General features: G+C 34.0%; 8 protein-coding genes and 1 pseudogene across 9 annotated transcripts in view; 7 read left to right on the top strand and 2 right to left on the bottom strand.

Moving 5' to 3' along the window:
- Positions 1–2551, top strand: part of LOC21387138 (pentatricopeptide repeat-containing protein At5g56310) — a 5483-nt gene extending 2932 nt beyond the window's left edge. The window contains exon 2 of the mRNA XM_010103310.2: positions 2510–2551. The gene's annotated coding sequence lies outside the window, so the exon portion shown is untranslated. The remainder of the gene's footprint in view (positions 1–2509) is intronic.
- LOC21387136 (kinesin-like protein KIN-14T) lies at positions 856–14758 on the bottom strand. The gene is made up of 11 exons (XM_024169044.1): positions 14523–14758; positions 14305–14388; positions 13915–14082; positions 13669–13775; positions 13151–13329; positions 11848–12009; positions 11511–11726; positions 11074–11111; positions 10591–10718; positions 1433–2888; positions 856–1248 (listed from the first exon to the last, which is right to left on the bottom strand). Exons 1-11 carry the CDS (start codon positions 14743–14745, stop codon positions 1133–1135), a joined length of 2877 nt encoding a protein of 958 aa, XP_024024812.1. The 5' UTR covers positions 14746–14758; the 3' UTR covers positions 856–1132.
- Positions 14759–27317: 12559 nt separating this feature from the next.
- LOC21387135 (protein WHAT'S THIS FACTOR 1) lies at positions 27318–29532 on the top strand. Its single transcript, XM_010103307.2, has 2 exons — positions 27318–27554; positions 27800–29532. Exon 2 carries the CDS (start codon positions 27882–27884, stop codon positions 29349–29351), a length of 1470 nt encoding a protein of 489 aa, XP_010101609.2. The 5' UTR covers positions 27318–27554; positions 27800–27881; the 3' UTR covers positions 29352–29532.
- Positions 29533–36235: 6703 nt separating this feature from the next.
- On the top strand, positions 36236–38507 carry LOC112092562 (putative disease resistance RPP13-like protein 1). Its single transcript, XM_024169045.1, has one exon. The coding sequence runs from the start codon at positions 36355–36357 to the stop codon at positions 38488–38490; it is 2136 nt and encodes a 711-aa protein (XP_024024813.1). The 5' UTR covers positions 36236–36354; the 3' UTR covers positions 38491–38507.
- A 162-nt stretch (positions 38508–38669) lies between these two features.
- On the top strand, positions 38670–39569 carry LOC112092561 (putative disease resistance protein At3g14460). Its single transcript, XM_024169043.1, has one exon. The coding sequence runs from the start codon at positions 38670–38672 to the stop codon at positions 39567–39569; it is 900 nt and encodes a 299-aa protein (XP_024024811.1).
- Positions 39570–49183: 9614 nt separating this feature from the next.
- LOC21387134 (RHOMBOID-like protein 13) lies at positions 49184–50836 on the top strand. Its single transcript, XM_010103306.2, has one exon. The coding sequence runs from the start codon at positions 49705–49707 to the stop codon at positions 50518–50520; it is 816 nt and encodes a 271-aa protein (XP_010101608.1). The 5' UTR covers positions 49184–49704; the 3' UTR covers positions 50521–50836.
- Positions 50837–55590: 4754 nt separating this feature from the next.
- LOC21387132 (protein ENHANCED DISEASE RESISTANCE 2-like) lies at positions 55591–59184 on the bottom strand. 2 transcript variants are annotated; one of them, XM_024169051.1, is made up of 3 exons: positions 59039–59184; positions 56853–57806; positions 55591–55962 (listed from the first exon to the last, which is right to left on the bottom strand). In XM_024169051.1, coding segments are annotated over exons 2-3 (948 nt in total). In that variant the 5' UTR covers positions 57800–57806; positions 59039–59184; the 3' UTR covers positions 55591–55961. The 2 variants fall into 2 exon arrangements, with proteins under 2 accessions (XP_024024819.1, XP_010101606.1); XM_010103304.2 differs by lacking the exon at positions 55591–55962 and having other exon boundaries at positions 56849–57806.
- A 4167-nt stretch (positions 59185–63351) lies between these two features.
- LOC21387131 lies at positions 63352–65605 on the top strand (annotated as a pseudogene).
- Positions 65606–68743: 3138 nt separating this feature from the next.
- Positions 68744–71048, top strand: LOC21387130 (F-box/kelch-repeat protein At3g06240). The gene is made up of 2 exons (XM_010103302.2): positions 68744–68872; positions 69707–71048. Exon 2 carries the CDS (start codon positions 69733–69735, stop codon positions 70891–70893), a length of 1161 nt encoding a protein of 386 aa, XP_010101604.1. The 5' UTR covers positions 68744–68872; positions 69707–69732; the 3' UTR covers positions 70894–71048.
- The last annotated feature ends 573 nt before the right edge of the window (positions 71049–71621 follow it).

Genomic DNA, 71621 nt, shown 5'->3' with positions numbered 1-71621 from the left:
CTTAATTTTCTTTTTCACTACCACTAATTCATAAATAACTTCATTTAGCTCATGCTGCTATAGAAACCAGAATCCATTCATGTTTTAGTAGAAAAATTGACATCAAATTTGATTAACTTTTAAGATCTTGAAGATGCATTATGGTTATTATCCAATGAATTAGTTATGAACCTTATATAGGTTTTATCAGTGGCAGCATGCTTAATTTTCTTTTTCACTACCACTAATTCATAAATAACTTCATTTAGCTCATGCTGCTATAGAAACCAGAATCCATTCATGTTTTAGTAGAAAAATTGACATCAAATTTGATTAACTTTTAAGATCTTGAAGATGCATTATGGTTATTATCCAATGAATTAGTTATGAACCTTATATAAAAAAAAAAAAAACCCTTCTTACAATGCTTTTGATAAGATTAGCTAATGTTCCATTTGTGTACTGTTCATGTTATTAGGAAATGTTTCTATATAAAGAGTGTTCTTATAAAAAACAAAAAACAAAAAAAAGAGAATAAGATAATGAAAAGAGTGGTTGATTTGCTTAGTCGTTCTAAAGTGTTTAGTGAGTCATTTTTAACTTTACAGGAAACAAAGTTTTGTTTACATCTAACCTAGATTCAAAAGCGTTTCCAACATTCAAAAGCGTTTCCAACATTCTCAGTCTGGACCAGAAAAAGATGGGATTCCTTTGCGTATTTGATATGTACAAAATTGAAAATTCTATTAAATAATCAAAATTTTAATTAGCTTACTGCTTATGGATCTGAAAATAGATTAGTGTATAAACAACAACACGGTCAACTTAGTTGTTCTCGTGGAACATCCAACGGTCTGAACATTCACTTGTTGCTTCACAGACCGTCCCAGCCATAGTAGTTGGTATGGAGCTTTATGAAGACATTTGGATATGTCAAATGAAGACATCTTCATAATTCCGTGTCATCGCTCATGCGTACATGAATAGAGAATTGCTATAAAAGAATTGCTATGCTTTGTATTTAAGGTTGCCACATGGAATATTGGTTCAATATGTACTCCTATATTTTCTATATATGACTGGCTCAAGTCCAGTCTCTTGATACCATGGCTTTTCTCAAGGAAGTTTCCATAGGTTTCTCTCTGGAACTGCTTCAAAGGATCAGACCTTGAAAAAATTCATCCTCAAGTCCCAGATTTTGAAACCCTAGTGCTAGAAGAGCACTAGCCCCAAAAATATGAACTTTCCCCATAAGAAGTTGACATATTCCTGTTAAGAATGGAACAAGAGAACAATGTCAGATCACGAATTAATGAGATATCCAAACAGATTAGTTGTTTGTTGAAGCTTCTTATTTATTTATTTTTTAAAAAAACCTTGAAGCTATTCATAGTGGGGAGAAAAAGATCAGCAAACAAGATTTAGTTTTAGTTATATAACTTTTTTTTCTTACCTGAGTTCTCCGTATTTTCTTGTGACTTCACCAATGTCATGAGTGGTTCCGTTGGATTTTCGTGGCCCAGAAATAAGGCTCTCTGAGTACTAATATTATGTATACCAGGTCTGAACCCAATTCCAGAGCACTGATCCACTGTGTCCGCATCTTCATTTTCACTGTCGTCCATACCTATCTCTGAGCCTGAATCTTCTTTTGTGTCAAACATACTATGGGCTACTTTGAAGGGAGATAATTCACACTGCTCGTTGTCTGGGGGCATACCATCTGAGAGCGAAAATTCAGAAAATGCATTGTTGTCTTGAGAGATACTATCTGTACATTGCTTTCTTGCTTTTTCTTCCTGCATTACAAATATTTTATTCACCTGGTTACCATCTTGGTCCAGATTTAAACTAGTGCACCAAATCTCAGGTGGAGAAGAAGAGCCACAATTATTTTCCTCCGGTAACCCGTTATCAATCAAACTCCCTTTGCACAGTATTGTCTCTTCATCAAATTTATCCAATGAACATATCAAGCCGCAACTTGAGTCCCTATTGATAAAACCATCTATGTGACTCTCTATGTCATGTTTGGACCTCCCAAATCCCGCAATGACAGCACAATTTTCAAGTTTTTCATTATCAACAATCTTCTTCTTTGTAACTGTGTACTTATTATCATTTCCATTTGGTAAATCGTCCTCTTTTTCGTTCTTATTTGTTTGTTTCTTTTCTGGGATAGGAATTGCTAGAACCCGTTTACTCTTATGGGAAAAATTACTGAGAGTAGTAGTAGGTTCACTCTTGTGTAGACGTAGCCAATTGTCCACCTTCAGTAAGTTTGTGGAACTAGAACTAGTTTTCTTTCCTTTTCCATGTCTGTCACTGTTGGCAGGATTATCTCTTTTCTGAACTGGACTCTTTGATGTCGTTTCCTGTTCTGAGAATATTACATTTTTTATCTCACATTCAGTTGCATCTTGACTGTACTCTGTTTCATCGTCTGCATTACTTTCCACATTCAAATCCACTAAACAACTATTTCTGGAGATACTGCATTCAGAATTTTTTTCTGATGTACGCTTTACAGGGAAATTCACGGACTCAGCACGATGAGACGATGCCCTTCTCCTTGTGGGGAATTTGACTTTCACTTGGTAGGTCTGATAATCTGCTCCAGATTTTCCTCTGCTGCAAACAGTAGGTTTCATAAATCTTGGTATCCGTGACAAGGAAGCTGCTGTGACCTCTGCAGTCTTGCTCGTTCTTTCAAGAATGCGTTGGTTAAATTTAGTCAATAAATGGGAAGGATCCAGTTGCTCATTTGAAGATAGAGCTGTCCCTGTTAGTCTTTCTAATTCTTCATTTAACTTCGTGATGTTTCTTTTAACATCTTGACGCTTATCTTCAATTGTTTTCATTTCTTGTTGCAGGTTTGTTATTGCCATTTCCCTCTGCTTTCTTTCTTCCTGATATTCGATATTTCAATCTACTGGTCAGAGACTGGAATTTGTGAAGTTCAGAAAATTATTATTTCAGACGGAGATCACACTTCTAGAAGCCTAACTAGGTAATAAATTGTGTTTCCTGGAATAGTTCACTAACTAATGCTCTTTATTTATTTTAGTTTATTGTTGCAATAATTTGCTTAGTATATTGCAGGCTATCTCAACGCTTTCTTACTATGTGCATAAAGAAATATCTAATGTCAATGTAATATCTTAAAGAACAACTAATGTCAATGTAATATCTTGAAACTGTATGAGGTCTATATTAGAGATAATGTTTAGACTAAATCAGTAACAACGAGACGATGGTCGACTAGTGTCTAACATCTTTGGTTCATGAATTAGTGGTGTATGTTTGCCAGGTTTTTGTAGCTACTTCTTTTGTTTCAGATATTTGTTGCATTTCTTGTTCAAACTTATGAGATTTAAATCTACTTTTTAAATGGCAATTTGGCTGAAACATTTCCCAAGTGCATCAGTTTTGAATCTTTGAGCATCCTCATCAATGACACGGCGACCAACTTACACTAGTCACTCCCTTTTCAATACTATGGATCTTTAAAAGTTGATTTATTGTAGATTTATTTGAAATTCAAACATGCTATGAGTTTTATATGCAATGAGTATCTAAAATGTAATGTATGATGTCACTGCTAAACAGATTTTGGTGGATTAGTTGCTCTGTATTTAAAATATTATGAAATATTATGGAAACATACAAGAATTGATTTTGGTGTGCATAACTATGTAAAGAAAATGGACGCAGTAAAAGTTATACCGAAATATTGACTATCTTATTCATTTTAGATGTAAAATTTATAGTAATTTTTTGTGGAGATAAAGGAAGTAGAGAAGGATAATGTAATCAATAGTATTGATCAATAGTGGACTCAAAGGAGCGAAGGGTTTACAATAGGGCAAGATTGGCAGTTAGGGAAGTGTTGGAGTCAAATTCTTTTTAACCCCAAATTAACTAATTTGATCTTTCTCTCACTAAACCTCTTCTTTTTCTCTCTCTAAACTGATAGAATTTCAGTAATTTCGAATTGCGAAATAGGTCCCTTTGCCTTTGTGCTTTCCCTATTTATAGATTCCTCCCAAGATCTAGTTTTCTGCTTCATTTATTGCCTACATCATCTCTACACTTCTAATCTTTGATTCTAAAGATTCATTTTCCACGCCAGCTTCATTCTATTCTGAAGATTCACCGTTCTCCTTTATAAACAACCCTTAAACGCCATCATTTCTTCTTTTGTTAAACGATTTCGTTTTGGGCTAACTAATATTTTTCCCCACAGGACTCTTTCCCTGACTGATGTGAGGGTTTTTTTTTGGGGGGCTGGGGGAAGTCGTATTCCTTCATTAGAACCATCTGTTTGCGATTTATGGAAACTATTGCTTCCATATGTTTTTAGAAACGTAAGGAAACAAATTAGATAGACTAGAAAGAAGTAGAAAATGCGTTTTCTCAAAGCTATTTTCTGTGCTGTGATGTTTGTAATTGTTACTGTTCATATTGAATCTCTCATTACTAAGCACATGAATTTTATAATAAAGTGGGAAAGAGATGGAAATAACTACTTTGAATAAAATGACGAATGGTGCAACAATAATAGCAAGGAAGGTGCCTGATTGCCAAATAGAGGCAATCAAGTGAAATATGTACCCTTTCCTTTTTTAAATTTACTTTCGTGTTTTTCCGGTGGTTGAAGGCGAGTTGGGCGACTAGGCTCCATCTCTGGAGGTGTCAGACGGCGGCGCTGCTGATCCATTGGCTCATGGTGGCGAACGTTGGCCAGACGTGGTCCGACGAATAAGGGCAGCGACAAGGGAGAATTTGGGCGTGAGAAGAGATATAAGAGAGAGAGAGAGACATCTAGAAGATAGTGTGGGCTGTAACATTTCCTTTTTGTTCCCATTGACATGCACTCAAACACAAAACCTACGAACACTGCCCCCTTTTTTTTTTTTCCTGATCTGGGCTTAATTTTTATATCATATACCCCCAACTCTTTTGCCCACTTTGTAAGTCTTCCAGAGAAATCCGGCTTTGATGATACCGCCTTCAACAACTAATTTGTCAACAGTGTTACCGCGTGGGTTTCAAAATAATGCATCAGTTTTCTTTTCGCATTGACTAAGGCCACGACAACTTTCTTCATTGTCCCATATTTTCACTTTGCCTCTGTTATCATTCTATTGATGTGGAAAATTGGCATTTGTTAACCGTTATCTTCTCAGAGCAAAACTCTGCTGATCACTACTTCAGAATTAGCCAAATATAGGAATAATTCCTCCCCCTCTTTTGGAGCTGAGAGTATTGGTGGGGTTGTCAAATACTCCTTTATTTTCTCTACAGATTCATCTTGCTCTTGTCCCCACTCCACTTCGTTGGTTTTCTTCATGCTTTGTAAGAATGGCTTGCATTTGGTTCAACATTTTTGAGACAAACCTACTCAAAGCCATCAATTTTCCAACTTATGATTGCATGTCCTTCATTGTCTCTGGCCTTTTGACTCCCATTATTTTCTTGATATGTGTTGGATTTACTTCTATCCCTCTTCTGCTCACCACATGGCCTAGAAATTGCTTAGGTAAAACTCCAAATGCCCATTTTGTTGGATTTAGTTTCATTCTGAACTTCCATAGCATATCAAAAGCTTCTCCCAGGTCCTTCATATGTTCTTCTTTCTTGTTACTTTTAATTACCACGTCAACAATGTAAACTTCCATGGTTTTTCCGATTTTTTATTTAAACATTTTGTCCACCAATCGCTGATATGTTGATCCAGCATTCTTCAATCCCAAAGGCATAACAATATAACAGAACAACTCTTGCTCAATCACAAACGCAGTCTTCTCTTGATCATCCTTGCTCATCTTGATCTGATTATAACCGGAATAGGCATCCAGAAAAGTTGGCCTCTTATAACCAATGGTTGCATCAACCATTTGATCAATCTATGGCAATGCGTAACCGTCTTTCGGACATGCCTGATTTAAGTTTGTGAATCTATAATACACGTCACTTGTCATTCTTCTTCTGCACTAGGACAATGTTCGAAATCCAATCTGGATACTGAACTTCCCTTATCATTCCAATTCTCAACAGATTTCCAACCTCTGTTGCGATGATCTCGTTATGCTCTGGAGCAAACCTTTGCTGTTTCTGTTTCATGGGCTTTATTGTCGACCTTGACGTTCAAATAGTGCACAGACTCTTCCAGATCAATTTCCACCATATCTTCATGACTCCATGCAAAGCAATCTTTATTAGTTCTCAAGAATTAAATCAAGTCTTCTCTTCCTACTCCCGTCGGGAGGTTACTCACTAGCACCGTTTTTTCTAGTTCTTCAGAATTGATTATCACTTAGTCCAATTCTTCTATTGTCATCACACGTTCTTTTTCCTTCTCTTTTCGAATTTCTACCAGTGGGCCCTCCTTTGATTGCTATTTTGCTTTCCCCTCTTCTTTAACATATTTTCCTTTTTCCCCATCATCCATCACGATATTGTAACAAGTTTGAGCCATAGACTGGTCTTCTCGGATGTCCACCGTTCTGGTTCCATCAGCCGATAAGCAACGCATTACTTGATGCATAGTGGAAGCCACTCCTTACATTATGTGGATCCGTCCTGTGCCCATTATTGCGTTGTATCCAGACTTTGAATCTACCACTAAAAATTTTACATTTAGCACTTTATCTACAGCATGGACTTCCAACGTGACTAACCCCTTTGGCTTTATTCTACTACCTTCGAAGCCCACCAATGGCACTCCACTAGGTTTTATCATTCAATCACTTAGCCACATTCTTTTAAATGCTAAGTAAAACAACACATCGGCGTTGCTTCCACCATCTATCAATACCCGCTCAACATCACAATCATGAATCCAGAGCGTCACCACCAAGGGTTTGTCATATGGTATTCTAACTTGAGCCAAATCTTCCGAACACTATCTTCTTTCTTCTTAAATCTGCCAGGTCAATTTTGCATACCTCCCTCAAGCACTCCCCATGCCTTTTCTTATCATAGAGGCCAAATCTGTGTTTTTCTTCACTTTCTTCTCTGCCATGAATTGCAGAAATTACTCGAACATCTGCTTTGGCTTGTTCTGGAATTGGATTTTTTTTCTAACTCCAAGTTAGCTGAATTCTGGACGTACTTCTATGACTGCCCTTGCCTCATCATCGCCTGAATTTGTCCCCTCAAACTCCCACATTTTGCTGTTGTTGGCTGTGGTCATTATACAGTTCACATATTTTCATCCTGTTTCTTTCCTCTGGGTCAGACTATATAGGCCTCAGAGGTCTGAAGATTTCCAAGTGTTGGTTTTGCTAGAATATCTGCTTCGGAGTAGCGTTTAACGGAACTTCATCTCTTATGGGATAAGGCTTAAATCTTTTGTTCCACCTATCCCCTTCAATCTGGCTAACTCTTCTTCTATCTTCAAAGGTGGAGTTTTCAGTCTGCCTTTCCATGCAACCTGTTGTCCTATGGTCTTCTTACTGGCACGAACCTTTCTCATTGTCTAACCTCACCAGTGTTAGAGTCAATGATTCTACTTTTAGTTTTGTTCATAACCGGCCTCCTCTGCTTGTATACTCATTTCGGCTTCATAAACGACATCCGCCATGCTCCTTTGCTTTTCTCTTGTTAAAATCTCATGGAGCTCATGTTCTCGCAATAATCCATATCTGAACATCATCGGAACGAGTTTATCATCTAATGCTCGCATTGATTCAACTCATGTGTGAATTTGTCCAAATATGCCTTTAAACTTTCTCCAATTTTCATCTTAACGTTCATCAAGTCCGCCATAGTTTTCTTCTCTTTACTGTTATAGTGAAATTGCATCACAAACTTGTCTGCTAGCTTACTGAAATTACTGATGGATGCCAGTTCCAGTTGGTTAAACCAGGTTGCATATGTTCCCGCCAACATTCGTAGGAATACTTTGCAAAGCAGATTCTCGTTTATGGTTTCCAAAATCATCACTTGTTGAATTGAGACAAGAGATCCAACTAGATCTGTTTTTCCTTAATATGCTTTCATCTTTGGCACCAAAAACTTCTCAAGCTTTGGCTCATTTAAGATTTTATCAGTGAAAGGTGACTTTGCCATTCTTTTAGCTTCTCGAATTGCCAGTTTTGCCGGTGTCAGTCTTTTTATTTCTCTAATTTGGCCTTTAGACAATCCTTCACTTTCTTCAGTATGTCTTCATAATCTTGAATAGTGAACTTCGCCTTCAGACTTGCGACTGGGGGTTTTGTGGGAACGGATTCTTCAATTCGGCGCTTTTCACTCTTCTCTTTTCTCCCCTGTCACTGCCCTTCTTCGCAGGACCAGCTTCGGCTGCCATTTGCCACCAAGAGCCGATGGATTAGCAGTGCCGCCGCCCAACACCTCCGGAGTTGGAGCCCAGTCGCCACACTCACCTTCAATTATTGGAAAAACGCGACAATAAAATTTTGCAATAGGAAAAGGTACATATTTCACTTGATTGTGTCAATTTGGCAATTAGGCGCCTTCTTAGGCACCTTCCTCGCTATTATTGTTGCACCATTCGTTAATTTGTTCAAAATAGTTATTTCGATCTCTTTCCTGCTTTATTATGAATTCCTGTACTTAGTAATGAGAGATTCAATATAATAGTAAGAATTACAAACATTATAGCAAAGAAAATGGCTTTGAGAAAACGCCTTTTCTGCCTCTTTCTACCCCATCTAATCAATTTCCTTACGTTTCTAAAAACATTTGGAGCAATGGTTTCCAAAAATTGCTTAGACCTCTGGTTCGGAAAGTCTACGTTAGAAGGGCCAAGAGTGGTAAAGGGATGGGCCCAGGCACAAATGAGATGCTTCAGGATGGGCCAGGCCCAGTGGAGATGGATCAGCCCAGGGGTGGGGACGTAGCCAGCTAGGAGGCCGTTACGGGGAGGCGTGCGAATTGGTTAGGGATGAGTGTTTTAAGGGGAGCATCGGGGAGGGTGAGGGGATGAAGAATTGGGTGCTGGATTGATACTGGGAGGTTGTGGGATTCCTTGAAAATCCCTCTCTATCTTACTTCTTTCATGCATTTCCTTTTTGTAATTCTTCCTGTAATTTCTTCCATTTCTGAAGTTCAAGAGCTACGATTGAAGCTCCTTGTTGCTGGAGAAATAGTTTGAATTCAATAAAAAGGACTTCTAGCCAATTGTCGTCTACTAATTGCTAGCTAACCGTATCAGTAGGGGCTAGGATCCTAACAAATTGCAAACAGATCGTTCTAACGAAGCAGTACCAACTCTCCCAGCCCCAAAATAGAACCCTCACATCGGTTAGGGAAGGGGTCCTGTAGGTAAAAATATTAGTTAGCTCGTTTGATAGAAGAAGAAACGAAGACGTTTAAGGGTTGTTATAAAGGAGAGCGGTGATTCTTCAGAATGGAGGAAAGGCTTGCACGGACCGATCAATCTTCAGAATAGAATGAAGCTGACGTGGAAAAATGAATCTTCGGAATCAAGGGTTAGAGGAGTAGAGATGACGTAGGCAATAAATGAAGCACATAACTGGATCTTGGGAGGAATCTGCAAATAGGGGAAGCACAAAGGCAAAGGGATCTTTTTTCGCAATTTGATCTTACTGAAACTCTATCAGTTTATAGATAGAGAGGAAAAAAAAAAAGAGTTTTAGTGAGAGAAAGATCAAATTAGTTGATTTGGAGTTAAAGACAATTTACTCCAACAGGAAGGTTGGGATATAGCATATCGAGGGGCTACTACCAATTGTTCTGGAATGGAGCCTCTGTTTCATATTTGTTTTTGTTTCTCTATTTTTAATTTTTGTATTTGTCTCTTTATTCCATGTAATCTAAAATTCTTATGTTCCGTTGAGACCTGAGAGTGATTAGAAGATCTTATACGAGTTTCATATACGTTAAATGTTTGAATACTTATCGGTTGGTGTTTCTAGACTTTTAGACTTGAACTTTTCAGGGCTTGGCACTTTCTCCTAAACTTCTTTTCCCCCCTTAACAATTTAGTCCCTGAATTTCCAAGAGAGTAACAATTAACTCCAACCATTAATGGGAGTTAAATTTTAGGAATGTCCATGACTAATTCAAGGAATAAATTGCCCCAAAAAAAAAATGGACAAACTATGAAAAAAGGTCAGAGGGCACTGGTGCTAAAAGTTTATAATCATTCCATCTAAAATGTCCCCAGTTAACGATTGGAGTTAATTGCTACTGCTTTGTAAATTCAAGGACTACATTGCCAAGAAAACTTCTATGGATGAAAGTGCCAAATAATGAGAAATTTAGGGATGCAGGTGCTTAAAATCATGTCTTTTTGGCACAAGCCTTCATCCATGTCAATAGAATACTGATCTCATAAATTGTTTGGCCAAAAGAAAAGTCTTATTAATAGGCCAAAATTCTTTTATGCTACCATTGCACGAGTTGCACCTCCTGACACTTTAAATTGTTTATAGTACTTATAGGATTGTTTTTTTTTTTTTTTCACCGGGAAAAAAAAAACACAAAAAAACAAAAAAGGTGGATGCTTTCCAAAAGTTAAGGGGGAAGTGAAAAGAAACAAAGAAATGAAAAGAGAAGAAAACTTATGAGACTGGTAAAAAGAACAGATAGTTATTTGAGAGGTCTATTCAATCTACTTACAGTTGTGTCTGTATTTCCCAAATGAATGCTTCTGACCCTTGTTGCGAAATTCAAAGTGCACACTGTCTCACATAGATCTTCTTCTTTTGGACTTACATGCACTAACATAAGAGTTTTTGAATCCTCTCCTGAAGTTGAAAAATATGTGTGGTCAAGCAAAGAATTCAAGCTTGGCAGTTTCTAAATATATTTTTTAAATGGGAACCACGAGGTATATTTCTTTTCATGAAATGTATCTTCCCATCTCTCTGTAATAATAGTGTTTTCCTGTAATATTTTCCATGGTTGTGTTCAACTATGGAGAAAAGCCATACATGCTTAATTTGCTGTCAAGGAGGAGCCCTAAACGACATGCCCTAAATGACACACCATAAAAGTAATTCCAGAACATTCTAATGCATAGTGTAGATATGGTGCATTTCTCTTGTTAGTCATTTAAGATAAGATGACCGATTATATGTTTTAGGGAGGAAAACTTGTTACCAAGGGAATCTCTAAGAACTTGAGTTAGCTTGCTGTTCCTGTCAAAAGTAAAATAAGATTCTCATTAGGGTTCATTTTGGTGGTAATAAAGAAGCCAAACAATTAGTCCACAGCTACATAAAAATGTAAAAAACTACAAACGAAATCAAATTTGTACTTTTCTGCATATATTGGAATCTTAAAAATAGTTGAAAACTTGTTGGTCTAACTTTGTCAATGATAAAGAAAGTAGGTTAGGAACAAAAGGAAGTTCACAAAATCCCTTTGTTGGGCTCTGGAAACTCATCTTTGTTGTTACAACATCACAATAGTCTACTGGAATTCTGCATATATCTTCTTTATTTGATGAAGGATTATGCTGTAATGACTTACTTCTGGAGAAGGATTCACTTTATTTAAATTTTATGGATTAATGATTCAGTGAGCTGCGCAGTTACCTATAAGGTACATGAAAGTTTTTCTTTTGAAGGGCATGGATGACATCTCCAAGAGCAGAGAGTGACAAGTTGATGGCCTTCCCTTCATCAAGTCTCCTCCCCGAGGCTTTTGTCTTAAGAACACGCTCACTTCCTCCGAGGTCAATGAACCATATTTTATTTGTTTCTCGGCGCCTTTCAGGGGCATCAAAACATGTGATTGATAGGCGGATCATACTGGAAAAGAGAATCAAAAGTCAAAGTCAGAATAAAGAGGCCAGATAGAGGTTTTTCTATTTTTGGTCTTGTATAATGCCAAAATTGAGCTTACAAGGCTTTTTTTAGGAGAACAAATTACCAATGTGATCTGCTTGATGTTAGGTTAGAATTTGTAGAAGCAGTTGATCTAAAACGGCATCCTAATCTATACAGTCTCAAAGCTTGGTTGAAGTCAGTTACTCGAATAGCCAAGAGGTTGTCTATCTCAACCCCTCCCTTTGGATCTGTTTGGATTGAGAGACTGTTCATAAGAATAAAATAATACATTAGAGAGCAGGAAATGCATTTAACAAATAGAAGTTTAGAAGGCAAATGCGCTAATAAATGCGAATGTTAGATCACATAACACAACTTGACTGAACTCTAGTGGTTAAGAATTGTCATTAAACATAGTGAAAATTTGTTCCTATTATATTCTTGTCGTGCAAGTCATGTACAAGCTAAAAGATATATATAGCTCACTTATAAATTTTTATTTCGGTCATCTTTTTTTTTTTCTATTTTTTTATACTCATAAATTTTTGATCGATGCCTACTCTGTGTTTCCAGCACATTCTTTCGCAATTTTGGCTTTTGTCGAGATAAATGGCATCCCACTAGAGGGATGTATTACATATGCAAAATCCAAACGAAGAAATTGGTTCTGGTTATCTTCTAAAGATTTTCAACATCTTCTTTTCTTTTTCCTTTTCATTATTTGAACTAGAAAGTAGTAATTTTCCCCTTTCAAAAGGTCTTATCCCAAGAGAGAGAGAGAGAGAGAGAGAGAGAGATAGATAGAGAGAGAGAGAGAGAATTTCTTAATTGAGGAATGGGGTTATTCTTGGTTTCTTAGATGCAATTTCACATGCATTATGCTCGTGCATGGATGCACACACATCCACGCCCCCTACAGCTGCGTATTTAGCAATGCATAATACGTTAAATGACAGAACAAATAGTGATTACTGGCGTATATAAGCACGCTTTCAAATCTGTTTTTGTGTTTATTCTGTAAATATACACGCATAAAAAAGCGTGTATTTGCATTGGGATAATCCAGAGTCCTCTTTATCTGGTGTAGCCCTAACAGCTTTGACAGTGGTAAACCCATCTTCATACCTTCTTAATGTCAAATGTGAAACTAGTCAATTAAATTAGAGCCTATCTGGGATAATGATGATCAAATATGAGGTGGTTACAAAGTTTAACAATCAATTACCTTAATTGCTCTTTTAGCCAAAAAACAAAAAAAAAAGGGAAGTTACCTTAATTGTTATTTTTATTTGACCAGTTATTTTGTTGTTGGCTTGGATTATTGAAACTGAGTATTTCAAGAATCTTCTATGTAACGTATGTGAGCATGAATGTGCATCTGAATATGTATATAACTGTATACTCACCATGGTGGCATGGGATCCATTGCTTTTGTTGGCTGAGGAACAAGCAAGTCTTTTAGTTTTCCAAGATAAATCTCAAGCATACTGAAACTGAAGATAAATACATGGTTGCTATCCACTGCTTGCTTAAAGATTGCCTCCATTGCACGAGGCACCACTCCGGGGTAATGTGGAGTACCTTCCTACAATATTAGGACAAAAAATAAGTGTAAATAGAATTATAATTGTTGCTTATTTCTGCAATATTTTGTATATTCAGTCGCTTGAGACACATTTTTGAGGTGAGAATGATCAGAACAATCTATCTCTTCTTCTTAGCCCCTTCAATTGGCTGTGTCCGACAAACCCTTTACAAGTTTCTATACTTTAACACTTGGCACGAGTAGTTTCAGCAGCCCAATTTCTTATTTGGGGGTATGAAGGATCCGTGTGAGCCGGCAACTCACCATGGGGATGATTATCTTATAATGATTTCTTGGCATGCATGTGACTAATCCCTTTTTGCATGAGATAATTCTCACCATGGTGAAGCTTTTCCCTGTGCCAGTCTGTCCATATGCAAATATGCATGCATTGTAACCATCCAAGGCCGACTTGATGACTGGCTCGATTTCAGCAAAGACTTCATCTGATATTCAGGCGTCAAATTCTTAGTCAAAACATGGATGATACCTCGTGATGTGTTATCGGCGTGTGATAAATTAGTTGATCGTTTGTGCATCATGAAGAGACCGAATGCATTGGAAATAGAAAGTCTGTAAAAGCACCTTGTGATGAACCTGGGTGGAAAATCTTGTCAAAACTGTAAGTTTTACTCTTGTTCTCAGCTAGTTTCAGAAGAACGTTACTTGAATCCTGAGCTGCAATGGGTCTTAAACGGCCGAAGTTCTCCCCTGTCGCAATTGATCTAATACGACAAAAGACACGAATGTTCCCTGCAATTGAAAATTTTGGTGAGTATATGACTGAATGTCATTGTTTGTTCTGATTGCAATTCTATTCTACAATAGCTTCCTGAAATTTTTCCTTTTCTTTTTTGGACATGAATGATTGAATTTTAATCAGGCTTTTGTATTCCTTTAACATCACGTACTATTTCCGTGCCATAATTTCAATTTAGCACAATATTCAATAAATTCAAGTCGAAGATGACTAACCTCTCAAGTCCATAAACTCGTTCAGGACCTGCTTTCTCTGTGTGTTTAGTTGATTTATGTAAGCAGTTAAAGTGACAAGTTCATCTGTTTATAGAGAATAAAGAAGGTCAATTGATTGAAGATTGCTTTGAGAAGCTTTGGCAAGACTTTGAATTCACGCGGATGCAAATGTGCACAGAATAATGGAGAAACTGCTGATATGAAAGGCAAGGATTTACCTTCAATCTTCGAGATGGCATTACGCAGTTCATCATCTTCCTTCTCTGTGGATTTTTTGGTCGCAACATTAGTCGGTCTAAAGTCGATAGACGATTCTTCAGATGGTACGCTTTTCATTATGTTACAAACAGATTTGGCCCAGTTGGAAGTGAGATGTGATTTCCACCCTAGTAGAGAATGGATTGTTTCAGCAAGTTTGTGAACAGATTTTCTGGTCTCCATGGCTCTAATATTCTGCAGGTGTCATGTACAGCTTTTGTAGTGTATATTCAATGTCTATATCTGCAACTGATCTGTTTACAGAGACAAATCAAGTAATCTGTCAACATATGTCATCTCTCTTTCAGTTACTATACTTTTAGGGACTGATTTTTCACATTGTTGGTGATTTTGGAAGAAAATGCCTAGAGAGCAAGATGGAAAAAAGCATGCTAAAGGTTGTCATAATTTGGTTTATTTTTTGCTGGCTATAACAATTTCTTTATGCATCTTAAAGGCAGAAAGAATGACATAAAACAAACGGGGAAAAAAAAAAAGAAAGGTAAAAACCGCTATAGGGAAGCTTAAAAACACTCAGAATTCTCTGAATTTAGAAAAAGGAAAATTGTTAGAGCTAACTTCTTGAACTTCCACAGTGGGGTCCAATCCATCAAAGAGTAGCTTTTTTGCTGAAATAGTAAAGAGATAAAGAACAGGCTAAAGATCGAAAATAAAAAAGAAAGAAAAACATAAGAACTGAATTCTTGCAAGAAAATGATGCAAAACACGATTTTACAGGAGAATATAATACAAGAGTTTGGCAGAGTTTCAATAAACAAGATACTTGGAGATCCATTAAGAGTGCATAGAAAGGAATACCATGGATTTCCAAAAATCCCATCTCAGCTGAAATGTGCCTCTCACAAGAAACCATCTTGGACCAAGACAACGGTCAAACACTACCACGGCAAGTAGCCATTAACGCATGTATTCAGGCCAAAACCTTTGAATGAACCAATGCCCATTTCAGAGCTTAGGGAGTTTACTAGTATAGCCATGACAACAGAAGCTAGAGAGAGAGAGAGAGAGAGAGAGAGAGAGGACAGAATGGTGGTTTAATGCTCACAAATGGCTCAATGTTAGAGCAAAAGTTTTTGTTCTGTTGCAATACTAGTAGTAGTATAAATATAGAATAGGAAAGAAGAATAATGACTCAAAAACTTTTTTTTTTTTTTTAAATTAAGATTTCTCTAAAAACCCATGTGAAATCATCAAGAGAAACGTCACTACATTCATATGTTATACAGGAAATCATTGTTGGATTCTTGCTTATTGACAAAACACCTCATCCTGCTTTCAGTGCATGAATAAGAGAGAGAAATAGAGAAGTTCCTACTTCCAATATATCAATGAGAGAGAGAGAAGCTGACTTGATAATTATGAAGTGGTGAAAAACAAAGGGGAATTTTTCTGTAGGGTAATAGACATATATATATACATATATATATATATATACATACACATTTCTTCCTCTATTGGTACATTTTTTTTCTATTAGATTAGATTTTTATTAAATCTGTATACTATTTAATTCATGTGTTTGAAGATAATGTGGCATTTTTTGCAAATTATATGTTTAATGTCTCAAATGATATCTAACCAATGACATCATTTAACATATCTAATATTAAAGTATAGAAAAAAAATATCAATTAAAAAGCATTTAAAATTTTTTAAATTATGTGACATAAATATTTAAGACATGAAAATTGGACATATGGTTTTTTTTTAAAATTTTTTTTTACATGTTTCAGAAAAACATCCGAAATTATAAGCATGCCCTACTGTTAAACGAAATCCCAATAATAAATGGAGTAGTCATTTAAAGCTATGTGCCATTAATAGAGTTCACCAACCAAGATATGCCCACATCTTATTTCTCAATTAATATGTCTAAGTTTTCACCTGGGTCCCTCCCGCTTAGTGTTTCTGATGAAGTTTTTTAATGTTTGCAAACTACGCCAACATAGACCAATCAATGGGACACAGAAAATTGAATTCCAACTTACGATGATAACCCACAAAACAATGAAAATAGCATTGTTATCTTAAATGATTTTGCTTTCTTCCATTGAAACACCCAAGTGCACTGATAGGCTACTCTATGATCATAGTACGGCTAACCACTATTTGAATTTGTGTATGATCGTTCATCGAAATCGCAAACCGATAATTTTATGGTCGTGTTTGAAATTGATTTCATTTTTTTCACATTTTTTGAGAAAGAAAAAATAAAAACGTTCTCAAAACTGTGTTTGGCGGAATAAAGATAAAAGACGGAAATAAAAATAATTTTTTAATTTAGTGTAAAATGAGAGAGAAATGAAAAACGACTTTTAGTCGTTTTTCATCTTTTGTTTTTATTTTCTCCTCTCTCGAGTAGAGAGAGAAAGAGAGACATTAATAATTTTTTTGCACTAAAAATAATCTCTTGATAAAACTACCAAATACATTTTTAAAAATGATTTTTGTCTGAGATTGAAAACGTTTTCATTTTCCTTTTCATACAAAAAACAAAATCATTTTAGAACAAGTTCCAAACGGCGCCTATGTCTTGTTCATTTTCCTGATTTGAGTTTTAAATTTTAAATTTTTACAGTTAAAAGCTCTTAAAAAATGTCACATCTAATTTTTTCTGCTACAGTTAAAAACTCTCAGAAAATGTCACATCTTAACTCAAATTAAAAACCTAAATCCGTGAAGTGAACAGGGTCTTAGAATTTTGACATACGAGTTTTCTTTTTTTTTTTCTATTTTTTTTTTCGCTTTTTTGTATCCAACAGGACTTGAAGCAAACAAATAAATAAAAGGACTCTTCACTCACTCACATATAGTTGCTCTTCCAATGGTACTTGTTTTCACGTTGTTAGAATTAGGGCAGTCAATTTTTTAATGATATGAGTGCACACGTTAAAAATTAACAACATGTGACACAAAACGAGACGTTTGGTTCATAGATTAAAATCATGTGATTAGAATCATTTTTTATTTACGTGTATTTTTTGTGAGAGAAAACACTGTAACGAACTATGAACCATGATTCAAATCCTCCAACCAAATATCCTATTTTCAATTAATACATTAATAAATTAATCTAATAGTTAAAACAACAATTTCTAATGTAATAAAAAGTTTTTATCAGCAAAAAAAAAAAAAAAAAGGATACCTCCTATTAGCATTAGTTTAATGAAGTTCAATGATGTTATTCATGTTAATCAATACTTAGCATTAGTTTCGCTATTAAGGACATAATTTTATGAACAACTATTCGAGATATGCCGTATGCATGAAAGATGCCTTTCTGGGGATTTCTAATGGCAGTTTGTACTAGATGCAACGGATAAAAGTTTGTCCAAAACTACATTCAAGTGGAATTATTTAGTACACCAAGCGTATCACGTCATATTGTTTATGTGGTACACCTGTCTAATAAGATTGTACTATTTAAGTTTACGTCAGTTTTTCACTTTTATTTTTCTCTTTCCTAATAGGTATTTGCATTAATTATTGAGTCAAAAGCACTTATTATTCTACTCAATTTCTTTATTTTAATGACTTAATGTCCAAATAATACAATCTCATTAGACGGGTGTACCACGTAAATAATATGACGTGATACACTTAGTGTACTAAATAATTCTTCCAGAAAAGCCAATGGAAGGAAAGTTTTAACAAGAGAAGGCAGACATATAATTGAATAGGGACATATATTTTAATTTTAAAAAGGAATAGAAACAAAGTTCCTTTGGGACTTGCAAATGCAATCTGCATACGAACTCATTCTTCTTTTTTGCCTTTTTTTTTTTTTGTTAATTATTCTTAAAAAATTCAAGAAGTTCAAAATTAGTGACCTAAGAGCTATAAAAAATGTGTTAATTGTAAATCTAACATTTGAGTGTAAAAAATACTTTTTAATACAATGTTATTTATTGTGTCAAATTTGTTATATACTATTTTTGTGGCAAATTTTCCACAAAGTATAGCATATAATATATTTGACATTTAATTATTATTGGTTGAAATGTTTATTTTTTTATGCAATCACTGTAGCTTTTACATTTTCTAATTATTTTAAAAGTAAAATTTTTCTTTACAACTTTCAAAAGCTTAATGATTATAAGAAAAAGTAAATTTAACATTTTAAATAGCATTATGCATTGAAATACAAATAAAACTAACATATCATATCATACTTTTGATACCAAATATACAAATGATATTAACATTTGCATTAGAGATAGTCTAATTTTTTCAAAAAAAAAAAATGTGACCTAATTGTAAGTTGCATAAGTTACATGGTGTTTGCCGCTTAGTAAAAGTGGTATATTCTGTACTAAGCACTTCAGTTCTAATCAATTTCTCAACTTATCTAAATGAAAAAAATAAAAAAATATAAATAAATAAAAAGCCAAATTGGAGGATGACCAACTTTCTATTTTTTACTTTTGAGAGAAAAAATCTTTCTTAGTCCGAACTCTTTTTCTTGATCTATAATCTGGCAAACGGCCAATTTTTTGTGGTCCAATTGACTAAAAAACAAGAAACCAATAAGTAGGCATCCCACACTAGAAAGTAGAAATTAGAAACACAAAAAAGGTGAATAATTAGGTAGGAAAGGTTAAACGTTTTCATTCAAAAAAATAAAATAAAATGCTACAATAATACTTAATTATTTAAAAGAATATAAATAATAAATATGCATAAAATTATGATAAATTATGGCATTGTTTATTTCACCGATTCGAGTTTTGTTACAGTAAAAAGCTTTCAGAAACAGTTATATCTAACTTTTTTGTTATAGTAAAAAAATTTCACATAAAATCACATCTTAACTCAAATTAAAAACGAAAATAGTAGAAAATAAGCCAATATGAAAAGCTTAAGAAAGTATATATGCCAACTTTTAGTTATAGAAATTAATAGGTCATAACTTGTCAAGTTATGGTTTATAATCAGATAAGTTATGGACAAACTTGTCAAGTTATGGTTCATAGCCGGACAAGTTATGGATAAAAATGGACAATAACTTGTCAAGTTATGGTTCATAACCAGACAAGTTATAGACAAAAATAGTAATTTTACCTATTTATTAACTTATGTAAACTATTAACCTATTAATTTTACTTCATCTCAAGTTTAGGCTATTTTTTTTTCTCTCAATTAAAAATTTAAATCAGTGAACTAGACGGATTATTCGTTCGTATTAAAAGTGCCATGGCCCACCATATAATGGGGCCTAAATGTACGTACTGGCCCAGCAGAAAGCATCTTAAAGCTTCAGTCATTGCAATTGCTTACGGGAAAGCAACACTCTCCTACTCCCTTGTTATAGTCCTCTCTGTGTATGTGTGTGATAATCATAATACCCACATCAAATGGAGCAATATGGCTTTTGTTTGTTGGGTGAAATTTTTTTACTTTCTAATCAAGCTTTGATGTCTGGTCAAATCATCATTTCCTTTTATCAACATTAAAAAATGTTTTTTTTTTTTTTAGGATATTAACAAATGCTTTTTAATTACTGAGAAATGTAATGAGAAAGTGGACATTTGGTTGAAAGATTCAAAATTATGATTCAAAATCATTTTCATTTTACGTGTATTTTTTATGAGAAAAAAATATTGTAAAGAACTATGAATCATGATTCAGAATTAAAGATGAATATAGAAAACAAACATCCATGAAGAGAAATATGTTTGAAACAGTAAAAATTCATTCCGATGTCACTAAACAATACGTTAAATGACTAGTTTCTATGAATAATTATACAAATTGTTACGATTTTTAATCCCATTTTTCATTGATATTTTACTGTAAAAAAAATATGTGATCATCTTAAAATAAATTTTACAATATTTTTTTATTTTTTTAATTAAGGTTGCGTCTGGTATGAGGGTTTTAGAACCGGAGCTATGATTTTGGTTCAAATTTTTACTTGTTTGCAAAAAGAAAACAATTGTTCTTGAAAATCAGAATTTAGTTTGGATGGTTCTGGTTCAAAATTTGAATCCTGATATGATGTTTTAAACCAAAACCACCTCAAAAAATAAAACCACCTCCCCTTTTGATTTTAGATAGTTCAAATCTCTGGTTCTAATTATAGTTTCAGAACTATAGTTTGGACTCCAAATTCAAACCATAAATTATAATTCTAGTTCTAAAATTAAAATCACCATAATTTAAACTCTCATACCAAACGCAACTTAAGATTCCTAATATATTTGAATTGAGAGACTTTGAAAATCTAATCGGGCAATAATTTGATTGGTTTGATGTCATATCATGGAAACTTTGTTAAGCAAAATTAGGTACTCTCTTGTTTACCAATGAACTTCCCGTATAGATATGAGCAAAAGAAAACTAATAAAGTTGATTTTCTCTTATTTATTTTTTGTTTTCAAATTCTAGCTGTAGTAAATCTCTGTAAATTCAGATCATTCTAGGCTTATCCATATAACTCTTAATTGCTGACCCAAATGTTTAATACTTTAAGCAACAATTTTAATGATAACAAACAAGTAATTGTGAGGTTACAGACAGATTTTCTTTTTTTTATTTTTTATTTTTAGTCAATATTGTTCAATTATAATCAACTCAAGTTTGAATGGAGTTAGATCAAGTTTGCGGAACCGAAATAATGTGAAGATGGATTTTGATCTTGCAGCTTCAGATTTTTTATTCACATTTCATCCCAGATATCAAGATCATAACATATATTTTATGAAGAGAAACTCATGCAAAATAAAGGAAAAGCGTACAAAAAACGAGAAAGAAAAACATGCTACTTAAAATATTGTTAACTTTTTCGATTTTAAAATGGTCGAATTGTTTCTAGTTCTACTAAATTATGTAGCTATCTGCTAGTCCCACTACACTTATGAGTATGTTTGGTAATGATTCTTAGAACTCAAAATCAATTCTCTAGTCATCCACGGTTAAAAGTTGTGTTTCGTAAAACCCATAAAAAAGTTATTCTTAAAATTTTTTTTTAAATAATATACGGTTAAAATCAGAATGAGCTCAAAGGCAACTTTAACTTTTAAATTGTGTGACAATCACCTTGAAGTACAATTAATAAAACTTTTATAATACCTATAATACCTTTTGAATCAATACATGTATAATTACAGTTTACCAAACACTCAACTGTTTTTTTTTCAGCACAACTAATAATAATTTTTTTTAAATCTATAGCACTATCAAACTGTCCCATAATCTGATTCTACTACATTAATAATATGATTATCGCGGTGTTTTGTATCAAGCTTCAATGAATCCTAGATTTTCTCTTACTCTAAATGCTAAAACCCGCCATCTCTCATTGCAGGAGGCAAAAGATAAATCATCCTTTACCTGAGAATAACATAACAAACAAGATAAGACATAATATTATTAGAGGAACCCGTTCATTTCACCGATTCGAATTTTCAATTATAATTTTACTATAGTTAAAAGCTCTCACAAAAGTCACATTTAACTTTTTCTGTTACAGTTAAAAGCTCTCACATAAAATCACATCTGAATTCGAATTAAAAACTCGAATCCGTGAACTGAATAAGAGAAAACTTCCCATTTACAATAACCATAACTGAGATTAACGCATTTCATCATCTTCCTTCTCTGTGGATTTTTTGGTCACAACATTTGTCGGTCTAAAGTCGATAGACGATTCTTCATATGGTACGCTTTTCATGGACGAGCTCTAATAATGCAGATAGTATAAGTCATGCATATAGGGGAAAAATTTCAACTTCAAGAAATATGAATAAAGTCATGCATATATATATATATATATTTTGCATAAGTCAGGATATTGTAGATCACAATATTAAGTGGTAATTTATTCTCATCCATATCTTGAAACAAGCTCTTTTTACATATAAACTATCGAGTAAAATGACATTATCAAATTTAATAAATAAATATATTATTCTCACAACCATTGACGATCATTGCATCAAACGCTTTTCTTACCTCATCAAATTTCTCCTCACAAACAATGACCGACCGTCAATATCCTATTTAGTTCATTGATTTGAGTTAAGATGCGATTTTATGTGAGAGCTTTTTATTGTCGTAAAAAAATTAGATGTTACTATTTCTGAAAACTTTTTACTGTAATAAAACTCGAATTCTAAACTTAAATTGGTGAAATAAACGGATGAACTATTTGGAAAAAGCATCCACTAGACCTCGTTCATTTCAGCGATTCGAGTTTAAAATTCAAGTTTTGTTACAGTAAAAAGCTCTCAGAAACAGTCACATCTAACTTTTTTACAACAGTAAAAAACTCTCACATAAAATTACATCACAACTTAAATTAAAAACTCGAATCAGCGAACTAAACGGGCCTAAGGCGCTGAAAGTTTGTAATATTTCTTGCACGCCCATTTGCTTGTACAGAGAAATCACAAAAGAATAACGTTTGGTTATACAGAAATCACAAAAGAAAGTGTTGGCAACACTTCTCAGCATCTGTGAGATCTGAATAGGAAATCGGATTTCATCATATGATGCAAATTACGATCAATTATTACAACCCAGAAAGCTATTCAAAATGGGAGAAATTGCGTCAAAAACTTGGAAAAAAAAAGGAAATTCTGAAAAGAGAAAAGAGAAAAGATTAAAAATACTTACTGGGTTAAGAGGTTAATGAAATTGAGCACACAACGCTTTCTCACTTCCAACTCTCGCAGATTGGCAAAATTCTGATTCTGATTTGATTTCGAAGAAAGATACAACAATATAAAAGGAGAAGAGCTAAAAAGATGATCCAGAAAAAAAAAAAAGAAAAAAAAAAACGATTTGATTTCAATAGTTAGAATTTGCTTCTTTCAATAGTTAGAATATAGAGGTACATTTAATTGACATGGTATGATAATGGCAACAGACAATTATTTTTGTAGTATTTTTGTTCTTTTTTTTGCACTCAAATGAAAACTGTTCTCCATAGCTATATTATTTATGATCGTTGAATTTTATAGTATTAAGTATATTTAGGCTCCGTTCATTTTACCGATTTGAGTTTAAAATTTAAGTTTTGTTACAGTAAAAAGCTCTTAAGAACAGTCACATTTAACTTTTTTACTATAGTAAAAAGCTCCTATATAAAATCACATCTCAATTTGAATTAAAAACTCGAATCAGAGAACTAAACGGACCCTTAGTATTTAAAAAGCATGTCAAGTCAACTTTTGGACTGCATGTCCAAATTTGTTAAAATAACCATAATAACAAAAGTTTTGATTTATTTTCTCCGGTGGCATTTAACATGGGATAATCTTTGAATGAGAATTTAAAATCTGCATGCATTTTCACATTTGTTACAAAAATTGCAATTTTTACATTTTTGGAAAAATAAATCCCATAAAATTCACTTTACTTCAAAATGAGGTAATCTATCCGTTCACTTCGTTGATTCGAGTTTGTAATTCGAGTTGAGATGTGATTTTATGTGAGAGCTTTTTACTGTAGTAAAAAAGTTAGATATGATTGTTTGTGAGAGATTTTTACTGTAGCAAAACTCGAATTGATAAAGTGAACGGAACATGAATATTGCTGCATCCTCATCTACAACAGGTCATTTCATCTTGTCGTCAGAAAACCTGACTCCAATATGGAAGGAGAGAGAAAAATCGAGAGGAATGATGGGAGAGACTGAGAGGGATGAAGAGAGAGGGACGAGAAAGAAATAACGGTTTTGTTTTTTGTTTTCCTTTTTCAGTTTTTTTTTGTTTTACTTTTTTTTACTCGTAATTAGTTTTTTTGAAAACTTATATATATATATATATATTTTTTAAATAATATTCATGAAGGATTTTATAGGATCTAATAAGAGTAATCTAATGTTAAAATGGTAATTACGATTTGTTTAGTTTCCAAATTTTTAAAATTATTAATTTTATAAGAAGGATCACACATGTAAAATCAAACACAATAAAGTAATACTTTTAAGCATTAATTAGAAGATTCTTATGCGTAACCGTTATAATGTATATTTTTTAAGAATCATAGTACCTCTCAATCACTTTCTTGATAATATGATTTCTATTGATTACAGTATACCAAACGCTTCTTTTTAACTTTTTCATTCTAAATTAAAAAAAAAATATACGTAGGTACATTTAAAATTTAATTTTTGTTTACAAAATATACTAAATTTTTTAATAATTATCAAAATATTTACAAATAAAAAATAAAAATAAATTAGTATTCTTTCAAAAAAAAAAAAGAAATTTAGTATTTATTTCATTGGTGTAGTTTTTCTTCTTTTAGGATTTTATTACTATTTCATCGTAACTATAAAGGTTGTACTAAAGTATGTTTATTTAAGTCAATACACATCTCTATGATAAATTTTTATAGAGAGCGTTTATTGACATCCATTTTTCTACTTTTCACACACATTCTTAAATCAACCCCAATTTTACTTATTACACTTCTCTTAAAATTTCAAAATTATCATATTAAAACTATTGTTTTATTGCTTTGTTCTATTTATTATCATATTAAATGAAGTTAAAATATGGATTTTAAAACATATAAATTTAAGAATCATGGGTAGAAAAGTAATTGTACTTCAAAGTGGTTAGTAATAATCAATATTTGTGTGACATGTAGTGATTTTATTAGAAACACTAACAGAATGAGCATTTTTGTTAACAATTCATAATTTTGGGGGAATGAATGTTACATTTGAAGATTGGAAGACAAATTGCTACATGAGTCATGGTTCAGGAAGAATTTTTATAATTATATAGTTTACCAAATAGGGTGTCAATAGACGTAGCCTTTTATATATAGTTTACCAAATACCTATATTTCTGCTTTCGGTTTTCACGACAATTAAAAAAAATAACAAACACCTACATGCCACTAATCACAACAACAATTTAAAAAAAAAAAATATAGCAAACATCTACATGCCACTAATCACAACAACTTTTGACTAATAACATAACTTTTAAAATTTTTAACAGCACAATAATATCAATCGACCCATTATCTATTTTAGTTAGATCTAGAGATGACAACAAGACAAGTTTGTGGCAGTTCTTCTCACCGAACCGGCTCATGGAAAAAAATACTCACCTCGTTAACCCGCGTAAGTTAGCAAGGATGAGGCTTTTCTCGTCATGGGTTTGAGGTACTTACGAATACTTTCCCCATGTTTGGTTCAGCTATTCTAACCAAATCATTGAATTCATATTGGGCTGAAAAGTTTAAATTAGTATTTGATTTAGAAATTAGGAGGGCCATTCAAACCACCAATTACAATTTTAATTATTAATTTTAAAATTTACCACCTCATAAATTCAATAATCAGTTCATTCACAATTATTTTTTGCTCTATCTCTCTCTTCAACTTCAAATTTAAAAAAATTTCATAACTTTTTTATTTTAAATTCAATTGAGATTATTTTTTTTCAATGTGTTTATAATAAATAGAGGAACAAATCATCATCCACATTGCGTATTTAAATACTTCATTTACATTAATAAAGAGATTTTATAAGATTTATTGTAAAACTCTAATACATATGTAAATACCTATTCAAATTGTAGTTCAAATTATGACAATTTGAATTTCTATAGTTTTTATCATCACTTTCTGTCCATGATGTACCCACATTCAAGTTAAAATCAAGTTCAAACAAAATGATGATACACGAGTTTATGAAGGCAACTTTTTAACGTTATGCTGATCAAGTGCTTGCCTTCCAAATATAATTTTTGTCTTGCGACTTCTCCATTTGTAAGGTATATAAGTAATAACCCTTATCGTTTGTTCTTTTAGAGTAAAATTTTAAAAAAATTTGAATTCAAGTTATAATTTTATTTAAGTTTATATTTGTTTGTAAAATTTGAGTTAAATTTTTGTCTTCCGACTTCTCCATTTGTAAGGTATATAAGTAGTAACCCTTAGAGCTTGTTCTTTTAGAGTAAAATTTTAAAAAAGTTTGAATTCAAGTTACAATTTTATTAAGTTCATGTTCATTTGTAAAATTTGAGTTTGAATTTAAGTTTTAACTTGAGTTTGGGGCTAAAATCTGAGTTCAAATTTTCTCTTCAACTCAAGTTTTTAAACTCAAACTCAAGTTAATGAACAATATTTTTTTTGTTCTTAAAAACGTCATAACTTTTTCGTTTTAATTCCGATTGAGATGATTTTTTTCTATGCGTTCACAACGAAGAGACGAATAAAACGTCATCCATATACTCTATTAAAATTTTTCATCACTATTAAGTTTTTATTAAAATACTATCTAAATATAAATTCAAATTTTGACCCACTCAAACACAAATTCAAATAGATTCTCAATTCAAATCATAACTCAAATGTGCACATTCAAACACAAACTCAAGTTACAACTTCAACTCAAATTACAATTTAAATTCAACTCAAAATCTACACTCAAATTACCATAACTCAAAAATATAACTAAATAAGCTCTTATTCTTTTAGAATTTTGTCTTGCGACTTTTCACTTAAAACTTTTGTTCATTCTACAAATTTAAATTTTTAATTTTTAATTTTATAATTAAAAATTCTCAATAAATATTATAGTAAAAACTCTAAGGTCCCGTTTATTTTGCCGATTCGAGTTTAGAATTCGAGTTTTGTTACAGTAAAAAACTCTCAGAAATAATCACATCTAACTTTTTTGCTACAGTAAAAAGTTCTTAAACAAAATCACATCTCAACTTAAATTACAAACTCGAATCAGCGAAGTAAATGGGAAAAAAATATTACATCTTAATTTAAATTGAAAATTCAAATCTGCCGACCGAAGTTCACCGAAATTTCACAAAGAACCCGACTCAAAGAAAGAAGAACCGTCCATCGAACTCCGGCCACCGCCAATCTCTCCTTCCTCCACTCAGCCGCGCTCCCTTCTCGCCCTCTGTCGCGCTCTCCGCCCACACTCGCTGTCCTGCAACCCATCCGCCGCACACTTGAAGAAAGGCGCTTCAAGTCCACATCTGAGCAGGTTAGTTTATTCTTTGTTCTAATGAGTTCTAAACTGAAAAATGTTAGGAAATGGTTAAGGTAGAGAATTTTGAAAACTATTTTTGCGTGACGAAAACGGTTTAATCGCCAGCTTGTTTGGAAGAATTCTGAGATTTTCCTAGCGTGGATCCCATGTCTGCAATATGTTTGATTATATGTCCAAGTGAAATTAATACACTTTGATGTATCTAACACGACTCTTTGGTATATCTTTTTATATTTCAGGTGTGGAAAAGTTATGATGGTTAATATATTGGTAAAAAATGGTCTCTTCATGTAGTGTGGTCTTAAAAGCTTCTCATTGGTAATGGTAATGGCGTTAAAGTCACTGTCCTTGCCCTTCTCACCCCAAAGAGAATGGCCTGTAAATTTCCTTAATTCCGAATTCCTCCCTAGGAAGCATACTTTTTGTAATATTAACAAACCTCGTGAGAAAAGTAGAATCCTCAGAGATGTCTCTGTTTCAATTTCGTGTTCATCCATTAAAACGGTTCGAAGCCCGTCTCTAGACAGGCACATTGTGAAGCAAAACAAGATTCGGTTTGTTCAAAAGCTGAAAACACTGCTCTTGTCTAAACCAAAGCACTACATACCTCTGCATATTCTTTACAAATGCCGATCTTACCTTTCGCTCTCAACGCCCAAGTCGATTCTCTCAATGATCCGTCGTTACCCTTCCATATTCGAGGTCTTCTCGATTCCATGGCCGCCAATGCCACTCAACGCCACAAAGTTGTACCCTCAACTTTGTGTCCGCCTGACCCCAGCTGCTGCAGCCCTTGCTGCTCAGGAGTTGGACTACAAAGCGGCCATCTCAGATACCTTGGCAGCCAAACTTCAGAAACTACTCATGCTTTCTTCTCACCAGCGATTACTTTTGTCGAAACTGGTTCATCTTGCTCAAGATCTTGGTCTTCCGCCTAATTTTCGATCTCGGTTGTGCAATGACCATCCAGATAAGTTCAAGACTGTTGACACCTCATACGGCCGGGCACTTGAACTCGTCTTTTGGGACACAAACTTGGTAAAGACCTTACCATCTCCAGAGGTTCACTCACTTGGGTTGATAGTAGAGAGGCCTTTGAAGTTCAAGCAATTGCGACTGAGAAAAGGATTGAATTTAAAGCGACGTCATCAGGACTTTCTGCTTAGGTTTGGAGAAATTCCAGATATTTGTCCTTATAAAACTACTGCTGCGGAGTTACAAAAAGAGTCCATTGAGGCGGAGAAGAGGGCTTGTTCAGTGGTGAGAGAGGTGCTGGGGATGACAATTGAGAAGAGGACTTTAATTGATCACTTGACTCACTTCAGGAAGGAGTTTGGTCTGCCTAACAAGTTGAGAGGGCTGATTGTGCGGCACCCGGAGTTATTCTATGTGAGCTTGAAAGGGCAGAGGGATTCGGTCCTCTTGGTGGAGGGGTTCGATGAAAAGGGCAGGCTTCTGGAGAAGGATAAATCTTTGCAGATAAGAGAAAAGTTGATGGAGTTGGTTAGAGAGGGTAAGAGAATAAGAAGAGAGAAGAGGAGGGCTCGAACTAATACTGCAGAAGTCGATGATATTAATGATACCATAGTTAATTTCTGCGAGACTGATGATGATTACGATAATTATGATGTCGGTTTCGAGAATTTGTTCGAATCGGAATGTTCAGATTTGGAGGATGATCATGATGAGAACGGCGAGCTTTTGTCCTACAGGGACAATGCAGAGTTTTGGACTGCGGATGTAGAGCCTTTCCTCAATGGCCAGGCTGAACAATCTTTGGAGCCCTGGTAGGCATTAGTATGCTAAATACGTACCCTATAGATAAATCATGCGAGAGACCAACTTGTAAAAGACAACAGTATCCAAAGTAACACCTTTGATGTTCATAAGGGAAATAGTTATTTAGTATTGTACCCGTATAATCGATAAAATATATATGTAAGCAATTTATATGTATCAATTTTTTTTTTTTTTCAATAACATCTTTAACTAGGGCTGCTAAAGGGTGGGAATAAGTATATCCCTGCCTACTTTCAAAAGAAAGAAAGAAAAAAAAAACCTTGTTTATTTCACCGATTTGAGTTTTTAATTTTAAATTTGTTACAGTTAAAAGCTCTCACAAAAAATTACATTTAATTTTTTCTGTTACAATAAAAAATTCTTACAAAAAATTACCTCTCAGCTTAAATTTAAAACTCAAATTAACGAATTGAACGAAGCCAAAATATATCCCTGTCTCAACCCTTTTTCTTTTATTGTTTTTGTCCCACACCCAGTTTTAGGCATCCCCCAGGGCCTCCCCACAAGGGTTGAGCAATTTCGGGGCCTTTTTTCACGTTCTTGTTTTATTTATTTATTTATTTACATCCGTTGGGAGTAAGTCTTGATTCTTGAACTTGGTTTGTTCCTTAGAAATAGATTTTTCAATTATAGTTCTTACCTAGGATGATAACTTGAATAGTATTTCTGTTGAGAATACAACAATATTTGTTATTGACAGAAGAATATTGTCTTCAGAATTGCCGCTTGGTTTTTAAACATCAACATTGACAGAGAGAAGTAACGTTGTGTTTTATATGAGTTGAAGCTGAAATTATTGAACAATTTTTTAACTGCCAAATTGCAAGATTGAGGGTGGATGAGAAATAAAATGGTATTAATGGTGTTGAGTAGGGATGGGTGTGGCTGGGCTCGGAGGCGAGTGGGACACGAGATGGGCGGCGGGTGGCGGAGTTCGGAATAAAGTTGGGCCGTGTTAGAAAAAGCCTTGCGAAGGCGAGTTTCAACGATGAGAATGGAGATGGTCGTTGGATTTTTTTTTTTTTGGGGAGGGGGGGGAAGAGGTTTTCAATTTTTTTATTAATTCTTTTTTTTTTGAAATTCAGTTTTTATTTACTTTTTTTATCTTTTTCTTATTTAATTATTTTTACAGATTTAATTAGAATTTAATAGCTTTAGTTAATTTTTAATAGCATGACACATCATCAATCTATTAAGGAGTATACACGGTAAAAGATGAATGTGATATTTTGAACTGTTTTTTATATATTAGGGGATATTTTAAACTGTTTTTAAGTCACGAGAGTAATTTGAAACATGATAGTAAATGGGTTAGGTTGGTGTGAGGTAATATATATTTTTGTTGTTGTAATAACTGAGAAAATCTCAGACTTTAAATAATATAATTTATGTATTTAAGTCAAGGATTTTTCTAGAAAATATTATGTTATATTTTGTGGCTGAAGAATTTATGAAATTAATATCAGTATTCTTAAATTATGTAGCAGATTTCATGTTAAGTTCATGTTTTACGATCTAGTAAATTTGATCGATAAATTCTCACCGTAATCTAAGGCGGACGAATTTTTAGTACATATATAGTTTGAGAATCTTGATTTCAAGAATCTTCAAGTACAACACGATGTTAGTAGCGTATCGAAAAATACTCTGATATTTAAGAAAAGAAGAAAAAATCGTTTATTGCCGGACAACTAGTTTGAAGTCACAAGAAAAATATCTGTAGTAGAAGGGTACAATGTGAGCTCGGGAGTTGACACCGTCAGAAACAATGTCATTCCCAAAATATAATGCAGAAAAGTTAAATTTAGAATATGTTCAGTCTAGAATTAATTTCAAGACTTGAAACAGTTCAAAATATTACGCGAGTAAGAATTTAATGTGATATCAAAGTAGTCAGAGATTAATATTGAACTGTAAATAAGCAATAGAAAAAGAACTGTCAGAAATTGAAACTTCCTGTCAGCTAAGTACTTTTTTACAGTCAGTATAATTTTTATCTATTGCAAGAGAAACTTAAGAGATAAGAGAAAAGTACAAGGGGTATGTTAAAATTTGGTTTGATGAGATGTCATTTGATGGTGGAAGGTGAAGAGAAATCATGACATATGTGATTTGATGGTGGAAGGTGAAGATAAATCATGACATTTTTCCAACTCTTTTTTCTCATTTGGCCGGCCAAGCTTAAGGTGTTTTAAGCAAAATTTTAATTAATTAAGTTAGACACAAATACTTAATTAAAAGCTAAGAGGAGATTAAGCAAAGGGCTATAAATACTAGATAAATAGTGTACGCAATATTTTTCTCTTATTTGCTCATTTGTCTCTCTTTTTCTAATAAACAAAAAACCGGCCCTATCTCTCTCTCTTATGCTCTCTTTTAAAATTTTCTTCTACTCCCTTAAACACAAATACTAGCATAAGATCAAGAAGGAGAAGGAGGATCAAAGTGTTCTAGGAGGAGCTTAACTAATGATTTTTTTTTCCTTAAGGGTATAAACTCTAAAACCTTTATCTTCTATTTTCCTTTCTAACAAAGTTTAAGTTTGAGAATCCATTGATGTAATTTGTGATTCTCGAGGAAATAAATTTGTAATAAGGGTGTGTGAGTTTTATGGTGGTTTGGTGAGTTTTTAGGTTAATTTGATTAGTATTATGTGGTATATTTGTGTTTGGTATAAATTTGCTTATTTCGATTAGAGATAAAAAAATTTTAGTTACGTTGAACGCGAAAATGAGGATCCTAGAGCAAGATTTTTCAATCATTATAAGGTTAAACTTATAGTTCTCGATGTTTTGAACGTTTTTCTATGACTGTGACTAGACCCAGTTTTAACTCTAAATGCATGTTTTAAGTCATTTTTCAAAAACAGTGCATGCTGTCCAAAACAGTTTCAAAAAAACTGGCAGCCACTATTTTCAGCCAAATGAGGCCTTTAGAAGCTGAATATCATCTTTCTCTACAAACAATAATTTTAGATCTCAATGAGTTGAAGAATTGTCGTGAAGAACAGATTTTCAAAATCCCACTCCAAGATGTAGTAAAGTGCATATTTCAGAAGCTGCACAGTTTTAACTGAATAAAACTTATACAATTTTGATTTTTAACAAAAGTTTATCAAAGAACCCAAGCTGTGACTTTAGTGAAATACTATGGTTTTAGACCTCGCTTGAACGAGGAATAGTCATGAAGAAAGATTTCAAAAAAAAGGTTTCTAAAACATAGTTTCACAATGGTTTACAAACTAACCGTAAAATGACTTGTGGAATAGTTTCAGAAGTCAGTATTCAAAAGAGAATTTATTTAGAACTGATAATGGGATTTTAGTACTTGTAACTAAATAAGTGAATAATCGATTTTATGAAAATCAAATAATAATTTTTTTAACAAACCTTAATAGTTTTCGAGTGAAACACCCAAACGGGAATTTACGAGCTCAATATGTTAGACCCTTAGAATTACAAAGATTAGATACGGGTCCAACGCTAGAATTACTTCAAGAACTCCCGCTCAAATCTAAATTTCCACGGTCTAGAGTTAGAGTGCCTTTATTAAGTCTTTAGGCCAAATTGGGCCTTAATGATATAACAAGTCCAATAAGGTAAATTATGGAGAATAAGCTGCTAGATTGGATAATTGATTTTTCAATCTAGGCTAGTGGATGTTAAGGGCAATTAAGGAAAATAAGATTTTGAGGATTTAATAAATTGATCCTTATAGTAAATTATCATTCAGTAAAGAAAAGGAATACATTCCTTAGGTAAAGGGTTAGATTTCCTTCATAAGTTGCTAAAATAGAATAGCAAACGACAAATAATCTCTCACTCTCAATGGGGGTTCATTTTCTTGAAAACTTTCTTCACGAATATTTCCATTAAAATGAGATCTAACACCATAGTATTTTACTGAAATCACATATCGGGTTCTTTGATAAACTTTTGTTAAAAACCAACATTGTGTTAGTTTTTATTTTAATTAAAACTGTGCAGTTTCTGAAATCTTTATTTTACTGCATCTTAGAGTCAGATTTTGAAAATATATTCTTCATGACAATTCTTCATCTCATCGGGATCTAAAATTTTTGTTTTCGGAGAAAGCTGAAATTCAGCCTCGTTTGGCTGAAATAGTGGCTGCCAGTTTTTTTTTTCGAAACTGTTTTGGACAGCCTGTACCGTTTTTTAAAAATGGCTTAAAACTTGCATTTAAAGTCAAAACTGAGTTTTACCATAGTCACAGAAAAACGTTCAAAACATCGAGAACTATACATTCATGTTTTGAAACACTGAACAATCCCGCTCTAGGGTCTTCATTTTCAGGTTCAAAGTGACCGGAAAATTTTTCCTCTAACCCAAAATAAGCAACTTAAACCAAACATAAGCATACCACATAATACTAATCAAACTAACCTCAAAACTCACCAAACCACTGTAAAACTCACATACCTTTATTACAATCATAGCATTAAAGGAACCACAAATTACATCCATAATTTCAAGCTTAAGGTTAGCTAGAAAAATAATGGAGAGTTCAAGAATTTACCCTTGAAGAACTCTCTCTTGAAAGTCTTTGTAATCCTCCTATTCTCCTTCAACTTAAACTAGATTTGTGGTGAGAAATATGGAGACTTAGTACGCAAGGTAGAATGAGGCTTGATTTTTGGTGAGGGAAGAATAGAGAAAGTTTTGAATACTTGGAGCTTTGTGAAGGACCGGTTTTTGGCAAAGGGAGAATGGAAGAAAAAAAAATGAAGGAGACTTATGCTATGTTTGGTAGGAAGGAAAGAAAATAGGACAGAAAGGAAATATTGAAGTGATGAAAAATAGCAATGATGGAAAGGAAATTGATTTTCTTTTATGTTGTTTGGTATGAGAAGATGGAAAGAAAATGAGCTTACCTTCACTTGTTTGGTATTGGAAGTTTAATTTGGAGGAAAGAAAAAATCTTACTCGTAAATTACTTTTATACCCTTACATTTTTTGCTTGGATGTTGATGGAGAAAATGGTAGTTTAGTAACTTTACTCACTTTAATGAGTTGTCCCCATTTTCCATCTCATTTTCTGCCCACTTGTGGAAAGAAAAAAAAATGGTGGGGCCCACATGTATTATTTTCCACTCAATTTTCTCTTCCTTTCTCTTTTCTCTCCTACCAAACAACCTACATTTTCATTTTCTCTCCCAAAATCTCTCTACCTTCTTCCTTCCTTCTACTTTTCTTTCCTACCAAACATACTCTTAATGCAAGTGGCCGGTTTTGATGTTTCAAAAGAGAAGTGATGTAAACCTTCTTGTTAAATAGTTGATTTGATTCATCTCATCATGAAGTCTTTTAGCACACTCAACTAACTAAAATTTTTGCTTAAAATCCCTTAACATGGCCGGCCAAGATGAGAGAAAAGAGTGAAAAAGAATGTCATGATTTCTCTTCACCTTCCACCATCAAATCACATCTCATCTAACCAAATTTTAACCTACCCCTTGTACTTTTGTCTCATATCTTAAGTTTTCCTTGAAACAGATAAAAATTATACTGACTGTAAGGAAATACTTAGCCGACAGGAAATTTTAGTTTCTGACGGTTCCTTTTCTATTGCTTATTTACAGTTCAATATTAATATTCGACTACTTCGATATCACATTAAATTCTTACTCGCGCAATATTTCGAGTCTTAAAATTTATTTTAGATTAAATAAATTCTAAACTTAAATTTTTGCATTATATCCCAGGAATGACATTGTTTCTGACGGTGTCAACTCCCGAGCTCACATTGTACCATTCTACCATAAGTATTTATCTTGGATCTTCAACCTAACTGTCCGGCAATTAAGGATTTTCTCTTCTTTTAAAATGTCAGAGCGTTTTTATACGCTGCTAACATCGTGTTGTGTTTGGAGATTCTTGAAATTAAGGCCTCGTTCATTTCACCGATTCGAGTTTTCAATTTTAGGTTTTCACAGTAAAAAGCTCTCAGAAAATGTCACATTAACTTTTTCTGCTACAATGAAAAGCTCTCAGAAAATATTACATTTCAACTCGAATTGAAAGCCCGAATCCGCGAAGTGAACGAGACCTAAGAGTCTCAAACTGCATATGTACTGAAAATTCTTCCATCTTAAAGTACGGTAAAAATTTATCGATCGAATTTACTTAATCGTTAATCATGAACTTAGCATGAAATTTGCTACAGAATTTAAGAATACAAATATTAATTTTATAAATCCTTCAATCACAAAATATAACATAATATTTTTTTAAAAAAAATTTAATTTAAATAAATAAATTTTATTATTTAAAATTTAAAATTTTCTCATCATTACAATATTTTCCTTTCAAATTGTCAAACAGACATAAATGTAGGTGCCATTTCTGACTCTACAACCAATCCAGGCAAGAACATCAAACCAATTATTGATGCTGACCGGCAGCGAAACCGAAAAGGAAAGAGAGAAATGGAAAAGTAAATAGACCGGTAATATATTTAAAATTTTATTTAATTTATTAATTTAAGTTAAGATTAAATTTTATATAAGAATTTTTTTAATATAAAATAAATATAATTATTTTAAAAATATTTTATTATATAATAAAATCTAAATTTTAAATTCAAATCAATGAACGAGACTTCCAACATTCACACGAAAGAAAAACGAAATTTCTACCAGTTTTCCTATCTCCTACACCTTTAGAAAGTCCTTCCTCACGTTTTGAGCTACAATTGTCAACACACCTCAATTTCATGGAACCAGACCCAGCACACTAGTTTCCACCCTCATGTTTCTAGAGAATAACACACACACACACACACAAAAAAAAAAAAAAAAAAAAAAAAAAAAAAAAAAAAAAATCAACCTTCTGAATTCATCAATTAGATTCATCTAAGCAAAAGCTGAGTGATAATTCTCTGAGATTCAGACAACATATTTCTGAACTACTTTTCTTGGCTTTTTGTTTGTTTGTTTGTTTTTTAATCTTTTCTAGTCCCTTGTGTGAAGAACACCATGGCAGCAGAAGTTGTGGGTGGAGCTTTTCTCTCTGCTTCTCTTCAGGTTTTGCTTGATAGGTTGGCTTCTCAGGAGGTCGTTGACTTCATTCGGGGGAAAAAACTCGACGAGGGGATGCTCAAGAAGCTGAAAATTAAGCTTTTATCCGCTAATGCAGTGCTGAATGATACCGAGGAGATGCAAATGAAAAATCAATCTGTGAAAGAGTGGCTTGATGAGCTCAAGGAGGCAATTTTTGATGCAGAAGACTTGATGGCTGAGATTAACGCCGAAGCTTTGCGGTGCAAGCTAGAAGGTGAAGGCGGCACAAGTCAGGTACTGAAACTCCCCACAACTTCATTCGTTGCATTTGGCAAAGCAATAGAATCTAAGATGGCGGATATCCTTGATAGATTAGAATATGTTTTGGCACAAAAATCTCTTCTGGGTTTGGAAAATTCTGTACAAAACAGACCTCTACGTAGATTGCCTGCAACTTCTTTGGTAGAAGAATCTGGTGTTTATGGTAGGGACACTGAGAAAGAAGATATTATCAGTTTGTTGATATCGGATGATGTTAATAGTGACAAGGTATCAGTGATTCCGATCGCGGGTATGGGCGGGATTGGAAAGACCACTCTTGCTCAAGTTGCTTATAATGATGATAGAGTGACAGAACATTTTGATCTTAGAGTGTGGGTTTTTGTATCTGCTGAATTTGATGTTTTTGCGATAACGAAAACCATCTTTGAGGCGGTCACCTGTCAAACATGTGGTATGCAAGACCTAAATAAGCTTCAAGTTGAATTGAAAAAGGCTTTGAATGGGAAGAAGTTTCTTTTTGTTCATGATGATGTGTGGAACACCAATTACGAATATTGGAATCTCTTAAAGCGTCCTTTTGAACTCGGAGCACGCGGAAGCAAAATTATTGTGACGACTCGCAATGAAAGAGTTGCATCAATGATGGGTACAGTTCCGACTTATCGTCTACGAGCAATATCCGATGAAGATTGTTGGAGGGTATTTGCAAAACATGCTTTCAACAATGCAGGCTTAGGCGCGCATCTTGGTCTGGAAGAAATTGGCAGAAAAATCGTTAAAAAGTGCAGAGGCCTTCCTTTAGCAGCAAAGTCCCTTGGTGGTCTTTTGCGATGTGAATTGAGTTATGAAAAATGGGAAAGAATACTAAAGAGCGATGTATGGGAGTTGTCTGATGAAGAGAATGCCATTCTTCCATCTCTGTGGTTAAGTTACTACGATCTTCCATCACATCTGAAGCGATGTTTTGCTTATTGCTCAATATTTCCCAAGGATTATGAATTTTCTAAAGCAGAATTAGTTTCCTTGTGGATGGCAGAAGAACTTTTGCTTCCTCAAAAAAAGAAAAGGATTGAAGAAGTTGGGGAGGAGTATTTCGAGGTTCTAATATCAAGGTCGCTCTTTCAAAAGTCAAGTTCTAGCCAATTTCTTTTCACCATGCATGACCTAGTGAATGATTTGGCCACATTTGTATCGGGTAAATTTAGCTTGAGATTGGATGACGATGACTTGCCTAACCTTATCAGTAAGGCTCGGCATTTGTCATATTCGAACGGAACGACTTATAACCTTCGGAGATTCGAGGCTTTATCTGAAGCTAAATGCTTGCGCACATTCCTACCAATAGGATGGGGAAATGTGAAAGAACTCCCGTTTTTTAACCAACTTCTATCTGCCGTACGATTCTTAAGGGTGCTTTCATTATGTATGTATCCCATCATAGAGTTGCCCGAATCAATAGGCAATTTGAAGCATCTGAGGTATTTGGACTTATCCGAGACTCAAATTAAAGAAATACCAAATCCAGTGTGCACCCTATACAATTTGCAGACGCTACTATTGTCGTACTGCAGAAATCTCACTCGGTTACCAACCAACATGGGAAGCCTGATTAACTTGCGCCATCTAGACATTGAAGGCACGCCTTTAGAAGAGATGCCATTGCATATGTGCCGCATGAAAGATTTGCAGGCACTAACTGATTTTGTTTTGGGAAAAGACAGCGGGTCGCGAATCAAAGAGTTGAGAGAACTTCAATATCTGCGCGAAGTCTTCGCGTTTCGGGTCTTCAAAACGTTGTCGATGTTGAGGATGTTTCAGATGCCAATTTGAAAGAGAAGAAGTACCTAAGTGAGCTGGTTTTGAAATGGGATGGAGGTGCCAATGATTCACAGAAAGAAAGAGAAGTACTCGAAAGGCTCCAACCGCACACATGCCTGAGGAACTTATCTGTCCTTTGTTATGAGGGTACAAGATTCCCAAACTGGATGGGAGATGCTTCATTTTCTAATATGACATCAATATGTCTAAGAGATTGCACAAACTGTTGCTTCTTGCCACCACTTGGGCAGCTACCCTTTCTCAAAGAACTCGAGATTAGCGGATTCGATGGCGTGGTCACAGTAGACTCTGAGTTTCACTCCAATGATATCTCCGTCGAAAGGCCATTCAAATCCTTGGAGATTTTACGCTTTGAAGACATGTCAGAGTGGAAGGAGTGGTCGTTAATCGGAGGTAATGAAGACGGCGGAGCTTTCCCTCGGCTTAAAGAACTTCATTTGCGATATTGTCCGAAGCTAACCGGCGACGTTCCTGATTACCTTCCGTCCTTGTCGATACTCCGGATATGGCAATGCGCACAACTGAAGGCTTTACTACCAAATCCGAGGGCTCAACAGATGGATATTGCATTTCCATCTCTTCTTACAATGGAAATGAGAGACTGTCCGGAAATAGAGTCACTCCCAAAAGGAGGATTGCACCAAAATCTAAACACCATTACCATTTCCAATTGCAGGAGTCTCGTCGCAAATCGCTCGCAATGGGATATGCAAAGATTCACTTCGTTCCGATCTTTGCACATCAGTGACATAAGTGAAGACGCGTTGGATTCATTTCCAGAGGAGGGGCTACTTCCGCCGACGCTTTCTTCTCTCTCAATTTCCGACATTCCGAATCTCACAACTCTTAACAGCAACGGCTTCCGACAACTTACTTCTCTCGAAAAGTTGTCGATTTCTTGGTGCGCAAGGCTCGAATGCTTGCCGGAGGAAGGACTGCCCGTTTCTCTCTCTCATTTGTGGATCTATAACTGTCCTTTGCTGAAAGATCGGTGTGAACGAGAGAAAGGAGAGGACTGGCACAAAATCTCACACATTGCTTTTGTTCATGTGGATTGGGAATTGGTGTAAGTAGAAGTTGTGTATATGTGTATTTTTATGTATTCACCGGTATGAATGGATCCCAAACATATCAATCCAGGAAGACATGAATTTAGGCCTCGTTCGTTTCGCTGATTCGAGTTTAAAATTCAAGTTGAGATGTGATTTTATGTGAGAGTTTTTTACTGTAGTAAAAAAGTTAGATATGACTGTTTGTGAGAGCTTTTTACTGTAACAAAATTTGAATTCTAAACTCAAATCAGCGAAGCGAACGATGCCGAATTTAATATTTCTTAATTAGCATTTCCAAAACTGTTTGGAGTTGTTTTCATTTTTATTTTTCACGTTTTTTGAGGAAAAAAAAATGAAAACGGAAGAGCAACAACGTCTGGCATAATTAAAGATAAAAAACAGAAATGAAAATGATTTTTTTGTTTAGTGTAAAGTGGGAGAGAAATGAAAAACGACTTTTAGTTATTTTTCATTTTTTATTTCTGTTTTCTTCTCTCTCGAGTAGAAAGAGATGGACATTAATGGATTTTTTTATACTGAAAATAATCTTTTGAAAAAACTACCAAACGCATTTTTAAAAATGATTTTTGTCTGAGATTGAAAACGTTTTTATTTTCATTTTCATATAAAAAAATAAATTTTTTTTTAAAATGAGTTCCAATTCATTATAATTAGCACACAGTTAGCTACATTTATAATGATGTAAGAAATGCTCTGCATTCTTTCCTTCTCAAGCTTTACCCTTAAATTAACTTGAGAAGGAAAAAAAATTATGAAAATGACACAAAACTAAAAGGTAAGTTAAGAGGGTCCGTGTTTTAATTCGGGGCATGAGAAAATATTGAATTAGATTGCATTCTTTTAGTCCGAGAATAAAGTATTTGCATTTGAGTTCATTATACAAAGTTTTCCATTTTTTTCTTCCTAAAATTTCAAATTGACGTACAAAGAAAACCTTCGGGAGAACTGATGAAGATACAGTACTACTTTCTGACATAAAATTCAAGGTTGTTCATCCATTGTTATCTTATTATAAACATAAAAAAACATTTCATTTAGAAAATTAACGAGTTTATTTAGTCCTTCCTTTCTTTCTGGGGGGACCAACGGGCACATGCTAACTATTCTTTTTTTTTTTCTTCTAATGAATGCTAACTGCTAACTTAAATAGGGAGTTAGGAACTGATTATTGCGGATTCGAGTTTTCAATTTGAGTTGAGATGCGACATTTTTTAAAAGCTTTTAACTGTAGCAGAAAAGTTAAAGGTGGTATTTTTTGAGAGCTTTTAACTGTAAAAACTTAGAACTAAAAACTCGAATCGGTAAAATAAACGAAGCCTTAGTATTTTCAAGTGATCACCTCAATGTCCATGCTAACTTGAGTAGGGCCTGTAACGATCTAACTTTTCGAGCTGTTACTTATCATGATTTAATCTTAAAAATTCTTTAAATCAGTTGAAAGGTAAAGTTGATTATTAAAATTTTGAGAATTTTGTTTAGAAACTTATTAAAACTTCAAAACTTAGGGCCTATTCTTTTAGAGTGTGACTTGAGTGTAGTTTTTAAGTTATAACTTGAGTTGAAGTTGTAACTTGAGTTTGTGTTTGGTTGTGTACATTTGAGTTATGGTTTGAGATAAGAATCTTTTTTTGAGTTTGTGTTTGAGTGAGTCAAAACTTAAATTTGGATTTAGATAATATTTTAATAAAAACTCAATGGTGATAAAAAATTTTAATAGGGTATATGGGTGAGATTTTATTCGTCTTTTCGTTAACAACGCATAGAAAAAAAATCATCTCAATCATGATTAAAACGAAAATGTTATAGCATTTTTAAGAATAGAAAAAATATTGTTCATTAACTTGAGTTCGAGTTTCTGAACTCGAGTTGAAGGGGACACTTGAACTCGAGTTTTAGTCCAAAACTCGAGTTCAAACTTAAAAGAACATGAACTTGAATAAATTGGAACTCGAGTTACCTTTTTTTGAGTTTTTTGCGCAGCGGAACACACCCTTATTTTTCTTTTAAAACTATGTACGCTTATTATAACAGTTTCATTTTTCGTCATGTAGTAATGGAACTTAGCGCTTCTAAACCATACTGGATACTAGCTTGCTGTCAGATTTATATAATATGGCAGATACAAATATTGTAGCATGAAAACTTAGCATAGTGGGATGCTAATACCATAATCTACATCATTGATAATATACTAATAATAATTTTATAAGTTACTATTTCAAAATATTTTAAAAGCGTGTGCTGAAAACTTGTTGCATGGTGCCATCCTTTACTCATTTTTCATCGTCACGACCTCTGCCAGTCCATTATATTTATTGATTTGTAATTTTTTTACCTACAACATGAACAAAGTTAATGAGCGAAGGTTCAGCGAGTACAAAGATCCTCACAAAGTGTTTTGCATACAAGTAAATATAAAGTTATGCAAGACATCTTATACTCAATTATGAAAGTATGTTTTATTACTTATGGGCCATGTGCTTGTACTAATTGCATGTGACCTATAAAGTGTTGAAGGAACGACTCAAACATTTAGTCAGACGACACTTAATGTCTTACTTAAATTATCTGTGTTGAATATGGAAAAATTTTAGAACTAGAAGAGAAGAGAGGAGGAAGATGACTTTTTATTACTGCTCAAAATTTTCTTGGCTTGATACAAAATGGAAGAACTCACCCCTATTTATACTAGTGGTACCTCCTCAAACAATGATTAGAATTGTGCCAACTTATTTCTAATATAATGGTTACAATTCATTCTCTATAATTTCTCATCAAAATATCTATTATTCTGTATTTCTCATTCAAAATATCTTATTTTTCTAAGACGTTACATTTCTCTCTTTTAAAAATATCTAGATATTATTTAAAGATTATTCTAGAAGTGCCTTTTAGAATTTGGGCTTATTGTAGTCTAAATTAGATAATTGGATCTAAAATATCAAATCCAATTAACATTAAGCCCAAAAACAAGTTTAACTTCCAACAATCTGGTTTAACTTTCTCCTTCATCATACTTCGTTAACTTAACTCCACACTCCACCAGGGTGTTTATGGGCTTGCAGGTATCCATCTTAAACTTCTTCAGCACCTCTTTTGCATAACCTTCTTGAGAAATGAAAATACCGTCTTCCTCTTGTTTGACTTCAATTTCCGAGTTAGTAAGACATAAGCCCAATATCAGTCATCTCTTTTGTCATTGCTTTCTTGAACTCTTCTGTCATTGCTTTCTTAAACTCTTCAAATGCATTACTTCCTGTGAAGATCAAGTCATCCACGTACAAGCACACGATCAAAACATCTTCTCCTTTGACTTTGCTGTAGAGGGCATGCTCATGAGGGCATTTTATGAAGTTGTTGTCTTGAAAGTACTTGTCGATTCGGCTATTTCATGCTCTCAACGCTTGCTTTAAGCCATAGAGGGCCTTTCTTTTGTCTTCTTGTCCTTGTTGGATCTTTTAAATCCATATTCCACATTCCAGGAATCATCACACTAAAAATTATTAAGAAAATAAGTTAGAACAAATACCTGTCTCCATTGGTGCAGCCTTAATCTCCAGTAGAATTCTCTAAGACAACGGGCACGATGGTTATTGCCTTCCTCAGTCAAATCTTCTTAGTTCCTTAATGGGGTGTTTTCTCTCTAGATGGGGAAGAATGAAAACTGCCGAATGATTTGACGGATTGGGGACCATAACCTAAGTTTCTTATATATTGTCCCATTAGGCTCCTATTAAACCTAGTTGGGTCAATATGGGTATCCACTCATTCAGCCCATACCATGTTAGGAGACTATTTGGACTTTTCATAATTAGATCACTTAATCAACCCAATTAATTAAATAGCTTAATATAATTATTGAATAAATATGTGGCCTACAATATAGGAAACTCACGTTTCCTAACAGTCCTTTCACCTAATAGCCCATCGATTGCTCGATATAGACTTCTTCTTTAAGGACTCCATTCAACAAGGCGGACTTCACATCCATTTGAAAAATCTAACACCTATTTTGAGCGGCTAGAGAAATAATTAGTCTTATAGTTTCCAAGCGAGCGACAGGAGCAAGTACCTCATCATAGTCGATTTTGGCTCTTTGACTATAACCTTTTGCTACTAGTCTTGTCTTGTATCTCTGAACTTCTCCCTTAGCATTCTTCTTTGTTTTATATGCCCACTTCACGTCAATCGCCTTATGCCCCTTTGGAAGTGAATTTAGTTCCAATGTGTCGTTCTTCTCAATGGCCTTGATTTCTTCATCCATTGCATTCCTCCACTTCTTGCTTTGCATGGCTTCTTGAAAATTCATGGGCTCGCAATTGGCAAAGAGACAAAAGAGAGTAAGATTACTTGATTTTCGGTTACCTCATAAAGTTCTTGCAGGCTTCTAATGCGTGGCTCTCTTTCACTTGAATTGGCACTTGCTTGAAATGATGGTGAAGAATCTCCTTAAGTACTTGGTGTTGGTGAAGTTGGTGGGGTAGTAGTAGGGGTGGCAATTCGTATCACGTGTCGTGTTCGTGTCGTGTTTTGATCTTTTTTTTTTAAATTTACAGTCAACCCGAACACGACCCGTGACACGAAATTGTTTAAAAACCGCAACACAAACACGACACGACCACTTTACGAGTTGACACGACACGACCCGAAAATGACCTGTGACACGAAATTGACCCGTGAACCCGAAATTGACACGAAAATTGTATACTTTTATTTAGTTTTTTACGTATTAGAAATAACTTAAAATTCATAACACACTAAATTACAATAACATCCATTGAAATTAAGCAAATAATAGTATAAGATTTTAAGTATAACTATCACGATATCACAAGTTCATAATAAAATTTAAAATATGAAATGAAAAAAATATCTATTTTTTAGTTTTTTACGAGTTTCGTGTCGTGTTCGGGTTAGACGGGTCCAACCCAAAATTGACCTGGATTTTTCGTGTCAATTTCAGGTCGACCCAATTCTGACCCGAACATCTTTTTTCTCAACCCTAACCCGTAAAATTCGTCTCGTTTTCGAGTCGTGTCGTCGTGTCGTGACCCATATTGCCGGCCCTAGGTAGTAGGCTCCTCTCCATCTTTTTCCATCCTTGGTTGCTTCATATCTTCCTCTTCAAAGTAAGGAAAAAAGTTGTAGTCTTCATCATGCGGGCTCCAATCCCATTCTCCTTCTTCATCGAACTCCATGTCTTGGCTAATGATAGTCTTTCCGGTTTTCAGATTTCACAACTTGTATCCTTTAGAATTTGAGTCATAACATATGAAGATAAATGCCTCACTTTTGTCGTCTAACTTGGCTCTTTTTCAATCCGGCATATGTACTGTGATACCCAGAATTTCTCACATACTAGTTGGTCAATACATTTAATAACATTTTTGTATCATGCATATGATACATGAACATTTAGTTATTTTATATGCATTCATGTATCATAATGGTGTACAATGTAAATTGAAGTAAGTCATATGTTTGGTATGTTCATTATACAGACAAGTGACTCGGGGTTGCTAAAGAGAAGAATCCGGTAAGTTGGAAAATGGACAACAACTTGTTCTTAATGATATTTTCAAGAATTTCTAAGTGAAAAGTAAAATATGGAGTCCTAATGGGGCTTTAAGGCAAGTTTAATGAAAATGTACATATTGGTGTGATGTGTGGTAAGGTTTGGACTTGAGTTAATGTGTCAACGAGATTACTTAAGGTGATTCTAAGGTTGAAATAAGGTTAAGAATGGGATGACGATAAGGGTTTAATGATCGTGTTACTTTAGAAGCCCTAAATTAAGCATATTTTGGCATTCGAGTTTTTGGAATCAAATTGAGATTTTATTAGGGTTCTAAAGGAATTATGGATCCTAATAATTAGGGTAAGAATGAAATAGAAAGTGATTATGTTAGATGTTTAAAATTGAATGAAAAGAATAGGAGATGTAAAGTTAGGATTTCTCACGTACCGAAATTTCGGTGCAAGCAGATACACCAAATTTGGTAAGTCAAATGACTTGCTAAGACCTAGCTCATACTTTGGGAATTTGTATGAGTGTTGTGTGCAAGAGAAGATGGTGAGAGAAATACTTAAGGTGATACTCTACTTAGAGGAGAGGAAAGTACTTAATGGTTAAGTAATTAAGCTGCCTACTTGTCTCTTTAAAGTATTAAGCAAGAAGGTGAGGAGTAATCAGCTCCAAAACCTTCTAGTCCGACCCTCCTCTGGTTTCAAACTGCTTCTCCAGCCATTTCTTAAGAAAACTAAAGCCATTCCAAGTGGTTTGATGAAGGATCGATCATAGGAACACCAAGAGATTGAAATTAGTGTAAGGGTCTATTCCAAGGGTTCATAAGAGATTTCGGAGCTAATCATTTGAATTGGAGGTGAAGAAAGTGAAGTTTACAAGTGAAAATATTGATTTGGTTCACAAAGTTGTTCACATCGGATCCACCAAGAGGAACCCCAAAGTCATACTTTCTGTCATACAGTGCGAGGTAAGTAGAATATCACCTGTATCACCATAATAATTATGCATAGTACATTCGTGATACTTGATTATGTGATGTATATGTATAATGCATAAAGTATGTACATGGTACAAAATACAAGAAAATGCTATATAAGGAATGAGTTGATAAACATTCACCAAAGTAAAAAATAAAATATGGAGTCCCTAACGAGAACATACCCACCAACATCGAGAGAATAAAGAGAGAGGAGAGACTCCGCCTGGCCGATAATCGCCCGAGCAACTCGAGAATGGAGAGAGGGAGTCTGAGAAAAGAGAGAGAAACAGAGAGAGAGATAGAGAGCTTTGGCTGAGAGAGAGAAGGAGAAGAGTACAGTCGAGAGAGGAGAGCACCAGCGAAGGAGCAAAAAGAAATTTGGGAATGAGATTTCTTTGATTCGGCGGGGTTAATTTGGGAAAAAGGAAAATATCATTAATGAGGGATAATAGATTGCCGCACAATTTACAATCAGAATCAGCCTTTGGGTTGCTTCTGATTTTCCCTCTAAATTCCTCACAAATTATCTTAGAAGCACTTCTTAAGGTTTTTACTAAACGCATAAAACAGCTTTGGCTGAGTTAAAAATTGATTTTGGGCTCCCAAAATCTCTACCAAACTAAGCCTATATTTTTTTCTGAAAAATAATTTTATTAATAAACTAATTCTAATGGGTCTAGTTTAATGTCTCTATATCTATAACACATCAATGACTATTTTCATAATCAACCCTTAAACAATTGATATAAGATCATTATTACTTTAGTAGTAATTGTTTTTTGAAAAAAATGCTTCATACCTAAACTTCCAACTACCCGAACTATATCTATTGTCACAAAATGTCCACCAAACTTTAATTTGTAACATTTAGGGTTATTGGCACGAATAGTCCCCAACTTCTTTAGTAGGTGACAGTTTTGACCCTAACCTTTTTTTTTTGACAAAACAACCCCCAACCTCTTCAAAAGGTGACACTTTGGTCTTTTCCGTCAAATTGCTTTAAATTTTTAACATAATTAATCATGTGCAAGGCATGTGATCTTGTTAAATGGGGTATTTTGGTAAAATACCAAGACAAACTCTCATTCTCTCTCTTTCTCTCTCTCATCTCTCAAGCTCTCTTTTCGCCCCTCTTTCTCTGCTCTCTGCTCTCTCTCTCTCTCTCTCTCTCTCTCTCTCTCTCTCTCTCACATCTCTTATGCAGGAGTCCTATGAGGGAATCCATGACCGAGTTTCTTGACTTGGGGGTCCCAATCTGCAATCGAGTTATCAAATTTCTTGACTCGGCACGCACGGCTTCTCTCCTCGATGACGAGCATGAGGTGCCAGAGTTCGAAATGACAGCATTGTTGTCGGCGAGCTAAGGGCGGAGATCATCGAGCTTGGCACGGATGAGGGACCACTTGCCCATGAAGGTCAGGACGAGTGGCATTTCGTCCATGAGAGAGGAGAGAAGCTCGGTGGAGATGGCGATTGGGTTAGTTTCTTCTTCTAGTGCTTTCGTGGCGGTGGTTTTGCTGTTTCTCTCTTTTCCAACAGAGAAGGAAAGAAAGGGAAATGGAAAGGGGATTTACTTTTTCCATCTATCTCTCCCTCTTTTTGTCTCTCATCTTACTTTAGTGAGCACTCCCAGGAAATCAAAAGGAAAATTTTTCCTTTTTATTTATGAGTTTTTGGGCTACTAGGCGGAGATCTATCAATGGGTCGAGATTGACATCCCCGGCTAAGACTGTTGTCGATGAGTAGGACTGCGGATCTAGCGATGAACATCGCTGGAATTTGAGGATTGATGAATCTAGGTTTTATAGGAAACTTATTATATGAAATTTACAATTACAATTCTAAATAGAAATGTTACAATGTAAATTTACTATAAAAATTTTTTTACAATAAACGCCTTTTATTTTTCTAACAAATGTAATAGTAATTTATTCATGGTGATTCTAATTTCACATCTGTTTTGAGGGGTGGTGATAGGTAGAACAGGCTGAGCATTTGGTCTGAACAAGCCAAATATTTGGTCAGACCATTGAATCCGACTGCAAGCCGAGCACCGAATCCGACCATTGCCCGAGCACTTGGTCCGAACAATGGAAGAACAATTCCGAATAGGCCGAACAGGAGAAAGAACAACCCCAAACAAGTCGGATAGGGAAGAACAATCCAAAGAGGCGAAACTGTTGGTTTCAAAAACAATTCTGGATGCAGAAGCAAATAGGTACAGATCGCGTGTAACAAAAATTTTCATAAAACTTTTGCAATACAATATTTAGAATATATTTGTTTACTTGCGAATAAATTAATCTAATTAATTTATTAATTTACCTAGCAAACAATTAGGTCGATAACTTAGGTTCTTTGACCACGAACAATCATAGCTCAAAACTTTTTAAGAATACCCGAATCTTTCTTATCTAGTCCTTGATACCTGAAAAACCTAAAGTGTGGGCTCTAATATAGAACTAAAGGAATCAATCACTCACTAATTTTCTCTTCCACTAATATCAATACATATATAAGGTGGAACTGGAAATGGAAGAACTTTTCTTTTCTTTTTTTCTCAGGTTACACATCCATAATTAGTAAGTTACATGCTCACCAACTGTACGTTACACGCTCACCTTACACGTTTACACTAAGCATGTCACACACCTACTATAAGGAAGAGAGTGTAAAAAATTGTGTTCCCTAATTTTTTAGGTCTTCATATTTATAGTCCTAAAAGAACTCTTTAACTTTATCTTTAAGTTAAAGTAATTAAAAATTAGATATCACTTATAGATTTAAAATATAATTTTCCATTTTATTTTGAAAAAAAAAAATCTCTCTCTATCTCTACTAAAACCGGCCACCACAAAGAGCCAATAATGTTAGGAGAAGGAGAAGACTTTCACTGATTTTATGAAACAAACGACTATATTTTTTGATACCACTAAAGTTTAAAACACAATGTGTAAAACTTGTTTTTTTTTTTTTTTTTTTTTTTTTTTTTTTTTTGGGGGGGGGGAGAAAAAAGCGGAAAAAAAAAAAAAAAAAAAAAAGTGGGGGCGGCCGAGCCGGGGTATTTTAGTAATATAGATATTCGTTTAATATCCCTGCAACATTTTCCTTGACCCTGCCGTGCTTGGAAGTAGCCGGAAAGCCCCAGAAAACCAATGCATAAGAAAACAAAACGCGAATCGATTCGAAGCCAAAAGGTGAGAAAGTTCTCTCATATCTCCCTCTCTACGCAATAATCCACTCTCATGCTTTGATCTCTCTCATTTCTTCAATACTGAATAAAATCGGTTATTTTATTTGGATCACTAAAGAAACCCATTTCTCAGAAAGCTGTTCTCTGCACTCTCATGTGATAAGGTCCGTGGATTTGACATCTGATTGACGATTTTTGATCTGGGTAGTTTTAAATTCACGGTTTAAGAATTGGGTTTCCCTCTGCTTGTGAAGTTTTGGAGGTTTTAAGAAAGCACTTCGATTTTTCAGGCTAGGAGTGATCTGTAATCTTGTTTGCTAGTGCAAAAGTGCTCTTTTTTCATGGGATTTTCTTTTCTGTTGAAATAGTAGTACTGAGTTTTGCGGAATCAAATTGAAGTGTTGTGAAGCGTTATTTTGTTAGGGCGTTATAAATGGGGAGGCCTTTGATTTATGAGATCTTGGAAAAGCCAGCCACAAGTTGCATTATAGGATTATGCAGTGCAATTTGGTTTTACATTCAGAAGAAAAACATTGGATATTCCCATGTGGGGTTGAGTTATGAAACCGCCCTTGAAGGGCACCATTGGAGGATTATAACTTCGGCCTTTTCCCATATAAGCATTCTTCATCTTGTATTCAATATGAGTGCTCTTTGGAGCCTTGGTGTGGTAGAAAAGTTGGGGCCTTTAGGACTTGGAGTGGAATATTATCTGCATTACACACTTGTCCTGGTTGTGCTATCTGGTGTGCTTGTTCTGGGGATGTACCATCTTCTGATTCAAAGGTTCAAGATCGAGTATTTCAGGAGAGTTACAGCTGTTGGATATTCTTGTGTTGTTTTTGGGTGGATGACTATTCTTTCTGTAAAGCAACCATCGTCGAAATTGGACCTTTTTGGGTTTCTTTCTCTTCCAATCAGTTTTGCGCCATTCGAATCGCTTATTTTTACTTCAATTATAGTTCCGCAAGCCAGTTTTCTAGGCCACTTGTCGGGAATCGTCGTCGGGTATGCTGTTGCTTGGGGTTTGATTCATGGGATGAACAATTACTGGGCAGTTTCCATGCTGGGCTGGATTGTACTCGTGTTCATATTCAGTTTGAAGCGCTCTGGTGCATATGACTTTAACTTTCTCGAGATCGAATCCGTTACAGATCCTTCTTTGCCGGCTGTTCGGTTTCTCGCATCTGGAAACGGAAGAACATTGCAGATGAGTTCATTACCAGTGGCTGGTGCTGAGATTGTCTAGTTGCGTCTTCTCCGACCTTTGCCTGAAATAGGCTTGAAAAGGAGGTCCTCCGTCTATGTTTTCAATTGCCTTTGCCCCACTAGATGGTCATGCTTAATGCTACAATTCTGTCATTGGGTTTTTCTCTCCTGACACAAGTCCTGGGATGCTACTTCTTTTCTTCAAACCATCATCAGCAGCAGGTGCACGTCACGGTCGTTGTTCTGTTATTAAAGTTGTACTGTTTTGAAGGAGCTAAATTTTGAATGATCATTTAGATCTTTGTGGCTATAATTTTAGCAGCATATATATACGAGTTAAGGATTGTTTTCTGAAATTAGAGAGTAGATGAATTCCTTATGGTGTTTAGTGTGCATTTTACAGGTATTTCTACTACATAAACATTGAACAGACCTTAAGGGGAAAATTTACCTTTTAAGGCTGTAATGTGATTCTTTTGTCGTTCCCTCATTCTCCTTGGGAGGTAATATTTTTCATGTTGACTGACTTACCTCATTTGTTTATGCGTTATATTCAAGTTTCTTACCTCTCATATCATCTATGACTCGTGGGGTGCATTTGGAGTTGATTTTTGCTTATTTTTTAAAACATTTTTACACGTCTTTTGAAGTATGAAAATGAAAATTATTTGTAAACTGTGTTTATTTAGCAAATGTTTTAAAAACAAAAACGAAAACAGAGAACAGTAAGAATAATTTTTGTGAAGGAATTAGAAAATGATTGAAAATGGTTTTCCTTTTTCTGTTTTCATTTTTTAGTACTTATTAATAATGTTATAATATATTAATTAATAATTGTAGTCATACACAATTTTATTTTTTTATTATACTCAAAATAATCTCTTAAAAAATTAACCAAACGTAATTTTAAAATTGATCTTAAAATGATTTTCAAAAGAATCTCATTTTTACTTTTATATTGAAAACAAAATTATTTTAAAAACGTTACAACACGGCCCTTCATTTGCTTGCAGTCAGTCCTTTTAGGGGATGCTGTTACATTGCCAATGAGACCTTTATTTGTTTAATGATTCTTGGTTTTTTTTTTTTTTTTTCCTGAGCTTAGATAGCAGGTTCTTCCTGACAGGAAGATGAAGAAGTGTTAAAGAATCGAGGGTAATAATTCTCGAGAGATAAAGAAAGAAGAAATGTGCTTAATAATGAAATTATTGTAACGAAATTGGGATGCAGCAGATCAAACTTACTAGAATTTAACGAAGTGCGTTTTTGCAATCGTTTTTCTTTTATTTTCTTTTCTCTTAGAGGATAAACCTTTCCTTCATGGGCTTCTGCGTCTGTGTATATATATATATATTTTTTTTTTTCTTCTTTTTTGCAGGACTATTCATGAATTTGGTTGGTACGAAATAAAGTTTTTTTCACTCTAAAGGGTGTGGGTAACACATATTTAGCCTCAACGATGTTAGAAAATTTTTACAATCTAATTATATTTGGGTTGGGTTAGGGCGGTGCAAAGTGGGTTAGGTGGTCAGTTTCAACATTTAAAGAATCAAAGACTCTAAGTTCAATTCAACATTCAAAGTTCATCATCAAATAGAAATAATAACTCCAATATTCAAACAAATAGAAATTTAAAGTTCAATCCAACATTAAACATAAAGCAAAGTAGTTCATTTAACATCAAACATAAAGTAAACATAAACTAGTTTACACTAATAAATTAGTCTTAATATAAAGCAAATAAAGATGCTTATTTCAAATATAAAGAAACTAGATAGTAGAAATAAATTATTTGCCTAGAGTTAGATATTAGAGGAGGTAACTTAGAACGCAAGTTGGGTTGGAATGTGCGGGCCATTATAGGCTCAACCCACACCTCACTCCAAAATTTCGGGCTAAACATTGAATGGACCGAAAAAAAAAATTTAATACTAGAAATTTTGAGTTGGGTTAGGTCTACAGGTTTTATGGGTTTATGAACAGTCCTATTTTTTAGTTGAGAAAGGGAGAAGATGAACAGATCTTGTTGAAGAGGGGAATTCTTATCCTATTATATTTTTCTTTTACACTTTACTCTACACTGGCCTTTTCGCCTTTTACCAGTTTGCAAGAAGATGGAAGAAATGGGGAAGATACGTTTAGGGAAACAACATGGAGAAGAAAAAGTTAAAAAAAAAAAGGGGAAGGGGGGGGCGAAGAAACGTCACAAATAAAAAAAAAAATGTCAAACACAAAGGTTTATTTTTCTCCAACAGCTTCTATTTAGAGTTGATGAAACTCTTTATTGTAAACTGTTAGATTTACTTAATTAGATGGTTATTAATGATGGGTGTGTAATAAATATTTTTTTAAGACGTTATTGTCTTTGAAAATAATTTTGTTAATAGAAATTTTAGTAATATTAAAAAGAGGTGTGTGAAAAGTAGAAAAGACAGTGATAATAGGTGCACTTTTTATATTATTGTATAGTAATCGATATTTTTAAAATTAGAGCTTTAATAGACATTTTATATAATTACTTCTTATGAAAAACCTATAAAACAAACTTAGGTCTGCGTTAAATTGCTGAAACTTTTATCCCTTTGCTGAATAGGAACTCTCCAATCAGTCGTGGGTGTAGTGATGAAAGTTTGGGCGGCGGGCATGCCCAATGCCCAAAAATTTTCGGGCACAACGGGCAGGTGTCATTTGTCACCCGTCCGAGTATTTTGGTCAGGCACGGGCTTGGGCAGCCCGAAAAAAATCCATTTCGGCTGCCCACCGCCGGGGGAGAAGACCAAAAAAAACAACTCCATCCCGCCCCCCCCCCGCCGGTGGAGAAGTCAACCTCGCCGCCTACTAGATTTTTTTTAAATTTTCCTGCGTAACCCGAATTTTGCCTGAATTTTTTATACTGTTAGCCTGAATTTTGCCCGTTGCCTGAATATGCCCGAATTTGTTTGATTTGGTTCAGTGGTGGAGGGCACAAGTATTAACTTGGCCGATCCTAACACGGCAATGGATATTTTTTCGATCTCAGTCTCCACTGTTGCAGCCGAACAAGCATTCAGTACAACCGGCCGAATACTTGAAGAACGGAGAAACGCATTGCAATAGGATATTGTTGAAGCTTTGGTGTGCATCAAGGATTGAGATCGTTCCAACCAACGCTTACACGATACAATCTCACCGGCAAGTCAAGAATGGATCGACAAATTTAATAGACTAACTTTTAATTTTCAAGACGATCCTTCTGCTTCAAATTAAATTTTATTATTGTAATTTGTAAATATTTATTTACTTTGTATAGTATTATTGTAATCTTGCATAGACTTTGTAAGTTCGTCACAATTGTAATTCATCCCACAATGATTGCACGCTTTTTTCCTTATCAAGTTTTTATCCTAATTGGGTTTTTCTTAATAAGGTTTTTAATGAGGTAATCATGAATTATAAATTTAAAAATCAATAAAGAAATAATTTTTTTATATAGTTCGTGTGTTCATTTCAAATTTTAAATTGTAATATATCTATATATAAAACATAAAAATATAATATAAAAAATATTTAAAAATTCATGCATTTTTGGTCAGGCAACGGGCAGCCCGATCGGGCACGGGTAGCCTTTGGCTGCCTGATGCCCGTCCAAGGAGATTTTCGGGTCGGGTCGGGCAGCCTAAAAATTCAGCCAGTTCAGGCTCAGTAATCGGTAAAAATTTAGAATTTTCGGTGGTCGTGGGCGGCCCGTCCAAAGTTTCAGCACTATGTGGGTGTAAGTAAACTTATCAAAGACAAAAATTCACTTAGGACTCATTCAGTTTGTTGATTTAAGTTTTCAATTTGAAATGAGATGTGATTTTATGAGAATTTTTTACTGTAGTAGAAAAAGTTAAATGTAATATTTTGTGAGAGTTTTGAATTGTAACAAAATTGAAATTAAAAATTCAAATGGTGAAATAAACAAGACCTTAAATGTTAATCACATTGCTGAATTATACACACACATATATATATATATATATATATATTTGTAGAGACGTGAATTATGTTCAATTAGAGTCAATGCAAAATCAAGAAATTCAGCAAAAGAAGAGGTTTTCTAGTGAGAGATATCCACAGAGAGAGAGAGAGAGCAGAGAGAGAGCAGGGAAGCAGCAAAATAGTTTGGCCGGCTACCGAAAGCGCGTCTCCGATCAGCTGGCTCTCAAAATACATTCACGCGCTCTGCGCCAGTTAATCTACATGATGGTGGAGTCTGTGTTGATACTTTCTTCTCTCTTTTTAGTTGTTCGTGAAATAAAGGCAGTCATTGTGCTGGTGTTGATGCTTGTTTTCCCCACAAATCATTAGATCTATGTAGGCTTTAGTTGTTTTTGTTATTTTTTGTCGTATTCCCCCACCAAGCTATAACATTATGTGGGTTTTGTGTTGTTTTTTTCTTCTATATGTCTTTAACCAGATCTCCCACTTCGACGAGTGTTATTTGAAAGAATACTGACTTTTAAAGATCAGTCTTTACAGAGAGTTTGCTACAGTCCTTTTAAGAGAGCCAACTGTAGCGAGAGAATTAAACGAGCCAAAAAAAATGCTTCAAATTGTGTCCATTATCGGACCTTAAATCCTTGTACCAAAATGCGAACAGATTTATCAATTTTTTTAATTAATGAAATGTTTTTTTGTATTAAAAAACAGTGCATCTTGTGCATAAGTCGTGGAACATTCCGTCTATTAATTGACATTCACAAAATTCCACAATTGTAACGAATTTTCAAATTTAACGTCTCATTTAACAAAATTCCAAAATTTGTGGTCCAACCGAAAAAAGGGGCGCCAGCACCCCGAAGGAAAAAAAAAATCAAAAGAAAAGAAAGAAACCCTGCCAAATATATTGGGGAAAAAAAACTTTGTAGAGTTTGGTCAAAAGTCCAATTTGTTAAACAAACCTCAGCGTCCGGAATATGTATGTGGTCAGCATACATAACGGAGGCCTCATCTTTAAGAATGCATAAAATTGTGGCTTACAGAAAATGAATCGTTCGTTTAGTTCATAGATTCAGAATCATAATTCAAAATTATTTTTAATTTATGTGTATTTTTTATGAGAGAAAATACTGTAACGAGCCACGAACCATGATTCGAACTATGACACGAATCCATCAACTAAACGCACACTTACATCCAGGCAAATACATGTAACCACACTGAAACATAAGAAGCAAAACAAGTGCCGCCTAAGATTAAAATGAACAGAACTGTACAATATATACACGAAAACAAATTCAATTGAGTCGAATTTGGTGGGTTCTATCGCTTAACATTTGCCTTTCCCAAGACAATTCATCATAGTAATTTTAATGGGAAAAGAATACCAAAGGCTGAGACCATTTAGGACGAGAAGATAATGTTCCAATCAATACTCTTCAAGCCAAATTTTGAGTCAGTACCGTGCAAAACAAACCTCTCAATATCCTCATGGCAGCATCGTTATGCTCATCCGATACATCTGCACAGATTTCCATATCCAGGATAAATGAGCAAAGAAGAAATTAACAGCTCCGTTAGTTTAAAAAATCTTCTCGATAACACTGAAAGTACAAAATGCGATGCTCTAATTAAATATTTGTTTCGAATGCAAAAACCGAGCGGCATAAACATGGCAATCAGTCAAAACATCCACAGGTTTTGCATCTAAGCCATTGGCCCTCGTAAAAGAGAGAATGGTCTTTTAATACTCTTCCTCAACTAAGAGATATGGAAATTCTAGACATATATGGTTATCCGGAAATATATAATCTAATAAAGTCAGGAAACTGAGTAGTCTGAACTTTGTCAATTTTCACAAAAATACAGGAGATGTTGGAAAATGGAGTCGATAATGAGGCCATGATTTGTCAAATTTCCATATTTAAACAGGTATGATTATCGGGAATATAATATAACAAAGTCAGGAAACTGAAAAGTCTCAACTTTGTCAAATTTTCACAAAAAATACAGGAGATACTGGCAAATAAAGTCAATAATGAGGCCATGATTTCTATATTTTATAACAAGATGCCATGAATACAATTCTAATAGTCGGGCTTCCATAAGAAATTAAAATTTTGACCACTTTAATCAGCATCTTGCATATCAATCAAAGTTAAAAGAATCAATGGATTCAGGCATTGAATATCCCAGAGTTTTACACTTCACTAATTAGCAAGGGAAGAATAACTGTGGCGGGTACAAAATTAGAGGTGATTATAGAGATGGCAAGGCAGGGTATAAGCGTGGCCCTCATGTTACCTGACTACATCAGATTAATGATCTTCCTGGAGTTAAAATGCAATAGGTAACTTTCATAAAATAAAAGTCATAGAAAGTCTAGACATGACCGCTATTCTGGAGACTCACCAGCTCTTAGTGTTTTCAGAAGCATCTTCATGATCAACAGTCCCATTAGAATGTAATGAGCCTGAGGAAGAGCCGCTTTCTTGGACACCTGGATGAAGAATGTGGGAGAAACCCTGCCCAATTGACTTCCATAGTCGTGTCGGCAGGGAAGATTGTAGATCACCGCCACTCATATCAGAGGACGGTTCAATTGACCTAGCTGAAGCAGGATTCAACTCGGAAAATCTTACAGCGCCTAAGAGTTTCTCTGGAAGATCAGCTTCAGTTTGGCTCTCAATGAGAAAAGCCAGGTCGACTGTTAATGTTGTGATGTAACCAAATGCCAAATGAACTATTGCACTTGCAACAATGGAAGATCCAATATCCACATCTACTTCTACAAAATTGTCTGCCACACAATACTTACAAGACAGAGCACGCCCAATTATGCATATAGCCTGCTCACCAACTGCTTTTCGAACAATCCAAGGGCCCTTTACAATGTTGGCAATCAATTTAAGCCTAGAATTCCTAAACCCATCATCACCTTTCAAAAACTGATCCATCAAAGACCCCTCTGGAATAGGATATGTGCTTGCAAAGTATGCTACAGCACTATAATTATCTTTGCTTGGGACTTGCAGATTGAAAGCCCATATGAAGGGCCTTTCACCTGTTGACAACTCATCATCTATGACCCTTCTAACACGGCTGTTTGGATTGTTTAACACGTCTCCAATCTTTTTAGAACTTTTGATCCAATCAAATCCAACAGGCTTTAGAAGATATTCGCCAGCAGGAATTTTAACCTTGGTTGAGAAGTACTCTGGACCTCTAACCATAAACTTATCTCCAGGTGGAGTAGCCCAACCATTTGGACAGTTTTCTGGATCAAGAAGCGGAACAGCACCCCCCGACTTCACTCTCTCTATCCATCCAAGCTCCTTCTTGCTACCAGTATCGGCCATATGATATCTACTATGATGGAAACATGTCAGGCACTCAAGTAAATAAGCATTCAATGAATCAAGTATACTAGTAATTTTCTTTAAAGACAGTCCATTCACTAAACACACCAACACTGTGCCACTTTACGCTTGATGGACCATTTCCACAATAATAATTAAAAATATATAAATATATATATATATAATGACCGGATAGCTTAAATAATGTGAATAAATGCATTTTTTGGAAGTGTTGGTAAGGGTCAACAAAGTTTAGAAGACTACATTGAGGCTTAAGCATGCAAAAATAAACTATATATTTAAGATCAGAATTTAATTAGTCTAGTGAAACAGTTCTAAAAAACTTTCCCAAATACATGTAAAGAAAAGTTCAGAAAGCAGCATCTGAAATATAAATAAACAAGAAATTCCACACTCAGCAACTTTTCTTTTTTCTTTTTTCCCCTTCTCCAAACGATGAAGGTAATAATTTTCTTTTTCTTTTTGATTCTTTAGGAGCCCTTTGGTCTGTTTAGGTATGCTGTATCTCATGGTGAAGCAGTAAGCCTTGGAGCAGGTGTACATACAATTGTAAGTTGCAACATGTCATGTCTTTCATTCGAAGTATTTGAAGTTATAAAAAATAAAAAAATAAAAAATATATATATATAAATATAGAAACGCAAACATTTGCTCAACAATGCTCTAAACTCACATTAGTTTTTTTTTCTCATTTTATTTTCTTGGATATTCTCCTTATCTATTTCTCCAGTGTCTTATTTATTCAATCATTTATTTACTTTATTTATTATTTCTTTCTTTCTTTTGCTTTTCCCTGAAAAAGAAAGTATCACAAATTCTTACATATGCATTTACATCCAGATACATAGATATATATATATATATATGTATGTATGTATGTATGTATGTAAACACACCCAAAGACTGCAAATATCATCCATAAATCAATAAAATGAATACTAATGTTAGGGAAAAATCATAAAAATTCAGAGAAATTATACTTAAACCAGCCAATACCATATGAACATTTAAAACAAAACAAAACAAAAGGAAAGAATTCCCAGAATCCAGCTAAATCACATAAGATTACGTACTCATAGAGGCAAGCATATATAACAGTTTCTAATTCTTTTCTCAAAATTAAAATCGAAAAATCCGCAGCATAAACGCAGAAAAATCGGAGATAATACATATAAGTCGCCTAATATACACGAAAAAACATGGAACAGAAACCCTAACCTCGAGTTGTGCTAAGAGAATTGTCGAAGAATAGGAAAGAATCTGCGAACCCTAATTAAGGATGTAATGGGATCAGAAATTAGGGTTTCGCAGTGTGATTTACATGCGCGAGAGCTTCAACTTCAAGTTCAAATAGGGCATTCTTCTAATTTCTTAATGCTTTCATTTCTTTTCCTATTTTGTTTTGAAATTTTTTTGATTATTTGTTATGACCTGCAACCGGTTCAAGCAGTGTACGCTTCGGCGGGTGGTATTTGCGTAGCGGAATAGCTGTGACTGCTGAAACCGGTTGAAGGTGACCATTTACGTAATTTACCATTTCCGTTCCTTTTTTTTTATTATTATTAACTAGCCTCTCTGAACTTTAGAATCATTTAAAATTTACTCTCTGAACTATAAACATTCTCATTTTGTTCTTAAATTTTAAATTATTCTCATTTAACTTTATTTGTTACAATTTTCTATTAATAATTGATAAAAAAAAAGATAAAGTAATGCAATCGTGTGAAATTTTTGTTCGAATTTCTATTAGAAATAAACATATAAGAACTACATGAATTGGTGCGTTTGGTTACCATATTCGTGTCATAATTCGAATCATAGTTCGTAATTTATTATAGTATTTTTTCACACAAAAAATACACGTAAATCGAGAATGGTTCTGAATCATAATTTTAAATTCATAAACCAAACGTCACATGATCTCTTTTTTCATCTGATTTTAATAAAAATTAATTACATAAAAAGTTAAATGAGAACAATTTAAAATTTAAATAATAAAGTGAAAATTTTTAAAGTGAAAATTGTTACATAAGAATTCTAAATTGTTGCATTTCATTTTGACCCCGATATTCATTCTATAATCTATCTATAACTAAAAATCAATTATATTCTATCTATAATTTATCTATTATTTAATCTGTATCTCCGTACATTAACTATAGAAGAAAGCGTAGTGGTTATAAAATCTATGATTGGTTTGAAAAACATCTTGAGACTCAGATAATTGTGGATAATATAAAGTGATATTGTATTATATATTATGCTAAATTGTTTCTCATTATGAAAAAATATTTAACCGAGTTTGATGAATAACTCGAGCTCATTAACTTAAGATCCGTTTAATTCGCTGATTCGAGTTTTTAATTCGAGTTGAGATGTGACTTTATGTGAGAGCTTTTTAACTATAGCAAAAAAGTCAGATGTGACTGTTTCTGAGAGTTTTTTATTATAACAAAACTCGAATTCTAAATTCAAATCGGTGAAATGAACGGAGTCTCAATCATCCCTCGCCTCTTAATGGTGTCATTTAGCATCTCAAAAAAAAAAAAAAAAAAAAAAAAAAAAAAAAAAAAAAAAAAAAAAACAGAGCCAAAAAAAGAAACTTATTTACTATTGGATACGAAATCAATCTAATGCCACTAGATGTATGGAATAATAAAAATTTAAATAATTAACCACATAGTTATTACATTGCCGGCACATATAAAAATCACTAAGGACTATTTCACTATCTTAGCGCTCTTTCCTAAGTAAATTTCATATCATGACATTGTATTTCTTAATAGTAATTCTATACGTTAAGCACGGAACGGATAAAAAAAACTATCAAGGGGAAGGGGAGGGGGGTCGGGGGAGGGGAAGGATCCTCTCCCTTAGCGTCCCGTCATTCCGAAGGAATGAAAAACAGGACTACCCTTACTACTCGTCCCGCCATTCTGAAAGAATGGAATAAAGGGACGACTTAACGTTTCCCTTCGTTCTGTCATTCCGAAAGAATGAAGTAACGGGACGACCTTATGCTTTTGTTTCATGTATAAAAATAAAAATGAAAACATTTTCAATCTCAGATAGAAATTATTTTTAAAAATGTGATTGGTAGTTTTATCAAGAGATTAGTTTCAGTATAAAAAAACTCATTAATGTCTATTTCTCTCTCTGCGAGAGAGGAGAAAACAAAAACAAAAAATAAAAAACGACTAAAAGTCGTTTTTCATTTCTCTCTCATTTTATATTAAACTAAAAAATTATTTTCATTTTCATTTTTTATCTTTATCGCGTCAAACTCATTATAGTAATTTCTATAATTCAAAATATGCCACCCAACACTTGTTTGTAATATCAATAATGCTGCAATTTGAAGGATATTTGAATATCCTTTTATGTGCATTATGGCAATTATTATGTGCTCCCACCATTTAAGCAGTCCTAAAAGATAATAATCGGTACTTGAGATTTTATTTTGTTTCAGTTTCAAGTTAATTTAATGTAATTATTTTTACAAAACTTTAAATTATCACGTGATGAACAGATGATTATCTTAGTTAAATTGTAGAAATCGTTCGTTAATTTTGATGTCAAAGATGAAAACTGACAATGAAAATTTAAGATCTCATATACCATAACTAAAAGATTTGAGAGTAAAATGTCACTATCTTAAAATTTAGGATCCGTTTAATTTACTAACTTAAACCCATAATTCTGATTTTGTTCTCTCATAAAAATTTAAATTAAAAAAATTCTTATTAAGGTGTTGTCTCATAAAATTTAAATTTAAAATTAAAATCACAGACTTGAGCCTATGAACAAAATAAACGCTTAGAGAGTAATAGTACCAATAACTTGAAAATTAATGGGTTATATACAAACAGTTGTCTCTGCTTTTTCTACTTTCAGCCAAAAAATAACAGACTTCAGCACAAATGACTCTATTTGAAGGATCTTTTTATAAATAGCCGAAGATTTCTAAAATTGTAAAAAAAATGACTATTTTTATTAACTTAATAGCCAATCACAGTGATTTAGCGGTCTATAACTAATTAACTGAACGGTCAATCACTGATTAACTTAACGGTCTATTAATGATTGACTTTAGTTTATCACTGATTAACTCGATAATTCTTCCTTACTAACCATATCAGTTAATAATTAATAAAAATCAATTAGTAATTTATCAATTTCAATTAACAAATTACAAATTTATTAATAATAAACTATTAAAAAATTAATAATAAATTTGTTAATTACTGATTGATTATGTATTAATCACTAATTAACTACGGTTAATAAATAATTGACTGTAGGTTAGACTAGGGGTGTAATTCGGCCGGGTAGGGTCGGATTGAGCCGACCCGCTCAGTGCGGGTTGAGAAAACTTTGTGCCGTAACACTCTCTTAAGCCCACAAACCCGCAACCTTTCGGGTGACCTCGGGTAGGGTCAAGTTACTCAGGTTGGTGAAAACCAATTTTAATCTATGACTTCATACCTCTTTTAACAATCCAAAAGCATAAAATCCATAAACAGTCCATAAGCATTAACATAATGTCAAACATACTTCTTAACAATCAATAAAGTTCAGAAATAAAATTAACAATATGTCAAATAAACATTCCATATAAAGATAGTTCAGTAAAATAGATTTACGGATTTAGGGTTACACACCTAAATCGGGTCGGGGCAAATCAGGTTCAAAATGCCCGTCCCGCTCCCCAACCCGCGCACAGTGCGGGTTGGGACTATTTGAAACCAAATTTAAAAAAAAAAAAACAAAAAACAAAGGGTGTGTTTGGAATTAGTTCCAAAATGTTTTTGTTTTCTGTATGAAAATAGAAATGAAAACGTTTTCATTTTCATTTTGAAATTATTTCTGAAATGTGTTTGGTAGTTTCATTCAGATATTGATTTCAGTTTTAAAAAAAACTAAAACTGCATTTGGTGGTTTAATTTTTGAAAACATGTAATAATATTTAAAATAATAATATATTAAATAAATAATATTATTAAATATATTAAATAATAATATATTAAATAAACATCATTATATAAGACAAAAACGGTTTCAAAAAAGAGAGAAGAAAATGAAAAAAAAAAAATGAAATCTATTTTCAGAAAATGAAAACGAGAAAATGAACACACATTTTTTTTGTTTTCAATTTTTCATAAAAGACAAAAACGGTTTTATTTTTGTTTTTAAAAAATTTTTAGGCCAAACGCATTTTCTGTTTCCATTTTTATTTTTTAGTCTCAAAAAACGTAAAAAATAGAAATAAAAAGAAAATAAACAGGGCCAAAAAACTCTACGCTTTCGGGTCAGATCGGATCAATCATGTCTGACGAAATTCGTTCGGATTTGGGCTCATTTCTTACGCCCCTAGGTTAGACACTAATAAACTCCTATAAACAAAAACTGCTCATTTCCGTAAAATAAAAGAAGTTGGTAGCATTTATGAAAAGAGGCTGTAAATCAATTTAGCTACTTTTTTCGACAAAAAAAAAAAAAAAAAACTCCGTCTTTCTATTTAGTGCGATCACCTGTATTAAGTCCTACTATTGTCTCACCCTTGAACAGCTCTAGAGCCCTTCCACGGCCACGCACTTCGTCTTCTCTTCTGAAAAGGCTCTTCGACCTCTGAAGATCGCCATTTGGTTGTCTCCGCGCTTAAGGTGGGCGTCCACCTCTTGCTTTACACCTTTCTTCAATAAATTTTCGTGTTTAACTTTCTTTGAGAAAATTTTCGCGTAAAAAAACTGTTAGATTCTGTGAAATTTGGTTTTCTTTTGTTTTTTCTTTTTCGATTTCTGAATATTGTAAAATCTTGCTCACTCGCACCTCGTTGAATCATCATTAATGGATTTTGGAGCAAAAAAAGAAAATCCTAATGAGTGTACTTTCATTCTCGCTATAATAAACTATTTATTTTCCCAAATTTCACTTATTTCAATGAAGACCGATAAAAGTTTTATTGGTTTGTCAAATCTGATGTACTATTTGATTATTGTAATTTTGTCGATTTTCTTTCTCATCGGTTTAGAGAAAATTTCGAACAAAAAAAATTTGTCAATTCTGTAGTTTTGGGTAGAACTTAAAGGTGGTAATTGATTCTTGATTGAATATTGCTCATACTAAGTCTATGTTTGGTAGTGATTCTTAAAGCTCAGAATTAATTTTCTAGCCATCCACAGCTGAAATTTGTATTTGATAAAAACTAAAAAAAGTGATTCTGAAAGAATTTTTGAAAAATTTACAATTAAAATAAAAAACAGTTCAAAAGTAATTTAACTTTTAGATTGTACGGTAATCACCTTGAACTATAATTAATAAAACTTTTATAATACTTATAATACTTCTGGAATCAATACTTGTATAATTACAGTTTACTAAATATTTAGTTATTTTTTGTATCAGCTAAATTTTTTTTCCAGCACAGTTAACATCAATTTTTTAAAAATCTATTGTACTACCAAACTGGCCTTAAGTCAGCTTAATTTTGTTTGATCTTTTTCGGTTCCACAATATTGACTTTATGTTTAGTTCAATTTTTGATGATGTAGCTCCAAACGATAACCAAAAATCACTCATTCCTATTTTGTTGTATGTAGATTTAGTCTGAGCCGCCAAGTAGCAAATGGCGGAGTTAATGGATTTTCCAAAGGAGCTGGTCGTGGAGATAATGTCATTTTTGCCCGCTGAGTCTTTGGTTCGATTTAAATGTGTTTGCAAGTTGTGGTATTCTATTATCAACGACCGAGGTTTTGTTGCGAAAAACCTTCGCAATGCCAATAAGATGTCATCCACAAAGTCACTGTGTCTCCGGCTATGGAAAGAAATTTGAAGAACTTGTAAACTCGTTTCTCACTATCTACGATGACGAAAAAAACGGTGAACTTGCTTATTCTGTTGCTGTAGATTCTGTGTCGCCATTTTTCTCCAGCAGCATACAGATGAGTACTTTCTAAGCTCTCAGTGTAATGGCGTCTTCTGTCTGTTGGGGAAACTGGACATTAATGATGTTATGTTATGCAATCCAACGACCAGAGAATTCAAGCTTCTTCAAGGTTCATGTTTTGGTGTTAAAACTGAGGGAATAATGTTCGGGTTTGGGTATGATCCCAGTGTTGATAGCTACAAAGTTGTTAGAGCTGTGCTTTTGTGCAGTGGACATGATCTTTCCTTGGGAGCTGAGGTATACACTTTGGGCACTAGTTCTTGGAGAGAGATCAAGTTCGACGTTACGTTATTGTTCTCTCAACTGCGGTCGCTCACTTCTAGCATGGCTTGTGGTCAAAATGTGCAACGGTACTACAAAGGAGCGTATTCGGGTTGACTGTAAATTTAAAAAAAAACGATCAGAACACGACACGTGACACGAATTACCACCCTTACAGGAGGATCAATTTTATAAGATATCATTGCCTAGTAACTTTGAAGGTGAACCAGAGGATATGCCGTTGTTCAGGAGCCTTGCGATATGGAATGAATCTGTTGCCTTGATTGAATTCTCTTATAGTGACATTACAAGACCGATTGACATCTGGGCCTGTTGCGGGTCTAGAGCTTCTTGTTGCTGGACCAAACAGGTAAGCATTGGTCCCCTAGAAAGCATTTTCGGGCCGATATTATTTTGGAAGGGTGATGAGCTTCTTGTGGGTGCTGACGATGGATATGTGGGTTACATACAACATACATGACAAAAGAGTTAGAAATCTTCCCATTACTCCTGGATCGCTAATGTGCAATTCTTGTGTTTATGTAAAGAGTTTAGTTTCCGTGCAGGGAGAGATTTGAAGGGCAAGATTTCTTGGAGGATTCATTCTAAAGACGGTTGCGGTGAACCTTTATCTCTCTGTTTTGTTCTTTATTTTCTTTTGGCTAAGAGATGAACTTCTATATTGTTGAATGGTTACCTTTATTTTTATAACCTCGTTCACTTTGCGGATTTGAGTTTTCAATTCGAGCTGAGATGTGATATTTTTTGAGAGTTTTTCACTGTAGTAAAAAAAAAAAAGGTTAAATATGACATTTTCTGAGAGCTTTTTACTGTAGAAACTTAAAACTGAAAACTCGAATCGGTGAAATGAACGATGCCATGTTCTATTGTGGATGTAAGTTGATGGAGATCATATCTTAATCAGTTTTGGTAGCTAGTTTTTATTGAATTAGGGATTTATGTTATTACGGTCCCGTTCATTTTATCGATTCGAGTTTAGAATTCGAGTTTTATTACAGTAAAAAGCTCTCAGAATCAGTCACATTTAACTTTTTTGCTACAGTAAAAAGCTCTCACGTAAAGTCACGTCTCAACTGGAATTAAAAATTCAAATCAGGGAACTGAACAGGCCCTACGTTTTGCAATGTTATCTTTGTTGTTTTTTCTTTTGTTTTGTTTTTTTGAAGGTAAATATGACAATTTTATTAAAAAATGCTACCAATGTTAAAGTATAAAACTATTATTGACTCACCTCCTAATATCTTAAGCTTTTGGGATGGATTTGTAAACTAATATGGTATCAGAGCGGAAGGTCTTGAGTTCAAATCCTCGTAATTACACTCTTTATTTCCATTTAAATTGTCATTAACAGTTGAAGCTTTTAGGATGGATTGATAAATTAACAACCAAAGCTATAGGAACCTGGTGTCACTCACAAGACTAGACATTATAAATGCACCTCTAATCTAATAACGGGGAGGACACCTCCCAAAAGTGGCTCTATAACATTTGGCTAAGGAAAATTGACTCAAAGTCAATCAGATTCTAGTCATGTATCACACATACATACATTCCTCATACTAGCAGCAGTGGGGAAGTCAATCGTTGGCTAAGGGAGAAAACACTACAGACTAAGAGGGTGGTTAAATAACAAAAAAAAAAAAAAACCTAGACATAACTTACACATGAGAGATCTGATTGGAGATGGTGTGAACACTACGAGCAAGCAACTCTCCTAAGTTTGTCCATGAGTTTACGTAGTCCATGATTGGTGAATACCCTTCAAAGATCATGTAAAACCACTGAGAAACTCATACTTTCACGGGCTAGATCTAACAAAACGCCACCTCCTTTGATTACACAGAGCCTATTATCTTGTAAATCGTCTTGTTGCGAGATCAAGATTGAGATTTTTATGGCCAAAGGTCCGGCAACGCGTCGAACCTCCAGCCAAAGAGAAATGTCCGACAAAAAAACTTAGAGAGAAGGAGAAAAAGTTTTAGAGAGAGCATGCCTTCGTTGTTTTTTCTTTTAAATTGATAAGATATTTAAAATTGAGAAAAACACGAATTTTATAGACAAAATTATTAAAGAACCTACTCTCAAAGTGTGCGTTTAGTTTTCTAGAATTGTTGCTACCCTTACTTTCGCCTAAATTATTAGCAGCATCCTAAACAAAACATGCTACGTCAATCCTAATTCAACTAAACCATAAAGTAAAAAGTAAAAAATAAAAATACTACATAGTATGGTGTGGCATGATATGATTTGGATAGCTTTTACAGTCAAGCGTTTATTTTGCTAACCAATAACTATACGAGCATTTTTAATAAGAGAGTTCAAACTCCAATTCAAATGGTTCTGTTATAATATTTTTCTTATAAATAAAAATTTTAATTTTAGTTCAAACAATCTCATAAATTAAAGAGGCGTTTTGATGCTTAATTATGTTAGAACTTCACTATTTTTTCCGTTAGTCAAATCTACAAACTACTATCATTTTAAGACAATATACTAGTTACATTCTATAAAAAAATTAATAATTATCAACCGTTAAATAGAATTATAAAAAAATTAAATTTCAATATATCTATGTTGGTAAGATAGAGATACAATCCTGTATCAAGAAGAACAAATTCAAGTGAAAAGGACATCATGCACCAAAAATAAAAAACCAAACCGAACCTTCAAACCACTCTCGTACAACACAAGTAAACGGTTAGGCTACCCACCAAACTCTCTACTTTAATTTCTTGCTTCGAAAAATTATTATAATATTTTTCTCTATTAAATTTACTATCTTACACCTCCAACTACCCCCATTCATTACTTTATTGCACCCAAAAAAAGAGATTCTTCGGTACACATATCTTAGTTTACCAGTAAAGAAAGTGAAAGGGAAATTGTAGAAAATATGTCAAAAGCTTAGTATATAGGTAAATTTTTAGTTATAGAAATTAATAGGTCATAACTTGACTTATGGTTTATAATTAAATAAGTTATGGATAAATTTGTCAAGTTATGATTCATAGTTAGACAAGTTATGGACAAAAATCGTGAATTATGGACAATAACTTGTCAAGTTATGATTCATAACTAGACAAGTTATGGACAAAGACAGTAATTTGACCTATTTATTAACTTATGTAAATTATTGACCTATTAATTTTAATTCATCTCAAATCTTGACATATTTCTCTCTTTCTCCTATTAAATTTTTTTAATTATTATATTTATGATTTCGTTTATTTTGTTATTTGAGTTTAAAATTTAAATTTTATTACAGTAAAAAATTCTTACAAACAGTCATATTTAATTTTTTTATTACAGTAAAAATCACATTTAAATTTGAATTAAAAACTCAAATAAGTGAATTTATTAATATATTACCGTACGGAGGAAGAAGGTAAAAAAAAAAAATTCTCCGGTAAAAAAGAAAAAACATTCCTGTCAGTATTTAAACGTTTTTTTTATTAATTATTTATTTAAAAGTTGAGAAGTGGTTACAACTACCTTCCAAACATTAATCATGAATCATGATGATGCACGTTTGCAACAAGACTTTTTTAGTGGACAGCCAATCGTGGGATGGACGTTTATTAATTATCCCACGTTAAAGTTTTGTCTTAATTTTAAATAAATAAATGGGATCTAATAAAATATATATGGCAGATATTCGAGAGAATAATTCAGATGACGTGGTCCTCATACATTACATCCCTTTTTATTAGTGCGTTCGTTCTTCTCCACTCACTCTATTTACTCACTGACGCTTCACCAGCCCTAGAGCCTCCCCCAATGGCTACGCAAATTTCTTGAAAGCGTTTGGATCTCTGACTCTGAAGGTAAGAAAACTTCGTTTATAACTTCTTTGAGAAAATTTTGGGTTGAAAAAAATGGCTACTTTGAAATGATATTGCAAAAGCTTGTTCTTGATCTCTCTTTTTTCTTTTTTTTTTGGCTGAAGTTGCAAAATATTTTCAATTGCACCTCTTGAATCCTCAATAATGTACTTTGATTATTGGATGTAATAAACTATTTATTTGCCCAAATTTTACTCTTTTCAATAAAGACCAACAAAAATTTGTCATATCTGGTGTATAATCATTCTTGGGTTGAAAAAAATGGTTATTTTGCAATAATATTATAGGTAGATCATATAAGTGTTTAGGACTATTTATAAACATACAATAAAGTGTTGGTGGATTCTGAAATTTGGTGCTTGTTTTTCCTCTTATTGCACCTCTCGAATCCTCAATAATGTACTTTGATTATTGGATGTAATAAACTATTTATTTGCCCAAATTTCACTTTTTTCAATAAAGACCAGCAAAAATTTGTCATATCTGTTGTATAATCATTCTTGGAACTGGTGAAGGAGGGAGCAATCTTTTTCTTTCTTTCTCAAAATAATCTTGTCAATATTCTTTCTCATGAGTGTTCAGAGAATTTCAAACAAAAATTTATTGCTAATTCTGTGGTTTTGGTCCTGGGAAGAACTGAAGAATAGTAAATGCTTTTTGTTTCTGATTAAATTTTGAATACACACGACTAGTTCAAATTAATTTTGTTAGATCTTTTTTGGTTCCACCATATTGACTCTTAACTTTAGCTTAATATTTGATAGTGTGGTCTAAAGCGGTAAACAAATTCACTCCTTCCCGTTTTGTTGTGTGTAGATTTAGTTTGGGCTGGGAAGTCGAAAATGGCGAAGTTCTTGGATTTGCCGATGGAGCTGGTGGTGGAGATAATGTCATTTTTGCCCGCTGAGTCTCTGGTTCGATTCAAGTGTGTCTGCAAGTTGTGGTATTCCATTATCAACGACCGAGGTTTTGTTGCGAAACACCTTCGCAATGCCACTAAGATCTCATCCACGAAGTCCTTGTGTTTCACTGGCTATGGCAAGGAATTTGAAGAACCGGTAAGCTCGTTTCTCACTATCTACGACGACGACAAAAACGGTGAACATGTTTATTCTGTTGTTGAAGATTCCCTGTCGCCGTTTTTCCAGCGGCATAGAGATGAGTACGTTGTAAGCTCTCAGTGCAATGGCATCTTTTGTCTATATGGGGAACAGATTACCAACAATGTTATCTTATGCAACCCAGCAACCAGAGAATTCAAGCTTCTTCCAGATTCGTGTTTTTGTGTTAAAACTTGCGGAATCATGTTTGGGTTTGGCTATGATCCTAGAGTTGATAGCTACAAAGTTGTTCGAGCTGTTCTTTTGGACTGTGGAGATAACCTCTCCTTACGAGCTGAAGTATGCACTGTAGGCTCTAGTTCCTGGAGAGAGATCAAGTTGAATTTTTCGTTATCTCAACTGGAGGTGCTCATTTTAAGTATTGCCTATGGTCGAAATGTTCACAAACAGCGGTACTGCAAAGGAGCCTGTTATTGGTTGCTGAGCCCTATGCGCTGCGAGGAGGAAACGATCATTCATTTCGACATGTTGAACGAGCAATTTTATAGGATATCGTTGCCTATTAACATCAATGGTGAACAAGAGGGGAGGTCATTGCACACGAGCCTTGCGATATGGAATGAATCGGTTGCTTTGTTTCGTTACTCCTATGATGATGTTACAAGGCCTATTGACATCTGGGTAATGCTTGACTCTTCTGGTGTGTCCAAAGCTTCTTGTTGCTGGACCAAACAGCTAAGCATTGGCCCCCTAGAAGGCATTTGCCGCCCAATATTGTTTTGGAAGACTGATGAGATCCTTATGAGCACTGACGATGGACGCGCGGTTTCTTACAACCTACATGCCAAAAGACTTGGAAATCTTCCCATCCCTCCTGGCTCGCTAATGTGCAATGCTTCTGTTTACATAAAGAGTTTGGTTTCTGTGCATGGAAGGATTTGAAGGGCAAGATTAGAGATGAACTAGTTTTATTATATAATGTTGAACGGTTCCCTTTGTATTTATATGCTTTATATTATGGATGTGTGGTTTCTTTATTCGTGGTTTTGTTTCCTAATTTGTATTTTCAATTCAAAGAATGATGTGTGGTACATGGATCAAACTTTTGGCCTTCACTTTCTGTTGTCTGTTGAGATTGTCTGATAAACAATCTGCTTCTATTTAGGATACTTGTTCTTCTCCCAAACTAATGAACTTATAAGGAATTTTGTTTTTGAAAGGAGTCTATCAGAGAATATTAGAGAAATTTGGAGAAGAAAGATTGATTATCTCTTTCAACTGAAAATTACAGAGTACAAAAGGAAGGATATGTTGTTGAGAGGAAATGCCCCAAAACGTGAACAAGTCCAGCTCAGTAATTAAGAAGATAAAAGAAAGAAGAAAATAAAGCAAAAATAGCTAAATAGTCCATAACTTTATGTATTTACAAAAGGATCCCAACTATTCTCATACTTCCCCTCAAGATGGAGAATGAATGTTATGAATCCCCATCTTGCCAAGTAAAGCATGAAATTGTCCAGAAAATAGAGGTTTTGTTAGCAAGTCTGCTAGCTGATGTTGCGAAGAAACATGTAGTGTCTTCAATACACAAGCTTGAATCTTCTCTCTAACAAAGTGGCAATCACTTTCTATGTGTTTTGTACGCTCATGAAAAACAAGATTGGCCGCTA

Source organism: Morus notabilis, unplaced genomic scaffold (assembly GCF_000414095.1).
Source record: "Morus notabilis unplaced genomic scaffold, ASM41409v2 Scaffold53, whole genome shotgun sequence".
NCBI classification, from domain to species: domain Eukaryota; kingdom Viridiplantae; phylum Streptophyta; class Magnoliopsida; order Rosales; family Moraceae; genus Morus; species Morus notabilis.
This window is presented reverse-complemented; position numbering and strand designations above follow the sequence as displayed.

Bases quoted from the DNA above. Each gene is read 5' to 3' on its own strand.
- LOC21387136 (XM_024169044.1), bottom strand. From the start codon at position 14,745: ATGGAGACCAGAAAATCTGTTCACAAACTTGCTGAAACAATCCATTCT. The intron at 11,112-11,510 runs GTAACTGCGCAG...TACTTTTGACAG, and splicing joins AACTTTCATGTACCTTATAG to GAACAGCAAGCTAACTCAAG. The intron at 10,719-11,073 runs GTAACAAGTTTT...TTTCAACTTCAG, and splicing joins AGTTCTTAGAGATTCCCTTG to GAGAGGATTCAAAAACTCTT.
- LOC21387135 (XM_010103307.2), top strand. From the start codon at position 27,882: ATGGTAATGGCGTTAAAGTCACTGTCCTTGCCCTTCTCACCCCAAAGA.
- LOC112092562 (XM_024169045.1), top strand. From the start codon at position 36,355: ATGGCAGCAGAAGTTGTGGGTGGAGCTTTTCTCTCTGCTTCTCTTCAG.
- LOC112092561 (XM_024169043.1), top strand. From the start codon at position 38,670: ATGACATCAATATGTCTAAGAGATTGCACAAACTGTTGCTTCTTGCCA.
- LOC21387134 (XM_010103306.2), top strand. From the start codon at position 49,705: ATGGGGAGGCCTTTGATTTATGAGATCTTGGAAAAGCCAGCCACAAGT.
- LOC21387132 (XM_010103304.2), bottom strand. From the start codon at position 57,799: ATGGCCGATACTGGTAGCAAGAAGGAGCTTGGATGGATAGAGAGAGTG.
- LOC21387130 (XM_010103302.2), top strand. From the start codon at position 69,733: ATGGCGAAGTTCTTGGATTTGCCGATGGAGCTGGTGGTGGAGATAATG.